The sequence below is a fragment of the Leucoraja erinacea genome, chromosome 1 (genome assembly GCF_028641065.1).
Source record: "Leucoraja erinacea ecotype New England chromosome 1, Leri_hhj_1, whole genome shotgun sequence".
Taxonomy (NCBI): Eukaryota; Metazoa; Chordata; class Chondrichthyes; order Rajiformes; family Rajidae; genus Leucoraja; species Leucoraja erinaceus.
This window is the reverse complement of record NC_073377.1, coordinates 165,968,052-166,040,140: the sequence shown is the minus strand read 5'-3', so window position 1 is coordinate 166,040,140 and position 72,089 is coordinate 165,968,052.

Here is a 72,089-nt window from a genome sequence, read left to right as displayed (position 1 = left end):
CATGATCATCCTACAGCTCCTCAACGGACACAGTGGAACAGGAGAATGAAATGCAGAGTGAAATGAAAAATATACTCTCCATGTCATCCTGTCTAAATTCCTCAGGAGATTAGGCATTTTGATCAAGTCCCCTCTCACTCTTACACAGAGAGGAGACTAAGTGGAGGTTGGGCGATCGTTTCGCCGAACACCTCCGCTCAGTCCGCAATAACCAACCTGACCTCCCGGTGGCTCAGCACTTCAACTCCCCCTCCCATTCCCAATCCGACCTCTCTGTCCTGGGTCTCCTCCATTGCCAGAGTGAGCAACACCGGAAATTGGAGGAACAGCACCTCATATTCCGCCTGGGCTGCTTGCATCCTGATGGCATGAATGTTGAATTCTCCCAATTTTGCTAGCCCTTGCTGTCTCCTCCCCTTCCTTAACCCTCGAGTTGTCTCCTCCCATCCCCCCGCCCTCGGGCTCCTCCTCCTCCCCTTTTTCCTTCCTTCACCCCTCCCACCCCCCATCAGTCTGAAGGAGGGTTTCTGCCCGAAACATTGCCTATTTCCTTTGCTCCATAGATGCTGCTGCACCCACTGAGTTTCTCCAGCAATTTTGTGTACCTTCGATCTTCCAGCATGTGCAGTTCCCTCTCACTCTTCTCGGCTCCAGCAGTTACAAGCCTAACTTGCCCAGCCTTTTTACGTCACAGCTTGCCTTCCTCCCTGGAACAATCATTTCCTTTTAATTAAACCAAATTAACTGTGCCCAACTATTTGCAAATTTGTATTTTTTCTAATTTTGCCTGATTCCTGTGCAATATTATCCCCTTGTATTTCAGTCAGTAACAAACTGTGACACGATCTTCGCTGCATTTCCTTTCGCCAACAACTGGATGATTCAGAACTGTTGGGCACTTCCCAGAACGACTAATTTTCCCTGAATGCCACAGCTGCAACAAATTAAAGAAATATAGATAAATATTTATGATTTGGTGAAGTGAAAATTGTTTCAGTGGAATCCAGTTTAAAATACACTCCCCAAATGAATGCAACCATTAGTGAATTGCTAAACAGCAATCCAAATGATGGGCTTTGATGAAGATACATTATAACAGCATAGAACAAATAGTTTGTACATTTATAAGCACCTTAAACGTGTCTCCTGGTCTAAGATACTGACATCCAAGTATTTGTTTAGGTTGCTGGGGAAGAGATTTTTAATACTTTGTAAATGTTTACTCAGAACTCGTAAATATATCATATACAATCAATAATTAAGTCAGCGTGTTAACCGACAGAGAGTGACATTATTGGTGAGTGGGCAAACAGGGAGGGCAGGCAAGGCTTTCAAAGCTGGTGAGATGTGATGAGACAGTCATGGAAGTAAAACAAAAGAAAGATTTGAAGGCTTGTTGGTATTTAACAGTGCAGCTTTTAAAATCTAATAGCCACCAATGAGTGGCAAAAAGAGAGTGTTTTGCTGAGTTTAAATAGAGCATAATGATGGCTGGTTTGCAAGTAATAACGTGCTCTGAACTAATTATTTGCTGTTCGCGAAATTGCTGCTCCTCATTCCCTACACACTTCACCCAGGCATGAAGTTGCCACATTAACACAAGTGTAACGGGAATACATGGAAGCCCCTCACCCTGAGCGCAGGGTGGCCCCAGGGTTGCGTCCTCAGCCCCCTATTGTACTACCTGTACACGCATGAGAAGGCCTACTCAGCGGCTGTGGAAAGCATCTTGTCCGGAAATATTACAATCTGGTTTGGGAATTGCTCTGCCCAGGACAAGAAGGCTCTGCAGAGAGTAGTGCGTTCGGCCGAACGCACTATGGGAACTTCACTCGCCCCCCTGCAGGAACTATACATCAGGAGGTGCAACTCCAGAGCAAACAAGATCATGAGAGATTCCTTCCACCCCAGCAATGGACTTTTCCAGCTGCTACGGTCAGGCAAACGCCTCCGTTGCCATGCTGTGAGAACGGAGAGGTTGAGAAGGAGTTTCTTCCCAGAGGCAATTCGGACTGTAAACGCCTATCTCACCAGGGACTAACTCTACTGAACGTTTTTTCCTTCCATTATTTATTATTATGTAAAAGAATATGTGTGTTATGATTGTGTTTATAATTTGTTTGGTTGTTTTGTTGTTTGTCATTTGCACAAAAGTCCGCGAGCATTGCCACTTTTCATTTCACTGCACATCTCGTATGTGCATGTGACGAATAAGCGTGACTTGACTTGACGGGGAAAATGTATATCAGATGAAGACTGCTGAACAGAAAGACAAAGCATAATCTCAACAATAGAAAACTGAGCCACTCATGGTTAATCTCATGAACTATTTCATCTTGAAATATTTCATCTTGTCCTCAATCAGTAATAGATGTAAATCTTGAAGCATTTTACATGGATATGAGGAAAGAAAGAAATAGCTATTCTCCTGAAAATAATCTGTCAATCTCTGCCTTAAAAGTTACCATTGACTGGACCTCGCCACAGCTTTATGTGGCAAAGAATTCCACAGGTTCATCACCCTCTTGCTAAAGAAATTCCTCATCTCCTTTCTAAAGGTACATCGTTTTATTCTGAGGCTGTGGCCATCTGATCCTAGACTTTCAATAGACAATAGACAATAGACAATAGGTGCAGGAGTAGGCCATTTGGCCCTTTGAGCCAGCACCGTCATTCAATGTGATCATGGCTGATCATCCCCAATCAGTACCCCGTTCCTGCCTTCTCCCCATATCCCGTGATTCCGCTATTTTTAACAACCCTATAAAGCTCTCTCTTGAAAGCCTCCAGAGAACCTGCCTCCACCGCATTCTGAGGCAGAGAATTCCACAGACTCACCACTCTCTGTGAGAAACAGTGTTTCCTCATCTCCGTTCTAAATGGCTTACTCCTTATTCTTAAACTGTGGCCCCTGGTTCTGGACTCCCCCAACATCGGGAACATGTTTCCTGCCTCTAGCGTGTCCAAGCCCTCAACAATCTTATATGTTTCAATGAGATGCCCTCTCATCCTTCTAAACTCCAGAGTGTACAAGCCCAGCTGCTCCATTCTCTCAGCATATGACAGTCCCGCCATCCCGGGAATTAACCTTGTAAACCTACGCTGCACTCCCTCAATAGCAAGAATGTCCTTCCTCAAATTAGGGGACCAAAACTGCACACAATACTCCAGGTGTGGTCTCACTAGGGCTCTGTACAACTGCAGAAGGACCTCTTTGCTCCTATATTCGATTCCTCTTGTTATAAACATGGAAACATAGAAGTAGACCATTCGGCCCTTCGAGCCCGCACCGCCATTCAATATGATCATGGCTGATCATCCAACTCAGTATCCCGTACCTGCCTTCTCTCCATACCCCATGATCCCTTTAGCCACAAGGGCCACATCTAAATCCCTCTTAAATATAGCCAATGAACTGGCCTCAACTAGGGAAACATGCCATTTTCTTTTCTTCTCTGCCTGCTGTACCTGCATGCTTACTTTCATAGACTGATGTACAAGGACCCCCAGATCCCGTTTTCCCAACTTGACGCCATTTGACTCTCCCAGTTGATCACTAGGATGTGCATCTGCCACAGATGGGGCTGTAGGCACAAGGGCACATTTGCATGAAGAGCTCACATAACAAAGGGCTTTTCTTTGCTTCAGGGTCGTTGCAGAAAGCCACGGAAGACATTTGTCAGTTATCCTGCCTGCTGCATTCGGACAGCAATAGATGCCCTCCATTGAGTAACAAGATAGGAATGGATTTTCATCACTGCAAAGATGGATGGTTTTCATCGCATGCCAAGTGTGTTGGACTGGTCATATTCCAGGACAAGGGGTCACATCCAGGACAAGGGGTCACATCCAGGACAAGGGGTCACAGCTTAAGGATAAGGGGCAAATCCTTTAAAACCGAGATGAGAAGAACTTTTTTTCACACAGAGAGTGGTGAATCTCTGGAACTCTCTGCCACAGAGGGTAGTTGAGGCCAGTTCATTGGCTATATTTAAGAGGGAGTTAGATGTGGCCCTTGTGGCTAAGGGGATCAGGGGGTATGGAGAGAAGGCAGGTACGGGATACTGAGTTGGATGATCAGCCATGATCATATTGAATGGCGGTGCAGGCTCGAAGGGCCGAATGGCCTACTCCTGCACCGATTTTCTATGTTTCTATTCCTGAACCTGGTGCCAGTAAATATCACGTGCACTAGCTCAACAACATGGAGAAGATTGTGCTGTCTATTACAGGAGCAGTGGCAGACCTGATATCACCGCACGTTTCATGTACAATATTGGTGTGGTCATGCATCTCAATAGCTCTCCTTCCATTCCAACTTACAAGTGTAGACAGAATAGGCACATTGCTCTTGGTGACCAACTCCTCACACCATTAGGCTCCACAGGAGCCTTTTTTTCTTGTAGACGGCCAAGACACCCAACTACATGGACCAGGCTGCTGAACAATGAGAGCCAAATAAATACTCCACAAATCAACAAATGTAGCATCTTCTGCCACCAATTCAGACGCTGGGACTCAGCAAGTTATCAAGGAATGCTATTAAGCAATGTTGATATCCTTGTGGCCCCACTCATTGGAACATAGAAACATAGAAACATAGAAATTAGGTGCAGGAGTAGGCCATTCGGCCCTTCGAGCCTGCACCACCATTCAATATGATCATGGCTGATCATCCAACTCAGTATCCCTCCCGTACCTGCCTTCTCTCCATACCCTCTGATCCCCTTAGCCACAAGGGCCACATCTAACTCCCTCTTAAATATAGACAATGAACTGGCCTCGACTACCCTCTGTGGCAGAGAGTTCCAGAGATTCACCACTCTCTGTGTGAAAAAAGTTCTTCTCATCTCGGTTTTAAAGGATTTCCCCCTTATCCTTAAGCTGTGACCCCTTGTCCTGGATGTGACCCCTTGTCCTGGTACTTCTGGTAAATAGCTACTTCCCCACGGCCATCAGGCTATTAAACTTGGCTCGGACAAAACTCTGAACATTAATAGCCCATTATCTGTTATTTGCACTTTGATATTTATTCATGTGTGTATATATTTATATTATGGTATATGGACACACTGATCTGTTCTGTAGTCAATGCCTACTGTATTCTGTTGTGCTGAAGCAAAGCAAGAATTTCATTGTCCTATCAGGGCCACATGACAATAAACTCTCTTGAATCTTGAATCTTGAAATCTCTTGAATCTTCAGTCTGGGTTTCTGATGAGTGTTTTGTCCAACGCATGCTACAGCGAGCAGAGAAAGTATGTTGCTAGATGCTCGCCATCTCCATCACAGGAGCCAATCCATCAACTGACATCTATTATAAATCCACTGACTCCCATAGATATCTAGTCTCCACCCCACCCTGCTCCCTGTAAAGACCCTATCCCCTACTCCTAATTCCTCTGCTATGACGCATCTGCGCTCGAGATGAGGTGTTCCATACCAGGTCAGCGGAATGTCCTCATTCTGTAGGGAACGGGGCTTCCCCTCTTCCATTATAGATGAGGCTCTCACGAGGGTCTCCTCAATATCCCACAGTTCTGCTCTTTGCCCCCCCCCCCCCCCCCCCCCCCATTTGTAACAAGGACAGAGTCCCACTTGACTTCACCTTCCATGCAATTAGCCATCGTATACAGCACATACTCCTCTGACATTTTCCGCAGAGACTGTTCCCTCCGCAACTCCCTGGTCAACTTGTCCCTTCCCACGCAAACCACCCCCTCCCCAGGTACTTTCCCCTGCAACCGCAGAAGATGCAACACCTGTCCCTTTCCCTCCCCCCTCCACTCCATCCAAGGACCCCCATAGTCTTTCCAGGTGAGGCAGAGGTTCACTTGCACCTCCTCCAACCTCGTCTACGGTATCCGCTGATCCAGGTGTGGACTCCTGTATATCGGCGAGACCAAGCACAGGCTCGGTGATCATTTCGCTGAACACCTCCGCTCAGTCTGCCTAACCCTACCTGACCTCCAGGTTGCTGAACACTAACTCCCCCTCCCATTCCCACACTGGCCTTTCTGTCCTGGGCCTCCTCCATTGTCAGAGTGAGGCCCAGTGCAAATTGGGGGAACAGCTCCTAATATTTCACTTGGGCAGTTTACACCCCAGCTATATGAACATTGAACACTAACTTCAAGTATTCCTTACTTTCTCTCTTTTTCTATCCCCACCCTTTCTCCACTTCTCCAACCAGCCTTACTGTCTCCGCTACATTTTATCTGCTTTGTTGTTACCTCCTCCCAACCAGCAATGATCTATTCTGCATTTTCCTTGATCTCCATTCCCTTTGACCTGTTTTCACACCTTACACATCCTTATCTATACACTTCCTTATCTAATAATAATAATAATAATAATCTTATTTATATAGCACATTTTTAGTCAACTTGCATTGACCCCAAAGTGCTTCACATAATTACATTACATTTACACACAGGCAAAGGTGGGTGAAGTGTCTTGCCCCAAGGACACAACGACAGTATGCACTCCAAGCGGGATTCGAACCGGCTACCTTCAGGTCGCCAGCCGAACATCTAGCCCATTGCGCCATCTGTCGTCCCGCACCACCCACTCCCCTGACACCTGTCTGAAGATGGGTCTCGACCCAAAATATCACCCATTCCGTCTCTCCTGGGATGCTGCCTGTCAAGCAGCATCGAGGTACTCCAGCATTTTGTGTCTATCTTTGATTTAAACCAGCATCTACAGTTCCTTCGTACACATGTTGCTGGATTGTGTTTGGACAGTGAGCCTCCCATGGTTGAATTGTTAATGCATTTAATTGTGAGGTGCAGGTATGTATATTGAAATAGTGGTAAGTCTTTGAGTCTGCTGTAGGGTATTAGATGATGGCAATTGTTAGTGATGGGGTGTTCTGTGAAATGAAATGTGTTGACTTGTGAAGCTGTTAAACTTTCTGCTTCTCCTTTTGTATCTCGTGGTGATCCCTTTCACTTGGTTACGAAGAAAGTTCAGATGTTGAAAAAATCGAAAGTACACAAAACATGCTGGAGAAACTCAACGGGTGAAGCAGCATCTATGGAGAAATGGAGTAGGCGACGTTTCGGGTCGAGACCCATCTTCAGTCTGAAGAAGGGTCTCGACCCGAAAGGTCGCCGAGTCCTTTTCCCCATAGATGCGGCCTCACCCGCTGAGTTTCTCCAGCATTTTTTATCTCCTCTCACTTGGTTAGTTAAATCGGTGTGGATAGTCTGCATGGTGCCATGCACCTATTCTACCTAGACAGCATGGTGTCCGCCCTCCTCGGATATGGCTTAAGGGCCTGTCCCACTTACGTGTCCTTGGCACGCTAATTACGCGACAACGCGGTCGCGTTGAGACGCGATGGTCCCACGAAGGTCGCGCGCGATTTCATGCGTATGCACAGCCGTCTGGAGCGTGTGACGTCATTAGAAGATGGACACAAAGCTTGAGTAACTCAGCGGGACCGGCAGCATCTCTGGAGAGAAGCAATGGGTGATGTTTTGTGTTGAGACTTCTTCAGTCTGAAAGAAGGGTCTTGACCTGAAACGTCACCCATTCCTTCTCTCCAGAGATGCTGCCAGTCCCGCTGAGTTACTCCTGCATTTTGTGTCTATCTTCAATTTTCTTGGCCCCGCTCTGGGAGTAGAAGTGGGGGCGGATCCGGACCGCAACGGCCGTGAGCCCCAGGCCGAGTTCGGCGATGGTTTGCCTGCTTCTGCTGCTGTTGAAGGTGAGACGTTGCGTCGTGCCAGGGTCTTGGGCCTGTCCCACTTTGGCCGTCAGTTCCGCGACAGGCCGTTGGCGCGCGAAGATTTAGTTCACTACAAACATTCGCTGCATCTGGTTATACTGTAGCTTCTCGTGAAATTTAACAAATGCAATAAACAGCATGAATGCAGCAAGTGAATGCTAAATCATAAGGAAGTGAGAACATGAATTTTATTTGCAAGCTGAGCCAGATCGGGCAGTGCAGGTTAATAAGGTATTGTGACTATAGCACTCATATTCAGGTGGTATCCTATTTCTCTCCTGCGCAATGTTTTCCAGAATATCCTGTCATCGAGGTGCAAATCTTTTGTTATAAGAGCAGAACTGAGTTCATGCTGTTCTTATTTGATAATATCAAAAGTCGAACGATGTAACCATTTTGAACTTCATGGTTATTTATTTTGACATGACGAGTGAAATATTACAACGTTGTATCATAAACATTTCTGCACTTATCCTTACCAAGCTGTCACAAACTAATAGGCTGTTTTTCATGTGACATATGGCAGTAACATCCCCAAAAGATGTTGGCATTCTTACAATGAAGGGTCTGATGCTAGCTGTGAAAAATGCTTGCCGATTTCATACACTAGCTCTTTCTTCATATGCTTTAATACGACTTAATGTATCTGTCCCGCCCACTCCCCTGACATCAACCTGAAGAAGGTTCTCCACCTGAAACGTCACCCATTCCTTCTCTCCAGAGATGCAGTCTGTCCCGCTGAGTTACTCCAGCATTTTGTGTCTACCATTCAAAAGGGAGCTGGGTAATTGTCTGGATGAAGGCTGTGAAAAGTGGATGGAGGACTGAGATCAGCTGCCTTGCTCTCACAATACTGATTTAACAGGAAGAATAACCTCCTTGAATGCTATAAGCAATTAGTGATTCTGTGATATCATAAAAAGGAATTTGGTGATTGCAAGTTAAGGCACAAATTGCAGGAGTAACTCACCGGGTCAAACAGCGTCTCTGGAGAAAAGGAATTGTTTAAGGCGCCATTGTTTTCAGTAATTTTGGATCTAAATGTTTTCACTTTCAAAATTAGCTCTTAAATTGTATGATTTCCCTTAGATGGCTTACATCTCTTTTTTGAATTCTCCGTACTGCTTTTTACATTAATTTCTCCAGGAAACCCTCTTACCTTTATCCGACAGAGCAACCACACTGGTTATGTACTACAACACATGGCACTGGTAGATCACATGATTTAAATACCCTATCCCTTTGCTAAAATGAATTTTTCCGTGCTCTGATGCAGAAGTGCAAAAGTTCAAATGGTTTTAATTAATGATGTTGACACAAGTTTGCATAACTAATTAACTTGTGACTTACCGCTCGGCAAACGGTAACAATTCAAAATACAACACTCTGGAAAATAACAAACTTCAAAATGTGATGTCGTCAATTGGAATTGGTACAAGAATGTTACCATGGACCTGGGAGACCTGTACATTTATGGTTCAAGGCTATTAGAATTTATATAAGTACTGCACAAAGAAAGAAGTCTGGCCAAGTATTAATGCAACCCTACCAAACATTTATTGCAGTTGTTCTTGGCTTTTGCTTCCAACCCACTCTACGCGTGTGCCTGAGAGAGAGTGCGTATAATTTCATACGCCAATTGAAGCTCGTCCATAGGTGAAAGGATAATATCAAAGATCTAAGGAAATTGTGAAACCTTTACTATGAAACGCCATCGTCGGGAGCTCGCAGGTCACAGGTTGGTGACCTGTTTTTCTGGAGCTCCCACGGCAACAGCTTCGTCCGCTGGATTGGAGGGCGGCAGCTTCGACCACCCCGGGCCGCGGAGATTGAGCCGCGGGACTTACTTACCATCACCCGGTGGGCCCTGGATCGCCTCAGCGCAGAGGGAGAACAAGGAGGGAAGAGACAAAGACTTAAGACTTTTTGCCTTCACAGTGTGGATGTTAAATTTGTGTTTATTGTGTGTTTTGCTATTTTTTATTATATGTAAGACTGCAAGGCAACGAAATTTCGTTCAGACCGAAAGGTCTGAATGACAATAAAATTACTAGATTCCTAGATTCCTAGAAATTGTTCATTCCTCATCTGTGGTTGACATATAGAAACATAGAAATTAGGTGCAGGAGTAGGCCATTCGGCCCTTCGAGCCTGCACCGCCATTCAATATGATCACGGCTGATCATCCAACTCAGTATCCCTCCCGTACCTGCCTTCTCTCCATACCCTCTGATCCCCTTAGCCACAAGGGCCACATCTAACTCCCTCTTAAATATAGCCAATGAGCCAGAGAGTTCCAGAGATTCACCACTCTCTGTGTGAAAAAGGTTCTTCTCATATCAGTTTTTAAAGGATTTCCCCCTTATCCTTAAGCTGTGACCCCTTGTCCTGGACTTCCCCAACATCGGGAGCAATCTTCCTGCATCTAGCCTGTCCAACCCCTTAAGAATTTTGTAAGTTTCTATAAGATCCCCTCTCAATCCCCTAAATTCTAGATCTCAATATAACAAGATTGTTCAGAAAAGGTAAATAGAATCAATCCATTAAGTTTCTATTATACTATTTATATGGGGGTTGCCCTTCTGAAAACACTGTGCTTGCATTGTTGTCTGAAGTGGAGTTCAAAGTCATAAAGAACTTGCAAACTAACTGAGGGATGTTCCATACCTGGACATGCTATCTTTTGGATCAAAGGTAACTTATTCTTTAGGTGCCAGTGAAGATCCCAGAGCAGTAAAGACTTTTCACTGTACCTGGGTGCATGTGACAGTAAACTAAAATAAACTAAACAAATTAAACTAAACGAAACTGAACAATAGTTTCAGAAAAAATAATGTTTTTCCCCAGTGTGTTACTGGCAGTATAAAAACTGCTTAACAAATGATGATTATTCTTTTTTTGTGATCCTTTACATCTAAATTGTTAGCTGGAACTACCACAAAATGCTGCACTTCAAAAGCACACTTGTTGGTATTGAGTTTGCAAAAGATCTTGTGTAAATATAATTTATTGTTTGACTTTTAATTGGTTTTGGCCAATGGTTTGAACAATCACATACAATGTTCTAATAATTATTCAGTAACAACTGTGCCAACATTTGCAAGGATTTTTGTTCTGGTTATTATTGTTAGGTACATTAAATTCAGGACTGAATGGTTGGTGCTTTAATGGACAACTGACATTATCATTCATCCACACAAGGAATCATTGCAGCTTTTGGTGACAGAAAGGAAGTGTTGCTTCTTTCAGAAATATTAGTCTGGTTTTCATCGCTGTATGTAGGATATTCAGATGTTGGACTGCCAAAGTCAATGAGACATCAGGGTTTAAGCAGATTGCAGAAATTGGATTGCAAAAATGTAGATTGCCACAGAGGGTAAACATCTGGGAGACTTGCACAAGGTCACTATTAGACAGCATAGGGACCATTTGCCTTTATCAAGTCAAGTAATGAAAAAAATAAACATAGGAAATAGGTGCAGGAGTAGGCCATTCGGCCCTTCGAGCCTGCACCGCCATTCAATATGATCATGGATGATCATCCAACTCAGTATCCTGTACCTGCCTTCTCTCCATACCACCTGATCCCCTTAGCCACAAGGGCCATATCTAACTCCCTCTTAAATATAGCCAATGAACTGTGGCCTCAACTACCCTCTGCGGCAGAGAATTCCACAGATTCACCACTCTCTGTGTGAAAAATGTTTTTCTCATCTCGGTCCTAAAAGATTTCCCCCTTATCCTTAAACTGTTACCCATTGTTCTGGACTTCCCCAACATCGGGAACAATCGGGAATGCATCTAGCCTGTCAAACCCCTTAAGAATTTTGTAAGTTTCTATAAGATCCCCCCTCAATCTTCTAAATTCTAGCGAATACAAGCCGAGTCTATCCAATCTTTCTTCATATGAAAGTCCTGACATCACAGGAATCAGTCTGGTGAACCTTCTCTGTACTCCCTCTATGGCAAGAATGTCTTTCCTCAGATTAGGAGACCAAAACTGTACGCAATACTCCAGGTGTAACTTTTTAACTTGCCCTAATCTCGAGAATGTTATCAACTTTCCTGCCAATTCCCACCTTTTTCTCATCGTTGCATGGTACATTCCTCCCTTAACTACCTTGACTTTTCCACCTCTGTTTCACATTCATTACAAGCCAACAGACTTCCCAACACTTCTTAAATACACTTTTTCACATTTTGTTCCTGCTCCCTGTAATTTATCTATTGATTTACCAGTGGCATCTTCTATGTCAGTTCTTTCCAATGATCTTCCTTCTTCCTCACTAAAACATTTAGGATGGTAATGGTCAAAAATTGGAAGGCAGTGGGAAGTTTTAGTTGGAGATCATTCTGAATTTTCCACTGCATAGTTATTCTGATAATATTCTGCTACAGACAAACTCAAATGTCGATTTAGTGAACCTTAGTTGCTACTTTGAACAAAGGATTTATCCAAATGTGAGTAACAAGGATTAGAAACCTAGAAGGAATATCTTTACTGAGTACCCTTCATATGAAGAAAGACTGGATAGACTTGGTTTATACTCTCTAGAATTTAGGAGATTGAGAGGGGATCTTATAGAAACTTACAAAATTCTTAAGGGGTTGGACAGGCTAGATGCAGGAAGAATGTTCCCGATGTTAGGGAAGTCCAGGACAAGGGGTCACAGCTTAAGGATAAGGGGGAAATCCTTTAAAACCGAGATGAGAAGAACTTTTTTTGGGTGCTGTTTTGAAGGGCCCATACCTGACATGTCACTCATCCCTTTTCTCCAGAGATGCTGCCTGACCCGCTGAGTTATTTCAGCACTTGATGTCCAAAGAAAAATCTACGTCTCTGAATGATGAAGGAGAGCCTGTCACTTAATGGCTGACTGGATAGAATGTTTTATTTTATTTAGTAATCGCAGGAAAGGCACCATTTCTTTTTAAAACAGCGATTAGTTTAGTTATTTTAGAACACTTCAGCTCAGATTTTTAAAACGCATGAAGTTACTATACCTTAATGCACTTAATACTGACACCTATAATTACTTCCTTTAACATTGTGATGCCTCTCAAGGTGCTTCAGAGCTTTATCAATGAAAATTTGATACTACACCATATAAGTAAATATCAAGGTAGACAAGCTAGCTGTTTCCACACTGTATCTCTAAACTAAACTAACCAAAACTAACAGATCAGGTTAGACACAAAATGTTGGAGTAACTCAGCGGGACAGGCAGCATCTCTGGAGAGTAGGAATGGGCGACGTTTCGGGTTGAGACCCTTCTTCAGACCGACCTGAAGCGCCACCCATTCCTTCTCTCCAGGCCTGTCCCGCTGAGTTACTCCAGCATTTTGTGTCAATCTTCGATTTAAACCAGCATCTGCAGTTCCTTCCTGCTCAAACAGAATAGGTTAGTCTGGAGAGAATCCCATGGGAGATGTCACCTATCCATGTTCTCCAGAGACGTTCTCCAGGAAGGACATTATTGCCATAGAGGGAGTGCAGAGAAGGTTCACCAGACTGATTCCTGGGATGTCAGGACTGCCTTATGAAGAAAGACTGGATAGACTTGTTTTATACTCTCTAGAATTTAGGAGATTGAGAGGGGATCTTATAGAAACTTACAAAATTCTTAAGGGGTTGGACAGGCTAGATGCAGGAAGATTGTTCCCGATGTTGGGGAAGTCCAGGACAAGGGATTCACAGCTTAAGGATAAGGGGGAAATCCTTTAAAACCGAGATGAGAAGAACTTTTTTCACACAGAGAGTGGTGAATCTCTGGAACTCTCTGTCACCGAGGGTAGTTGAGGCCAGTTCATTGGCTATATTTATGAGGGAATTAGATGTGGCCCTTCTGGCTAAGGGGATCAGAGGGTATGGAGAGAAGGCAGGTACGGGATACTGAGTTGGATGATCAGCCATGATCATATTGAATGGCGGTGCAGGCTCGAAGGGCCGAATGGCCTACTCCTGCACCTAATTTCTATGTTTCTATGTTTCTATGTCACCTGACCTGCTGAGTTACTTAGGTACTTTCTGTCTTTTTTGACACAAATGAATGACTGGTCAAAGAACTAAGATTTCAGGAGGATTAGAAAAAAAAGTAGTGGAGAAATTTAAGGCAAGGAATTCCAGAGCTTACGGTCTTATCGGGTAAACCACAGCTGCAAAAGGTGATGAAATTATCAAGAGTTAATGTATGGACTGAAATGTTTTGAATGGCCTCATATCTCATGGGTTGAGTGAGAATTGTCAGGCAAGAGTTCAGCATGCAGAGTTTTGGGGAGTAAAATCCTGCCTTGTCTACACGACAGCTGTAAGATCAAGGGTTGACGTGGGAGGTATCGCAAAGGTCCAACAAATTCAGGATGCACTGTTTCTGAAGATGGGCACTTCATATAAAACTATTGCAATTATACAAAAGAAGAGCAAAATTCGATGTGTTGATACAGGCTTGGACTTCTGGTAATATAAACCTTTCATTTTTTTTGGATTTGTGTTTAAACCCTTTTCAAAATTGCAGTGGTTGAAGTTTGCATCAGATTTCCGACAAATGAATCAGTCCAAACACTGTTATTAAATGTACACAAAAAAGCTGGAGAAACTCAGGGGGTGCAGCAGCATCTATGGAGCGAAGGAAAACGGTAACGTTTCGGGCTGAAACCCTTCTTCAAACCCTTCCTTCGCTAAATAGATGCTGCTGCACCCGCTGAGTTTCTCCAGCATTTTTGTGTACCTTCGATTTTCCAGCATCTGCAGTTCCTTCTTAAACACTGTTATTAAATGTTTTCTGCTGCACATTATTGATTGAATTGATTGAAAGGTACGGCATGGAAACAGCTTTTCTGCCCACTGAGTCCACACTGACCGTTCACAGTAGTTCTAGGTCAAACTAGAAGTCCAGGACAAGGGGTCACAGCTTAGGATAAGGGGGAAATCCTTTAAAACCGAGATGAGAAGAACTTTTTTTCACACAGAGAGTGGTGAATCTCTGGGAACTCTCTGCCACAGAGGGTAGTTGAGGCCAGTTCATTGGCTATATTTAAGAGGGAGTTAGATGTGGCCCTTGTGGCCAAGGGGATCAGAGGGGTATGGAGAGAAGGCAGGTACGGGATACTGAGTTGGATGATCAGCCATGATCATATTGAATGGCGGTGCAGGCTCGAAGGGCCGAATAGCCTACTCCTGCACCTAATTTCTATGTTTCTATGTTTCTATCCTCTGGAATTCTCTGCCACAGAAGGTAGTTGAGGCCAGTTCATTGGCTATATAAGTATAGGGAGGGAGTTAGATGTGGCCCTTGTGGCTAAAGGGATCAGGGGCTATGGAGAGAAGGCAGGTACAAGATACTGAGTTGGATGATCAGCCATGATCACATTGAATGACGGTGCAGGCTCAAAGGGCCGAATGGCCTACTCCTGCACCTATTTTCTATGTTTCTATGTTTACTTTCACATCCACTCCTTACGCACAAGGGGCAATTTACAGAGGCCAATTAAACTACAAACCTGCACATCTTTGAGATGTGGGATGAAACCGAAGCACCCAGAGGAAACCCACAAGGTCCCAGGGAGAACATGCAAAGTCCACACAGACAGCACCCAAGGTCAGCATCGAACCAGGGTCTCTGGTCCTGCGAGGCACAGTGGTAGAGCTGTTGCCTCACAGCACCAGAGACCCTTACACCATTTAACATATCGGGAATCCTCTTACAGTCAGAAGTGCAGGGCGGGACAACTTTGCTGGAGAACATATGTTTGTCATTTTATTCTCTTGGTCGTAGTTTTACACTTAAACCTCAAGACATACGTTCATAATTACAAAGCACCTGCATACTTGTGTAACCAATCAACATGATGAATGTAATACCAGACATCATAAACATAATGCAACCAGGATACAAAATAGCAGGAGACCCACTTGTTATTCACAGGGTTTCTGCTCCGTCTCAGCAGATCATCAGACACTATTTTGCATTTGTATTTCCTTAGGTCCATAATTATCTGAATAGCTTTGATTAATAAAATGTATAAAATGCTATACATCAGTTAGGAAAATGGGCAACATTTTGCAGGGCATCTGTCGACAGAAACTTGTCCTTATTCGCTTACATTTCAATGCCTTTTTTCATTATGTTTAAGAAGGAACTGCAGATGCTGGAGAATCGAAGGTACACAAAAAAGCTGGAGAAACTCAGCGGGTGCAGCAGCATCTATGGAGCGAAGGAAATAGGCAATGTTTCGGCCCGAAACGTTGCCTATTTCCTTCGCTCCATAGATGCTGCTGCACCCACTGAGTTTCTCCAGCTTTTTTGTGTACCTTTTTTCATTATAGTTTGCTAAAGATGCAAGCTGCTAACCTCATGGAGAGGAAACGTGTCATTTGGAATCTGAGTGACTTTAACTAATACTTAGTCATTCAGATTGTAAGTTATCTCCTTCGAGACGAGGAAACACTTTTTCTCACAGAGGATGGTGAGTCTGTGGAATTCTCTGCCTCAGAGGGCGGGGGAAGGCTGGTTCTCTGGATGCTTTCAAGAGAGAGCTAGATAGGGTTCTTAAAGATAGCGGAGTTAGGGGATAAGGGAAGAAGGCAGGAATGGGGTACTGATTGTGGATGATCAGCCATGATCACATTGAATGGCGGTGCTGGCTTGAAGGGCCAAATGGCCTCTACTCCTGCACCTATTGTCTATTGTCTATTGTCTATTGTCTATTGTTTTTCTCATCTCGGTCCTAAAAGTCTTCCCCCCTTATCCTTAAACTGTGACCCCTTGTTCTGGACTTCCCCAACATCGGGAACAATCTTCCTGCATCTAGCCTGTCCAACCCCTTAAGAATTTTGTAAGTTTCTATAAGATCCCCCCTCAATCTTGGACCACGTGAAGGTTGCAATCTCCCACCCCATTGTAAGTTATGTAACGATGAGACAAAGACTTTAAAGAAGTCTACATGTAGAAGAATCCTACAGCTCCCATTGCTTGATCATAATGCAATGGTCTCCAAATCTGAGGAAGGATATTATTGCCACAGAGGGAGTGCGGAGAAGGTTCACCAGACTGATTCCTGGGATGTCAGGACTGTCTTATGAAGAAAGACTGGATAGACTTGGTTTATACTCTCTAGAATTTAGGAGATTGAGAGGGGATCTTATAGAAACTTACAAAATTCTTAAGGGGTTGGACAGGCTAGATGCAGGAAGATTGTTCCTGATGTTGGGGAAGTCCAGGACAAGGGGTTACAGCTTAAGGATAAGGGGGAAATCCTTTAAAACCGAGATGAGGAGAACTTTTTTCACACAGAGAGTGGTGAATCTCTGGAACTCTCTGCCACAGAGGGTAGTTGAGGCCAGTTCATTGGCTATATTTAAGAGGGAGTTAGATGTTGCCCTTGTGGCCAAGAGGATCAGAGGGTATGGAGAGAAGGCAGGTACGGGATACTGAGTTGGATGATCAGCCATGATCACATATTGAACGGCGGTGCAGGCTCGAAGGGCCGAATGGCCTACTCCTGCACCTAATTTCTATGTTTCTATGTTTCTATGTTTCTATAATGGGATACAAGGTAATTGTGAGGTGAAGGCTGAGGTACAAGCATATACTTACATTGCAGGTTAAAATGTTGGGAAAGGTACTCATGCTTGTGGATGAGTGACTGGGTGGACTATCAGTCTATCAGCCTGCAATGCTTATTTGAAAACACAAGAAACGTCAGAAGCTGGAATCTTGTGGGGCCTGAAGAAGGATACATCACCTATCCATGTTTTCCAAGATGCTGCCTGGCCTGCTGCGCTACTCCAGCACTAAGTGTTCCATGCTTATTTGAAGACTGCCTTCTAAAAAGAATCGCAGGAGTAGGGCTGATACCTTGTACTCCACTTGCCTGGGAAATCAACATTTCAGCAGCAGAAAGGAGTCTAATACCCCACCACCAGTTCCTTCCCTAATATGCAACTGCGCTCCTTAAAGGGATAACCTGATATGTTATCCGATAATATGTGTTATTGTTGAATCACAATGTGTTTATTGGGATAAGTTATTGTTTATTGCATTTAGCGATCTTGTGGATTCAATAAATTATATTTAAATGGTCTTAACAGACCTACACCATACACTATTTAAAAAAATTGTACATGTAAATTCAGCTGTAGTGCAAAGCCAAGTACATGTTGTGAGTAGTGTTTGCATGGAAAGCAGTATTTATTATGTTTCTCTTTACTTCCTGACAGGAGCAGGAGACACTTGCAGCAATCTCACAGTTAAGTCACATCATTGTAACACAATACAATAGAATACAATCAGTTTTATTCGTCACATTGCACATAAAGTGCAAGTGAAATGAATTTGCCAGCAGCGGTACAATGAGAAAAGAACACACAAAAACACAATAAAAATGCAACACAGACATCCACCACAGCATTCATCACTGTGGGGGAAGGCACAACATTTGTCCAGTCCTCCTCCGTGGTCGGGACATCAACCCTCCGCAGTCGCCGCTGCGGGTGTCCAGATGTGTAGACAGGTAAAGTCCAGGTAAGTCGTGAATCGTTGCTTCTCTACCGGAGACCGCGGCTTCAGGTTGGTGTAGGCCGCAGGCAGGCGGTCCAAGATCTAAAGTCCCCGTCGTGCCGCAGCCAGAAGCACCGCAGAATAATATGCATTAGAGATAGAAAGAAATGGATACACTGTATTCTGGCAGATCAAAATCCATCTACTTCTTTGGTTAGAGAATAACAGGCTTACAGCTTTAAAAGGACTGCGGTCTTGACTCTGAATGGTGCGACCTGCCTTTGATCATACTTACAGTCTATTGAATGGCTACATTTGAATTCCAAGACGTACTACAACCATAAGGACCTTATTTATGCAGGTGGGGGGTGGGGGGGCTTTCATGTTATGCCAGCCTTCTGTGTTCTCCATGTTTGAACCATTATGCCAGACAAAAATAAAATGTGAACGGCAGATATGCATTTGCTTCCGACTGACTGGCTCTTGAATTCAGTGATCAATAGGTTCATAAGAGTGAAATGTGGCCTGATGAGAACCTTTCTGACCCTGACAAGTTTACGGGGCAGATACTGACCTATTTGAGACCCTTCTAGTGTTTGGAGCCTTGCAACATGCAAGTGAGTGGGTTTTTTATAGACAGGACAAATGGAATATTTGTAGTGGTGTGAGGCCAGGTAAAATTGGTTCATGGAGGTTAATTTTGCTTCTTTGTGTTATTCATGCTAATAACAGGGCTGTGGGCTATCCCAGCAGGTGTGGCTGTACTAATGAAGAGAGAAAACTGAGCCAATATTACACATTACTCACCTGATCTCCCAGAGCTGCCCTTTCCCAACTTGCTATTATTGCTCGGCTAGTCATATGAGTGACTCATCACCACATTTAAACTACTCTCTCCAGTAAGCAGACTGCTACTACATAGAAACATAAAAAAAACAGGTGCAAAGGTAGGCCGTTCAGCCCTTCGAGCCATTCAATATGATAATGGCTGATCATCTAAAACCAGTTCCCCCGTTCCTGCTTTTCACCATATCCCTTAATTCCTTTAGCCCTAAGAGCTGAACCTAACTCTCTCTTGAAACTGTCCAGGGAATTGGCCTCCACTGCCTTCTGTGGCAGAGAATTCCACAGATTCACAATTCTCTGGGTGAAGACGTTTTTCCTCATCTCATCCCTAAATGGCCTACCCCTTATTCTTAAACTGGTTCTGGACTCCCCAAATATTGAGAACATTTTTCTTGTATCTAGCCTAATACTTTAAGAATTTTATATGTTTCTATAAGCTATTTTCTCATCCTTCTAAATCCCAAGGAACACAAGCCCAGTCAAACCATTCTTTCATCATACAGTATGGAGAGCCTACACTGCACTCCCTCAATAGCATAATGTCCTTCCTCAAATTAGGAGACCAAAATTTCACACAATACTCCAGGTGCGGTCTCACGAGGGCTCTGTACAACTGCAGTAGGACTTCCTTGTTCCTAAACTCAAATCCCCTCGCAATGAAGGCCAACACGCCATTAGCTTTCTTCATTGCCTGCTGTACCTGCATGATTACTTTCAGTAACTGATGTACAAGCACACCCAGGTCTCGTTGCACCTCCCCTTTTCCTAATCTGACACCAAAGTGGATAGCATCACATTTATTCACATTATAATACATCTGGCATGAATCTGCCCACTCCACCAACCTATCCAAGTCACCCTGCAGCCTCATAGCATCCTCATCGCAGCTCACACTGCCACCCAGATTTGTGTCATTTGCAAACTTGGAAATGTAATTCCCTTGGTCAAATGTCAGATATATGGTTGGTCAATTCACTGGAATAATATCAACGGCATGTAAACAAAATCTAAGACCCCATCTCATTCTTCTAACTTCTAGAGTCTGTAGGCCTAGTCCTATCTCCTCTCATTCAGCAAACCCACCAGCAGCAAACCAGTCAAATGAACCTTTATAGCACTTCCTCTGTGGAAGTACATCCCTTTTCCAGTAAGGAAACCAAACTACACCCAATACTCTACATCATGGCTCGTCTGCTCCAGAGCTCGTCTCCTCTATTGTGCAATTTCACTATCGTCCTCAATTTCGAAATCACTCTAAAATGTATCTACTGCTTCTTTTGGTCCACAGGTATAGCATCCAATACACTCTGGTACCGAGAATCCTGGAAATAGAAAAACGCTAACCTTTGTACAAGGACCTTTGCACAGTGGTGCAATGGAAGAGTTGGTGCATTGCAGCAGCAGATAGCTAGGTTCAATCCTGACTATGGGTGCTGTCTGTACAGAACCTGTGACTGCATAGGTTTTCTCCAGGTGCTCCGGTTTCCTCCCACACCCCAAAGAGTGGCCAATGGTCTGCTGGGATAGACCAGAGCTCCAGCAGCGGCGGGACAGCGCTGGAACATCGCGGGGCTGGCGATGCCTTACCGGGGGTCGCCGTCTGGAGCCCGGAGTGCTGGACCTGCTGCACCAACATCATGGAGCTGCAGTTTGCGGAGCTCCCAACACGGGCGGCGCTGATGGACAGCGCGGGGTCCTGCGACTCTGCCCGGCTCGACCTGTGGACTCAGGAGCTGCAGACTCCGGCAGCGGGAGGCGGCTGATCGGGAGGTCCGGGCCGCTGAGGAGGAGGATGCTCACCGTCGGGGTTCGGCGTCGGCGTTCCACCAGCCCGGCGTGAGGGCCTGAACATCGGGCCACCCGGGGCGGCGACTGCGGGTGCTCGGAAGGCCCCGACCACGGATGAACACGGAGGGGAGGCTGGCTGGACTATGGTGCCGTCCTCATCTTGGTGCCATTTATGTTATGTTGTGTCGTGGACTTTCTGTGTTTGTGCTTTTTTTAAAATTCAATTTCAATTTTATTTTTAATATGTTTTATTATTTATTTATTATTTATTTTTATAATTTTCTTTGTAATTTTTTTAATGATACTGCCTGTAAGGAAAATTCATTTCGTTGTCTCAAATTGAGACAATGACAATAAATTTGAATACAATACAATACAATACAATACAATGGTCAATGCAGACACGGTGGGCCACAGGGCTAGATCTCTAAAGTCTAAAGTAAAGACAATCTTTCCATCTTCTGATCTTTTTTGCCAGTCTTCAATAAAAGATCTTCATTCAATGTGGGAGTTATCAATAACTCCCGTCTTATTGATAACTACCTGTAGCTGTCCTCCGTACGTGTTCGTCAACCGTAGAACGTAGATTGACAGCCAGCCAAACTCGATTCAATAACGAAACGCGAATCAGGAATTTAGCATCTCAACTCTCAAGTTTAATGACTTTCCAGTGCTGTCACATTCTTGTCATTGAAAAACGAGTGAAAACTATTAAGGAAAGGGAAGATACACAAATTACCCTCCTTTACAGAAATATACATTTAGATGGAAATAAGCAAATCTGCTGATGCAGTGAAACATATAGGGCAAATATACAATGAACAATATACTTACGTCCAGCTAATGCCACTGCAGGTCCTATTCACTGTATGTTAACTGTGCTACAACATTGCTGCATACTAGCAAACTGAACATTTACAAAGGCTATGGAGTTAAACATCATCTGTCATAAGTACTCTCCAATATAGGATTCTAAGCATAAAGTCAACAAAATGAACCTAGCCATTGCTACACAAAAATGCTGGAGAAAGTATCCCTCAGCCCCCGGGCTCCTCCTCCTCCTTTTTCCTTCCTTCTCCCCCCCCCCCCCACCCCCTATCAGTCTGAAGAAGGGTTTCGGCCCGAAACGTTGCCTATTTCCTTCGCTCCATAGATGCTGCTGCACCCGCTGAGTTTCTCCAGCATTTTTGTGTACCTTCAATTTTCCAGCATCTGCAGTTCCTTCTTGAACATAGCCATTGCTTTCTTATGCCCCTGTCCCACTTAGGAAACCTGAACGGAAACCTCTGGAGACTTTGCGCCCCACCCAAGGTTTCCGTGCGGTTCCCGGAGGTTTTTGTCAGTCTCCCTACCTGCTTCCACTACCTGCAACCTCCGGCAACCACCTGCAATCTCCGAGAACTGCACAGAAACCTTGGGTGGGGTGCAAAGTATTGTATTGTATTGTATATCTTTATTGTCATTTCCTGAGTATTCGCATACCCAGAGGAAACAAAAAAACGTTGCTCAACCAGTGTCCATTCAGTGCGCATTAAAAATAAATAGAAATAAAAATACATGAACAAATTAACACTCTACTAAACATCAACAGGCGTTCCGATCGGCAGCGGCACGACAGTGGCTCTGCTGCAGTGTGCCCAGATTGGTGGTTGGTGCGCGATACTTTGGCAGGGGTCTCCAGAGGTTTCCGTTCAGGTTTCCTAAGTGGGACAGGGGTATATAAGCGTAACAAGCTAGGATTGGAAAGGAACAAGGATGTTAAAGCATGGCCGATAACAAAAAAGTCAGGAGACTACTTCCTGCTTCCTGCTTCCTACTTCCTGTGTGCAACGGCCATTTCACAATAACGGTCCAGCAGATGGCACTATTGCACACAAATTCAAGCAGACAGAATACTACCAATAAGATGGGAGATAATAGATAATAAGTCCCATAATAGATGGGAAATAACTATTATTTGGTTTATTACTTGTTTTCATACTAAACAGGTTTGGGCCAAATCACATTAAACCATATTGACACAAATATAGATATTCTTCATTCCTGAAGTCCTGAATACACATGTTAAACATAATTTGGTCCAACAAGTGACCTTTCTACGTAGGTGCCTGAGAAAGAAAACTATATCTGGCTTACAGTTGGTGCTTACATTATACACAAGGAATGACTGTAAAACTGGGTTTTGGACAGACCCAAATTTTCGGCAAAAAGTGATGACAGACTACTCTCGACGGATCAGACTGGGAATCTCATGTGGAAGAGAGTTTGCATTAATAAGTCCAGGAAATAGGGATGCTAATGCCCCCAGAAGCAAAAAGGGAATCATACTGTAGCCCATGATGTGCTGTAATGTTAGAGTCATAAAAATATTGCAGCATGTGCAAGACTGTACATTTTTCCTCATGCTGCTATTGAAATGTGTAAATGAAAAATTGACATCAACTATGAGCTGCACAGATAATCTAAAAATGCAGTCATTTTTCATAAACCTCACCCTTTATTTGAGCGGTGGAATGATATAGTGTTTGTTACCGCTGGCTGTTTGACTTTTTTATGCAAAGCACCAAGGAAATCTTCATTGAGTATATCAGATCATTTACAGATTTTGTGGCAATATGCGTACTCATTGCAATAATATCTTCTGAGGTGTAGCTACAAAATTCTGTCGGGACGCATTTTGTTCCCTCGGTAGAATTTGCTTATCAGCAATTATTGACCTGGACTAGCTGTTCACCATTGCGTGGTGTGAAATGTTATTCACTGAATCTGACGGACTGTGGACCGATACACGGAAAGTGATCAGGGAAGTTATGGTTGTATTATAAAAATTGGCAATATTCAGCAAGAGGAACCTGGAACCTTTACCTGACATGACCTACATTTGACTTCAGCCCCTTACTCTGTGCTTGACTCCTAACGTCTCCAGGGTGACTAGACATGAGTAATAAAATGCAGGCTACATTCCAAGAAATAAACATCATAGCCAGGATTCTGCATTCGGCAATGCGCCAACAGTCCTCGCCGCTGACCTCAGTAAAAATTGCACATCTCTCTTCAGCAGTCCTCCCAGCGTGAACTCAGAGTAGACGTGGAGGTGCTTTCCCATTGTGAGGCCTTGCATGCCGCTCCTCAACACTGCATGTAAAAGGAGCATTAAAATGAACAGCCAAAACTAACATCAGAACAACCTCCTAAAATCATCACCATCAGAAAAAAGAATTGATGAGAGAGTAAGTCATGAACCCAGCCTTTCCTGGAAACAGCAATGTACTTTAATGTTTTTAAGACTTTCTGCATTTTCTGTGCATTTAGTATGCCAAAAACACTGGATTAAAAAAAAAATCATAGCAAAATACTCTAAAAGCAAATTCTTAAAAAAACTTCAAAAGCAAAAGTATATTTTCTATGCTCTAAAATATCAAAGCTAACAAATTTTAAAAAGGAAGCATTTTGAGATGCTTTTAAATTAGTAAGCCATGGGTCATTAATGAGTTATTGAGTTTCACACCTATTTATTTTTAAATTAAGAGAGAAGTACTTGATGCACCTTTCCAGCCTTAATGTAGAATCGTTGAACAAGTTTCCTTCATCAGTCCAGGTTCTCACTCCCTGGTTGAACTTTGAATTGAGTTCAATGGTGATGCAATCTGCCCAAACCACATATACATTAACGCTAATGTTCTGTCAGTTTCTCAAAGCAAATCAGTAAATGCCATTAGCTGGGCAGAATCAAACCCCTTCAAATTCAATTTCTGGCATCATCTTTATGTAAGTTCACAGCCTAGTTTCTAGTTTCTAGTTTCGAAAACCCCAATGTGCATTCTATCATAATTGCAGTTATCAACATCTAAGAAGAACTCATTGTAGATGTGAAGCTGAAGTCTGATTCAATAGTTGTTCTCCAGAATTATTCTCTATGTATTAATGTTTGTTGTAATGACACAGAAGGGGGTTATTCAACCCATCAGTTCCCAGCTACTCATTGTGTAGGCAGGAACCACAGATGCTGGTTTATACCAAAGATAGACCAACGTGCTGGTGTAACACAGCAGATCAGGCAGCATCTCTGGAGAAAAAGAATGTGTGACATTTTGGGTTGGAACCATCTTTAAACTCCATTTAGGGTTGGATTGCTTCTTCAGTTTGAAATTGCAATGCAAAATTGGAAAGGAAATGACAATGCCACGAGTTGCTTGGCCTGCCCTGCCTGTGCTTGATTCAATTCAATTCAATTCAACTTTAATGTCATCGCACAAATACAAGTATCAGTACAACGAAATGCAGTTTTGCGTCAGTCCGTAGTAGTTGTACATAAAGAGAAAAAAAACAAGAAAAAAATAGAAAGAGAGAAGATACAGAATAATCAGGAAATACAGAATGATTAAACAAAGGGGGACGGAGGGACCAGAGAAATCTATCGTCGGGACTCCGAGTTCAGCAATGTGATTGTGTTGTTGTAGAAGCTTTTCCTCATCCTGCTGGTACGTGACCTGAAGCTCCTGTACCGCCTCCCTGATGGGAGGAGGGCAAACAGTCCATGGTTGGGGTGTGAGGGGTTGAAACTGCAATGCAACATTGAAAATGACTAAGACTCAGAGTCTGAAGAAGGGTTCAACCCAAAATGTCACCCATACATTTTCACCGGAGATGTTGCCTGAACCACTGAGTTACGCTGGCACTTTGTGTCTATCCATTGGACCTATTGCCTATTGCTATCTATATAACTAAAAGTCTCATCTTAACAACTTCCTGTCTGCGCTGTATATTGATTTCAGAAAAATTTCTACCCTATATCGCAATGATTTTTGGCCATCTTACTCATAGCCCTCCTCTGCTGAGGCAGCCCTGCAAATTTTTCCGATCGATGAAAAATAAAAAAGTTATGAGTGTTTAAAAAATCTTGAGATCAGCTGATTGGTCATCTCACCTGTCAATCACCGCATTGAAGGTAATGCCCCTTCCAGGGGGCAGGACTATAAAACCCCGGATGCATGGACATGAGTCAGTCACTCTGGAAGATTGTGAGGGAGAGGCCACAACTGTGATTCTAAGCTGTGAATCAACTGAACTGTGAGTCTGCAATGTACTTGCAATAAATGATTTGTTAGCCCTTAATGACAATGCAATGAGTTGTTTGGCCTGCCCTGCCCGTGCTTGAAACTGCAACGCAAAATTGGAAATGAAATGACAATGCCATGAGTCGTTTGGCCTGCCCTGCCCGTGCTTGAAACTGCAATGTAAAATTGAAAAAAGAAATGACAATGCCATGAGTTGTTTGGCCTGCCCTGTGCTTGAAATTGATTGACGACATGAAATGGATTGACTTGACCTAACTTGAAATGGATTGACTTGACTTGTCCAGACTTGACTTTGGAATTGATTTGTCTTGTCTTGACATGTTGGTCCTGCACGCACTGTGCTTGAGTTGACTTAGAAACATAGAAATTATGTGCAGTAGTAGGCCATTCGGCCCTTCGAGCCTGCACCGCCATTCAATATGATCATGGCTGATCATCCAACTCAGTATCCCGTACCTGCCTTCTCTCCATACCCTCTGATTCCCTTAGCCACAAGGGCCACATCTAACTCCCTCTTAAATATAGCCAATGAACTGGCCTCAACTACCTTATGTGGCAGAGAGTTCCAGAGATTCACCACTCTCTGTGTGAAAAAAAGTTCTCCTCATCTCGGTTTTAAAGGATTTCCCCCTTATCCTTAAGCTGTGACCCCTTGGCCTGGACTTCCCCAACATTTGGGAGCAATCTTCCTACATCTAGCCTGTCCAACCCCTTAAGAATTTTGTAAGTTTCTATAAGATCCCCTCTCAATCTCCTAAATTCTAGAGAGTATAAACCAAGTCTATCCAGTCTTTCTTCATAAGACAGTCCTGACACCCCAGGAATCAGTCTGGTGAACCTTCTCTGCACTCCCTCTATGGCAATAATGTCCTTCCTCAGATTTGGAGACTAAAACTGTACGCAATACTCCAGGTGTGGTCTCACCAAGACCCTGTACAACTGCTGTAGAACCTCCCTGCTCCTATACTCAAATCCTCTTGCTATGAAAGCTAACATACCATTCGCTTTCTTTACTGCCTGCTGCACCTGCACCTGCATGCCTACCTTCAATGACTGGTGTACCATGACACCCAGGTCTCGCTGCATCTCCCCCTTTCCCAATCGGCCACCATTTAGATAATAGTCTGCTTTCCCGTTTTTGCCACCAAAATACATCGCGGGGCGGGCGATGCCTTACCGGTGATTGCCGTTTGGACCCCCGGAGTGCCGGGCCTGCTGCACCGACATCGCTGAGCTGTGGCTCGCGAAGCTCCCAACGCGGGCGGCACTGCGACTCCGCCCGGCTCGGCCTGTGGACACGGGAGCCGCGGACTCCGGTGGGAGGTGGTTGATTTGGAGGTCCGTGCCGATGTTCTCCGTCAGGGTTTGGCTTCGGTGTTCCATCATCCCGGCGTGAGGGCCTGAGCATCGGGCCGCCCGTGGCGGCAACTGCGGGTGCTCGGGAAGCCCCGACCACGGGTGAACATCTGGGAAGATCGGCGGGGAGGCTGGCTGGACTATGGCACCTTCCTCAACTTTGGTGCCTCTGTGGGGTTATGTTGTGTCGTGGACTTCTGTGTTTGTGCTTTTCTTTTAATATGTTTTGTTTATTTATTGTTTATTTTTATGTTACTTGACTGTAGGGAAAATCCATTTCGTTGTCTCTTATGAGATAATGACAATAAATTAAATACAATACCAAACAACAATGTGGAGTTACCTGTACTTACAACTGCAGGAAGCAAGCATTAGTAACCCCTTGTCCTAGCTGTGTTGCACCCTCAACAAGGAGGAACATGAACTTTGATCATCCCATAAGGCATGGCATGAGAATGACAAGAACAAGTAAATAGATACGTTGCTTCAAGCAGAGTTTTAAATGATGGCTGGGGATTTAAGAATGCCTTTTACAGTGGACAGGCCTAAACCTTATGGCAGTGCAGAGAATGATGTGACACACAGCTAAACATAAATTGGTGGGGGGATTCAATGGGTCAGGCAGCATCTGGGAGGGAATGCAAAGCTCCATTTTGGGCTGTGACCTTTCTGCAGACTGATTGTAGGATAGAGAAAGCTGGGGAAGAGAGATGGGGGGGTCGGGGGGGGGGGCAAAGCCTGGCAACTAGAGGTGGAGAGAGGGGGGGGGGTGGGGGGGGGGGGGTAGATCTCTCTCAGAATTATCTCAGAGAGAGAAACGGTTTAATTCTGTTGTTGCAATGCATAGTGGAGATAAATACAATATCATTTATTGTCATTTGAACCTCAAAATGAAGTTCAAACAAAATTTGGTTTCTGCAGTCACACAACAAGAAAAGAACCAAGACACACACCAACACAATTTACACAAACATCCATCACAGTGAGTCTCCTCTTCACTGTGATGGAAGGCAAAGTCTTGTCTCTCCATTATTCTCCCGATGTCAAAGTCAAAGCCCCCGGCGGGCGCTGGTGAGTAAGTCCCGTGGCCATTAAGGCCGCGCCGGGCGAGGCAAGGCCATGCTCCATAAAGGCCACAGGGATATAAGTCGGGAGGATTGCAGCGTGATGGCAGAGCCATCAAAAGGTTTAACTTGTGGATGAAAATATGATGTCTGCATCAGTGATGGATCAGAAACTATTATTGGTTTGCCAGCAGAAGGATAATGGGTGCAGGCTAAGAAATGAGCTGCTGAGTTTTCCATGAGTTAAAGTCTAATGAAGATGGAAAATGGGAGATGGGCCAGGTGTCGTTAAGGTTGCAGATGGCAAATTCATGAAGTGAGGAGCAGTAGATAGGCTGTCTTCGGGGACCAAGTGATTAATGTTACAGAAATAAGTGGATGTGGACTTTGTAAGGAAATAGATTGAGTTTAGGTTTAAATAAGAGTACGACACTGCATACATTTAATTCAGCTTCCTCTGGTGTAGTGTTATTGTGAAACCATAAACCTTTACAGTAAGTGCTGCCACTTCATGTGAAAACGACACTGACTTCCTATTTCCTTCCCATGTCATCCTTCACCTTGATGAGCAGAAAATTACTACTTTATTTCAACCTCTGATCTTAATAACTGTGAAAAAGAAGGAATTATTGACCTTTCAAGTATTAAATTCCCTTCGCAGCCTTCAAAACCCATATATTTTCTAGCATCTGCAAAGATGATTTCCTACCTATTTGAGCAATGCAGTGTTAGATGGCAACTTAAATAGATGTACAGAATCCAGGAAACTGGATAATTCACTGTATTCTCTGTATTAAGTGAATATATGTATTACTAATGTAATTTTAATAAAAATGAAATTAGTAATCCCAATTGAATATTGTAATTCATGTTGGCCACATTGATGTCTCTACTGATTAGAATACAGATTAATACACTCAATCAAGTTGAACTGGAGCATAGGCAATGCAGAGGTACATTTATGGTTCATTTCTACAGATCCTTCTTCAACAGTGTGATGAAGACTGCAGAACTTGGCTTTAAATAACCTGGAATGAGATGGGAATGGTTACATGCACTGCTTAGTTTAGTTTAGAGGCACAGCATGGAAACTGGCCCTTCAGCTCACCGAGTCCACACCGATCTTCGATCACCCATACACTAGTTCCATGGGGCAATACCAGGGGCAATTTACAGAAAATAATTAAAGGGCCTGTCCCACTTACGTGTCCTTGGCATGCAAATTACGCAACCTCGTGGTCGCGTTGAGGCGCACGGGCATCATGATGCCATGCAGGGCCGGTCCCACTGAGAAGCGCGCAGGGGTATGTAGTTGTGCGTGACATCGCGCGGGGCTCCGAAATTTTAGTAGTGAACGAATTCTTCGCGCGCCAACGGCCTGTCACGGAACTGACGGCCAAAGTGGGACAGGCCCAAGACCCTGGCGCGACGCAATGTCTCACCTCCAACAGCAGCAGAAGCAGGCAAACGATCGTCGAACTCGGCCTGGGGCTCACGGCCGTTGCGGTCCGGATCCGCCCCCACTTCTACTCCCAGAGCGGGGCCAAGAAAATTGAAGATAGACACGAAATGCAGGAGTAACTCAGCGGGACCGGCAGCATCTCTGGAGAGAAGCAATGGGTGACGTTTCAGGTCAAGACCCTTCTTTTCAGACTGAATAAGAGTCTCGACACAGAAACATCACCCATTGCTTCTCTCCAGAGATGCTGCCGGTCCCGCTGAGTTACTCCAGCTTTGTGTCCATCTTCAAATGACGTCACGCGCTCCAGACGGCTGTGCGGTCAAATTAAGTCGTGCAGGGGCGTCACGGCTCAATGCGACCACAAGGTCGTGTAATTTGCGTGCCAAGGACACATAAGTGGGACAGACCCTTACCCTACAAACCTGCATGCCTTTGGAATGTGGGTGGAACCCAGAGCACCCAGTGAAAACCCACACGGCCACGGGCAGAACATACAAACTCTGTACAGACAGCACCCGCAGTCAGAGTATCTGGCACAATGAGGCAGCAGCTCCATGCTGCATCCTAGTGCTACCCAATGTTATCTGATTATACTAAAAAGATGAGTATAATATTACAATTCACTGAACAAGCTAAATATTTATGAAATTATGTATTTTTCACCCATTTTATCCAAGATATTATTGCCGGAATAAATATTTGAGTACAGGGTGTGTCAATACTAAAGAAAATGTTATCATGTTATCACTGCAACAGAAATATAACCAAGTTTGCCATCATCAACTCCAGTGTTAAATGTTTATTAGAAAAGTGTATTTTCCAGACACTAAACTAACAATAAATTCTCACGGTGGAAGGCTGGTGCAAGCTGAAACTGAGTTTTATTATGTTGTTAACATTTATTATGAATATCTCTGAAGAGTAGGATATTGTTTCTGAACTCGCATAATCATTCACATCTGAATTTGCTGGAGTAACACCAGGGCTTTATGTGTCTCATTATCTTTCCATTCTTTCAGTAATAAACATTTGAGCTTAGTTCCCTAGTTCTGCCTCTTTCAATCCTTTTACATTATCTCTTTAGTTTGTCATCTGTATTTTCATTTCCTCTTATCCTTAAAATCTCAGAAATCTGTCCGTCCCCATTTCCTAGTGCTATTCTCTGATTTAACTATACACATGTAACCAACACAAATACCTTCAAACTGTTCCCACTCCTGAAAACTCCTGAACAAAACTAAACTAAAGTATATCACCACCACGGACTGTTTCTAGCATGGCAGTATTTACATGTGAATCATGCTTCATTAACAGGGAGCTGTGGGATCCAACCCAGAAAACCTTTGATTAAACACAAAGTCATCTGAGGCAGTGTAATATTAAATGAGGTCAATTTAACAAATGGAAATGAATCATTTGACATTGATTAATCCATGGGACTTACAATGCTCTGAAGGTTGGTGTGTGATAATTATCGCCAAGTTACAAGCAACATACTTGTGAAGGCAGGGGGGAAAGATCTTGCTAAAATAAATTGCTGAAAAATATGAATGTATTCTAGTGATGGAAACATATCTTGCCAACTATCAAATTAAGGTGCCGAAAATAGCCCAAAATATTAACTAGAGGCACAAGAGACTTTCTCCTGTGGCGCCTGGCCTCCAGGAACAAGAACCACATGTTGCCATGATGCTTCATAAATGCTTGGAGGTCCTCTCTCCACCTCCCCCAATTTTGATTGCAGATTGCAATTACACTGCCTTGTTCAGTTGGCTAGGGTGCACCATTGTGTTGTGCTACTTTCCAGAAAAAAAGCAGCAACCAACACATGAAGCTAAATAAATGACGAGGGAACAAATTGTCCTAATTTCTTGGAAATACATTTACAAGCCTTCTTGAATGATATTAACTGAGAGTCTATGATAAAAGTGTTGGCAAATATAAATTCTTAACTCAATCTTGATGGAATTGACCCCAGCACTGAATGCCATCGTTCTCACCCCAGGACTATTGGACATATTATTAACAACTTGTGCCTTTTCCCAAATGGACACCTCTACATTAGTACACTAATGCCCCTGTCCCACTTAGGAACCCTGAACGGAAACCTCTGGAGACTTTGCGCCCCACCCAAGGTTTCCGTGCGGTTCCCGGAGGTTTTTGTCAGTCTCCCTAATGGTCGAAAGTGGTTTCCGCTTCTTCGATGTTCCCGGCGATTATTTCCAAAAATTCAAAACTGGTTGCGACTAAAAATAGGTTGCCGTTTTAAAAATCAGTAATTTTTTAGTCGAAGCCTTCCACTACCTGCAACCTCCGGCAACCACCTGCAACCTCCGGCAACCACCTGCAACCTCCGGCAACCACCTGCAACCTCCGGCAACCACCTGCAACCTCCGGCAACCACCTGCAACCTCCGGCAACCACCTGCAAACCCCGGCAACCACCTGCAACCTCCGGCAACCTACTTCGACTAAAAAATTACCGATTTTTAAAACGGCAACCTGTTTTTAGTCGCGGCCGGTTTCGAATTTTTTGAAATAATCGCTGGAACATAGAAGAAGCGGAAACCAATTTCGACCATTAGGGAGACTGACAAAAACTTCCGGGAACCTCCGGGAACCGCACGGAAACCTTAGGTGGAGCGCAAAGTCTCCAGAGGTTTCCGTTCAGGTTTACTAAGTGGGACAGGGGCATAATACACTAATACATGTGATAATAAAGCGGCCATTGAACATTAAGATAAGCATTTGGATTTTTTAGTAAATTTTAGTCCTGGAAGTCCACAATGTTTCTTAATCGATACAACTTTATTTACCCCGGAGGGAAATTGGTCTCTTAGCAGTCAAAAGATACAGTTACAAGGCATTGAAAGTATAATGTGCATTAGAATAATCATTCATTTTAAGTGTCCAGATAATGCATCAGTTAATGTAACAAACATGAAATTAAGTTATTGAATGGAAAAGTTCAAGATGAGGGATGTGTAAAGGAGGGCATGCCTATGCACGACAGAAGCGGGAGTTATACAGTTTGATATACTGAGAGAATGGAGCGGCTGGGCTTGTACACTCTGGAGTTTAGAAGGATGAGAGGGCATCTCATTGAAACATATAAGATTATTAAGGGCTTGGACACACTAGAGGCAGGAAACGTGTTCCCGATGTTGGGGGAGTCCAGAACCAGGGGCCACACAGTTTAAGAATAAGGAGTAAGCCATTTAGAACGGAGACGGGGAAACACTTTTTCTCACAGAGAGTGGTGAGTCTGTGGGATTCACTGCCTCAGAGGGCGGTGGAGGCAGGTTCTCTGGATACTTTCAAGAGAGAGCTCGATAGGGCTCTGAAAAATAGCGGAGTCAGGGGAAATGGGGAGAAGGCAGAAACGGGTTACTGATTGGGGATGATCAGCCATGATCACATTGAATGGTGGTGCTGGCTCGAAGGGCCAAATGGCCTACTCCTGCACCTATTGTCTATTGTCTAATGTCTATTGTCTATTGATAGCCTCAGGGAAAAAGGATCTACTGTGACATTCAGTACAGCATCTTGGTGGAACCAGTCTGTTGCTGAAAGTGCTCCTCAGGTTCATCAGTGTGTCATGGAGTGGGTGAGATGTATTGTCCAAGATGCTCCACAGTTTGAGGTGCTCCGCAGATTATTGATCTTCTTACCAATTAATATATCCATCTCGCCCATTATTTTGCCTGCTGTTAATTGGGTTCCATTTCCTGCCCTCATCAAGTGAGCGGCTTTCATGCTAGGCTAATATTGACATCTGCCAGAGTAACAGTCTGCCAAAGCACCGATAATCACAAGCACAGAAGCAGCGTGGAACACTGGTTAGTGATCAGGAGCAGGAACCTTGGCAAATTCATAAACAGTTTCACAAACATAGAAATGAATAGCAAATGACAAGTGTCGTAGAAAGAGATCAATTAAAGGAACATTTTGGTCTATGATTCAACCCTTCCACTGGGGAGTGATAGTCAAGTCAAGTCAAGTCAAGTTTATTTGTCACATACACATACGAGATGTGCAGTGAAATGAAAGTGGCAATGCTCGCGGACTTTTGTGCAAAAGACAAACAACAAAACAACCAAACAAATTATAAAACACAATCATAACACACATATTCTTTTACATAATAAATAATGAAAGGAAAAACGATCTGTAGAGTTAGTCCCTGATGATATGTGCAATTAGACCAATTTTCAGGAGGTTTTACAACCTTAATCATGCTTTTCCAACGAGTTATTTTGGAATTGTTGAGTTTGATTCAGCAAGCTGTACTTTCTCAAAAGCATACACATTTTTTCTAAAGAAAACAGATTGTTTAATTTTCCTCTTTGCATTTCAACTGCAATATAATCTATTAAATTCTGGAATTAAATATTAGCTATTGTATGAAAGCTCTCCCCGTGACCGCGTGGGTTTTCTGCGAGATCTTCGGTTTCCCACCACACTCCAAACCCGTACAGGTTTGTAGGTTAATTGATTTGGTGTAAATGTAAAATTGTCCCTAGTGTGTGTCGGTTAGTGCATCTGCATGGCCTATGCATTGCTCGCAGGAGCTCCTGCAGCCCAATGAAATGAGCATTGAATGACAAGACAACGGAAATCTTGCTTGCAACAATTTTGAAGGATGAGGAGGGATCTTATAGAAACATATAAAATTATACAAGGTGCACATTTTCCAGCATCTGCAGTTCCTTCTTAAAATTATAAAAGGACTGGACAAGCTAGATGCAGGAAAAATGTTCCCAATGTTGGGTGAGTCCAGAACCAGGGGCCACAGTCTTAGAATAAAGGGGAGGTCATTCAAGACTGAGTTGGGAAAAAACTTTTTCACCCAGAGAGTTGTGAATTTATGGAATTCCCTGCCACAGAGGGCAGTGGAGGCCAAGTCGCTGGATGGATTTTAAGAGAGAGTTAGATAGAGCTCTAGGGGCTAGTGGAGTCAAGGGATATGGGGAGAAGGCAGGCACGGGTTATTGATAGGGGACGATCAGCCATGATCACAATGAATGGCGGAGCTGGCTCGAAGGGCCGAATGGCCTCCTCCTGCACCTTTTTTCTATGTTTCTATGTTTCTAACAGCATTACAGGCACGGTGAATCGGCCAACAGACAAACACTAAATTAAACACATGTAAAATATACAAGATAGTGAAAAGAAAATCACTGCAAGATATAAGACATGGGTTCAAATTGATTTCCATGGCATGACAATGATATGACATGTCTTCAATTCACAACCATCAGATTCATAAATGGCATTATCAAGAAAATATTCAGCTGATGTGTATTTATCATACAAAATGCATAACGCCTGCATGACATTTTAATTTAACTCCCCTATAATAATTGGCTTAAATGGTACTTTACTCATCTCATGTAAATGATATACAGCTGGATAAATTTCCTTGCAGAAACCCGTAGCAATAGTGGTGAGTGTGGTATTATGGCCACAGTGTGCATCAAGCATATGGCATCATTGCCACATAAAGATAACTTTGCTCCATGCCATTGTGTCACTCATGTATCTGGACTATTTATTTATAATTTAATCAGTGACAGAGCTAAGACAAAAATATAACATGGAGGCAGGAATTACAATACAATACAATACAATTTATTTGTCGTTTGGACCCCGTTGAGGTCCAAACGAAATGTCGTTTCTGCAGTCATACATACAAAACGAAAAAGACCCAAGACACAACACAATTTACACAAACATCCTTCACAGCGCATCTTCTCCTCGCTGTGAAGGAAGGCAAAAAAACCCATATCTCTCCCCTGCACTCCCCTCTCCCCCCCCCATGTCAGAGTCAAAGACAGAGTCAAAGCCCCCAGCGGGCGATGTTAAATGTCCCGCAGCCATTAAAGCCACGCCGGGTGATGCAAAATTCTCACATGTTGGAGAAAATAGTCCATCTTGATTTTTTTTTTTTAATAAATTATTTTTATTAGAAGCAATTGTACAAAGATGAAACATTCGGCGTCTAAAATGATACAATTATTGTACAGATTCATTTTTAACCTTATACCCTGAAAGAGACTGGATAGACTTGGTTTATACTCTCTAGAATTTAGAAGATTGAGAGGGGATCTTATAGAAACTTACAAAATTCTTAAGGGGTTGGACAGGCTAGATGCAGGAAGATTGTTCCCGATGTTGGGGAAGTCCAGGACAAGGGGTCACAGCTTAAGGATAAAGGGGAAATCCTTTAAAACCGAGATGAGAAGAACTTTTTCACGCAGAGAGTGGTGAATCTCCGGAACTCTCTGCCACAGAGGGTAGTTGAGGCCAGTTCATTGGCTATATTTAAGAGGGAGTTAGATATGGCCCTTGTGGCTAAGGGGAGAGAAGGCAGGTACGGGATATTGAGTTGGATGATCATCGACATTTGAGTTTGTCTGTAGCAGAATATTATCAGAATAACTATGCAGTGGAAAATTCAGAATGATCTCCAACTAAAACTTCCCACTGCCTTCCAATTTTCGACCATTACCATCCTAAATGTTTTAGTGAGGAAGAAGGAGGATCATTGGAAAGAACTGACATAGAAGATGCCACTGACAAATCAATAGATAAACTACAGGGAGCAGGAACAAAATGTGGGAAGTCTGTTGGCTTGTAATGAATGTGAAACAGAGGTGGAAAAGTCAAGGTAGTTAAGGGAGGAATGTACCATGCGACGATGAGAAAAAGGTGGGAATTGGCAGGAAAGTTGATAACATTCTGGAGATTAGGGCAAGTTAAAAAGTTACACCTGGAGTATTGCGTACAGTTTTGGTCTCCTAATCTGAGGAAAGACATTCTTGCCATAGAGGGAGTACAGAGAAGGTTCACCAGACCGATTCCTGTGATGTCAGGACTTTCATATGAAGAAAGACTGGATAGACTCGGCTTGTATTCGCTAGAATTTAGAAGATTGAGGGGGGATCTTATAGAAACTTACAAAATTCTTAAGGGGTTGGACAGGCTAGATGCAGGAAGATTGTTCCCGATGTTGGGGAAGTCCAGAACAAGGGGTCACAGTTTAAGGATAAGGGGGAAATCTTTTAGGACCGAGATGAGAAAAACATTTTTCGCACAGAGAGTGGTGAATCTCTGGAATTCTCTGCCACAGAAGGGAGTTGAGGCCACAGTTCATTGCCTATATTTAAGAGGGAGTTAGATAAGGCCGTTGTGGCTAAAGGGATCAGGGGGTATGGAGAGAAGGCAGGTACAGGATACTGAGTTGGATGATCAGCCATGATCATATTGAATGGCGGTGCAGGCTCGAAGGGCCGAATGGCCTACTCCTGCACCTAATTTCTATGTTTCTATGTTTCTAAAATGAAAGAAAAGAGATAGAACAAGAGAGGGAAAGATAGCTCGAAAAAGCACATAGAAAAGACCCCAAAACTACCAAAAAGAAAATAGAGATACAAGAAAATAAAGTGGAGATATACCTGCCCCTTGTCCCCCCCCCCCCCCCCCCCCCCCCCCCCCCCCCTCCCCTGCCCACCTCACCCAACCCAGAATCGGATTTAAATTTAGAATTGTATTGCAACATACTATCCTTGTAAGAATTCGGTGAAGGAAAACATCTTGATTAGTACGGGTGGCAGGGGTTATGGGAAGAAGGCAGGAGAATGAGGTTAGGAGGGAGATACAGATCAGCCGCGATTGAATGGCGGAGTAGACTTGATGGGCCGAATGGCCTAATTCTGCTCCTATCACGTGTGGCCTAATGACATCCTTCACGTTTTCAGATTTTTCTCTTCGCAAATATCTTCCATCGCCTCCTATTTTCCTATCCTCCTTAAAATACATCTCTTCACCTTTTATTCCCTGGATTTCAGATGATCTATCCTCATTCTTATGAATGTTATATTTCCTCATCCAAAAATGTCATTGAAATGCAAATTCATATAATCATCTTTGAGAAAAACGACATTGGAAAGAGGCTTAATTTGTCAAATTTGCAAATCATCACATTGGGATATTGTGTCTGTAAAAAAATAACAAAATTGAATTGAACAGGAAAGCAGCACGAGAATTAATATTGAAATATAACAGGTTCAATCATAAAGAACTAGCAGACAGCTTTAATTTGATTAAAAACCTTAAAGGCATTTTCATTTAAAATTCCTCAAATACATTTGTTTTAAAAATGCTTCAAGAAACCATTTTGTTTTCTAGGTAAACCAATAACGAAAGGCAGGGGCGGATTAACCATTAAGCAGACTAAGCACGTGCTTAGGGCACCAGGGCCAAAGGGGGCACCACAAAGTTGGGAAAAGGGTGAAAAGAAGAAAAAAAAATGAAGATTTGTTAAAAAAAAATTTTGATAAAACTAGTGCAAATTGATCATAATGTTCTGTTTCTTGATCATGGTGCACCCTAGAGTTGTCTTCCCAGCTGTACCACAAGGTCAACAACTAAAATGGACTGGGTCAGTGTGGAAAGGAGGGGGGCACCAAGATTGGTCAGTGTTTAGGGCACCAGTGAGCCTTAATCCGCCCCTGACGAAAGGGACACAGTTGACTAGTTAAGGGAGTGACATTTAAAATTGCCTCAGATGCTTAGCCGTGTTCAAACAGCCAGGGGGTGTTGTTGACTTCAGAAAGGGAATGTAGGGAGAACACGTGCCAATTTCATTGGTGGGTCAGCGGTGGAGAGAGTTACTGGGAAGAGTCAGTGGTGGAGAGAATTACTGGACATAATACAAGAATGTAATTATGAAGAAGGCACGCCAACATCTCTTCCTTAGAACTGTAAAGACATTCAGTGAATACGCATATGCATTGCAGAATGTTTCCAATTTGGTTGCATCGTGGCCCAGCTACGGCAATTCCACGCACAGGAACATAAGGGGCAGCAGAGTAGTTGACTCAGACCAGCCCATCATCTCTTCCCTTGAACGAAAACCTCCACATGAGGCACTGCAACAAGAAGGCCAAGGATTCCTGCCTGCTCGGAGCTATCAATATTTCAAAGACGTATCCTTAATTATGAACTGATAATGGCGAAAAAACGTATACTTAAATTTTGGAAAAAAATGCATCCGCTCCCGACTCTTAAAATGTGGATCACAAACATGTCTGAGACACTACATCCTGCAGATATGAGACTTGTCTTAGCAGGAAAATCAGAGCAATTTTCAAAGATATGGTCTCCTTTCATTGATTCATTACAAGGATAGTATGGTGCAACACAAGTTCGGAATTAAACCGATTTGCGGACAGGGTGAAGGGTGGGGAGAGAAATGTAGCAGATATATCAACACTTTATTTGTTTTTCTTTTCGTTTTTGTCTTTTTATTTTTTTACATTTTTACTTACCTACTCTTCGACTACAATCATTTGGTAGTTTAGGGGTTCTATTCTCACATATTCGCTTTCTTTCTTCCTTGCTCTTTCTCTCTTTTTCTATTTCATCTTTGCTAAAATTAAATTGGAAGCTGGTACATTAAAGCTGTATTATGTCGTATGCCGCGGTTTATACTATTGTACAATGCTTCTAATAAAAATATGAATTTAAAAAATAAATAAATAAATAAATATGGGATTCCTTCCTCTCACTGCTGTAATCAGACAAGCGATACGGAGCGTGAAGTCCCACACCACCAGGGTCAGGAACAGCTAATGTCCGACAGCCACCAACCTCTGAATCTAATCTGCACATTCCTAATCCTGCCTCAGCATGGACCACTTCTTCCACTACTGTGGACTTGTTTTCTCAATGCCTTTTGCAGCCATGTCTTATATGTTGCAGTTTTCTTCTTTTCATTACTGTGCATATTTGCCATGTGTTTAATTTAGTTTTTGTCTGTTGCCCACGTGCCTGTGACGTACAAAACTTACAAAATTCTTAAGGGGTTGGACAGGCTAGATGCAGGAAGATTGTCCCCGATGTTGGGGAAGTCCAGAACAAGTTGGGTCACAGTTTAAGGATAAGGGGGAAATCTTTTCGGACCGCGATGAGAAAAACATTTTTCACACAGAGAGTGGGGAATCTGTGGAATTCTCTGCCACAGAAGGTAGTTGAGGCCACAGTTCATTGGCTATATATATATATATTTTATCAGCAGTACAGTAAATCACATTAATACATCACATATATCTTATTACATTATGTTGTACCACTTCATTTTTTGAGCTTTAAAAAAGATAGAAATAAAAGAAGTAAGAAAAGTAAGCAAGAATCGTGAAGGTGCAGGAAAGTGTTGGGAGAAGAGAGCCCCTTAGGGAAGGAATTAGAGAAGGAAGTAAAGAAAAGAAATAAGACCCTAGAAAGAAAAGAAAAAAAAGAGAAGAAAGGAAAATCAATCGCTCTATTGTAACACAAAACTCCACAAAAAAGGATATACCAACCGTGTTTTCATTAAAAATTTATTTTATACCTTCATTGGCTATATTTAAGAGGAAGTTAGATGTGGCCCTTGTGGCTAAAGGGATCAAGGGGTATGGAGAGAAGGCAGGTACGGGATACTGAGTTGGATGATCAGCCATGATCATATTGAATGGCGGGGCAGGCTCGAAGGGCCGAATGGCCTACTCCTGCACCTATTTTCTATGTTTCTATGTGAGGCTGGGGCAAGCAAGATCTTCATTGTGCCTCACTAACAATAAATTCAAATTGACTTGATTTCCAACTAATTCTGTTGATTTTCAACTAATTCTGTTGAGACTTGAGGAGTACACTCACAAAGATTGCTACATCATTTCACATTTGGTATGTTGAGCCCTTATGATACATTGTGATGGGAATTAATTTTGAACTGGTTGACGTGAGGGGAGACCACTGGGGATTTGGCAGATTAATCCGGGGTATGGGTGAGGGAGGAGGAGGGGGGAAATAAAAATAACATAACATTGCTAGAAACATTCAACAAATATTTAGTTTAGTTTAGTTTAGTGATACAGCACAGAACTAGGTCCTTCGGCCTACAGAGTCCGCTTCGACCAGCGATGCCCGCACATTAACACTACCCTACAACACACTAGGGACAATTTTACATTTACACTAACCCAATTAACCTACAAACCTGTACATCTTTGGAGTGTGGGAAGAAACCGAAGATCTCGGAGCAAACCCACGCGATCACGGGGGGAAAACGTACAAACTCCGTACAAACAGCACACGTAGTCGGGATGGAACCCGGGTCTCCGGCGCTGCAAGCGCTGTAAGTTAACAACTTTACCGTAGTGCCCCCATGCCGCCCGTTCCGTCAGGTAGCCTTTGTGGAAAGAGAAACCGTTTGAGGTTCAAGTCCGGCACGTTAGCATTATAGTTCTTCCCATTCGTGCTGCTTGACCTGTTGGGTGTTTCCATCAGCTTCTGCTTTTATTTTAGATTTCCAATGTCAGCGTTTTAAAAAAAAATGTGCATAGCAAAGTAGATGGTTGAAGAAAACTGACATTCAATGAGGACCACAGGAGGAGGAGATACTTCTCGAGGCACCTCGTGAAAGTTTGGATTCCATTGCAGTTGCACCAACAAGTGCTAAACCAAGGGGTATGCATATTGATATCTCTAACTTTAAATAACTCTTGCATTCCCTCTCCCTCTCCCCCCCCCATCCTAGTCGTTGTACTAGTTTCACCTGTTGAGTTTCAAGGGCCTGTCCCACCAGCATGCGTTTGCATGCGTCTAGCACGAACAAACGGGGTCGCTTGAGGCGTACGGCCTTGCGGTGCTGGTCCCACTTCGATCGACGGAGGCGTACGGAGTTGTGCGGGGCTGGTCCCGACATCACGTGGGGCTCCAAAAATCTTGCACTGTCCGAAAATCCCGCGCGACAATGGCCTGTTGGCCTGAAGCCGCATTGAGGCCGTACGCGATGTCTCAACGTCGTACGCAGCGTCTTGACGGCGTACGCCTAGCGCATGGCATTGCACAATGAAGTCACCGCCCGGCGTACCGTTGCGCAATGACGTCACCGCACGACGCCGTGCGACGTGCAAATTCAGTCAGCCCGCCTCCTGCCCAGCTGATTGGTGAGTATGATGTTGGGACCAGCCTCGCACAACACCATACGCCTCCGCGATTGGAAGTGGGACCGCCCCCACGCGCCCGTACGCCTCAAGCCCCCACATTTGGTCAAGCTAGACGCATGCAGCTGGTGGGACAGGCCATTCACAGTCTGTATAACTCATCATCACCTACTCCACAGCCAACAATAGACCATTGTGTGCTCCACGCTTCCTTGATCATCGTTGCTGTTTGCATACCTTTCACTCATTTGTCTTGTGTACCTTCTGTATCTCTCGTTTCCCGTTCCCTTGACTCTCTCGGCCTGAAGAAGGGACTTGGTGCAAAATGTCACCTATTCCTTTTCCCCAGAGTGACTGCCTGACCCTCTGAGTTACTCCAGCTTCTTGAGTTTATTTTCATGCAACCTACCTGTTGATGGGATGTGTCTCAGCCACATGATTTGTCCTCACTTCCCGCAGGTATCCCACTATATCTCATCAGCACATTCACACCATAATAAATACAAACCTGACACACCTATGCAGTCTCAGACCATGAGCCAGGCCATCATTTTCCAAATCTGCCTATGCTCTTTGTGGGGAAAGATATGTTGGACTTTCTCCCTGCCATGCACCTCCCTGGATCCGACATTCCTTTGATCACATATATTGGAGTCATAATCATAGACATGCAACATGGAAACAGGCACTTTGGCCCAACTTACTACATTAGTCACACCTGGATTCATTTGCTCCATATTCCTCTTAAACTTTCTTATGCATGCATCTGTCCGAATATGTTTTGAAAGTTGTTATAATACCACCCTCAATTACCTCCTCTGGCCATATATCCACCGCTTTCAGTATGAAACGGATTCCACTCAGGTTCCTATGAAATCTTTCCCTTCTCAGCTTAAACCCTCCCACTGTCACACCAAATTTGACTTTAAACCTACATGGGTGAGGCTGTTCCAAATGGCCTGGCAACAGCTGGATGAATGTTGTCATGCTTCATGGGAAATTTCAAGGGATTCAAAGTCAAATATACTGGTGTACAGTGTGGGGATGAGGTGGAATGTATGTTGATGTGGATGCTTCTTGCTCTTGGTGTAGTGTTCTCTTACACCTTGGTCTTTGTTTGCTGTAAAGGGCCTGTCCCACGAGCATGCGACCTGCGTGCGGTGAGCGCGACCAAACCGGAAACATGGGCCGCGCGGAGGTCGAATGATCCCCGTACAGGGCCGGTTCCCACCTGCATGCGGCGAGCGCGAACAAACCGGAAGCGGGGGCCACCCGGAGGTCGGGTGAGTGACGTGAAGTTGAAGCGAAGTCCGTGGGAAGTTCGCGCGTGAGGTACGGTGTCAAGACGCTCCGTACGGCGTTGAGACACTGCGAACGACATCGAGACGCTGCGTACGGTGTTGAGGTGCCTGCGGGCCGGCAGGCCGTTGCCGCGCAGAATTTTTGAACACGGTCGGTTTTTCGGAGCCCCCCGTGATGTCGGGACCACCTCCGCACAACTCCATACCACTCCGGCGATCGATGTGGGACCGGCCCCGTGATGCTGGATGGCTCAAACGACCACGTTAGGTCGCGCTTGCTGCATGGAGTCGCATGATCGTGGGACAGGCCCTTAAGACTTTGCTTCGGCCACATTTGGAGTATTGGGTGCAGTTCAGAGAGAAACACAACATTCTGGAGTAACAGTGGGACAGGCAACATCTCTGGAGAGAAGGAATGGGTGATGTTTTGTGTCAAAACCCTTCTTTAGGATTCAGGTGAGAAGGGTTGAATGGCAGATCGAGTTAATAGAAGAGGGAAGGACACGGGCACTGTGATGTGATACAGGGAGGCAACAAAGGGCTGCAGATGAATCTCAGTCTCTGAATCAGTAAGACGCAAAAGATGCCTATGTACAGTAAAAGAATGAATGAGTGCAAGTTGGACAGATGCCCATTCGGACTGTAGATAAATACTCCAGTGCGAAAATTGGGGGTGAAGGTGTGTAGACATAGAAACATAGAAACATGGTGCAGGAGGAGGCCATTCAGCCCTTCTTCGATCCAGCACCGCCATTCATTGTGATCATGGCTGATCGTCCCCTATCAATAACCCGTGCCTGCCTTCTCCCCATATCCCTTGACTCCACTAGCCCATAAAGCTCTATCTAACTCTCTCTTAAATCCACCCAGTGACTTGGCCTCCACTGCCCCCTGTGGCAGGGAATTCCATAAATCCACAACTCCCTGGGTGAAAACGTTTTTTCTCACCTCAGTCTTAAATGACCTCCCCTTTATTCTAAGACTGTGGCCCCTGGTTCTGGACTCGCCCAACATTGGGAACATTTTTCCTGCTTCTAGCTTGTCCAGTCCTTTTATAATTTTATATGTTTCTATAAGATACCCCTTCATCCTTCTAAACTCCAGTGAATACAAGCCTAGTCTTTTCAATCTTTCCTCGTATGAACGTCCCGCCATCCCAGGGATCAATCTCGTGAACCTACGCTGCACTGCCTCAATCACAAGGATGTCCTTCCTCAAATTAGGAGACCAAAACTGTACACAATGCTCCTGATGTGGTCTCACCAGAGCCCTATACATGAAGCAAGGAAGATTGAGAAAGGAGTCGGTATGATGACATAGCCTTGCTTGACCCGAGTCTGCAATGGGATTGAGTCTGAGATGGACTCATTGGCTAGGACACAGCTTGAATGACATCATACAGCAGTTTACTGTAAATGAGCCAACTCTCAACAGAATTTTTAACAACAGCCAGATTTTCGAACGGTTTTCCACTATCCTTGCCCGATGGAATTAAATGCTTTGTGAGAACAATAACGCATATTCTCAGTGAATAACTCCACAACTTGCATTTTTCTTTGAATGTTCACACTGTGCAGCGCTTGGTGGTAATACCTCATATTTGATGGAATCCACATTGCGAATCTGTGGGGAGATCTTCAGCCAATGGACGAAGGAACCAAAGAGGTTCCTTGTAATGTTTCTCGCTGTGGCAGAGTGCAGGGAGTTTCCCCGTGTTACTCCAATTAGACTTGCCTTTCTTTTTCACAGCGTCTCTGAGAACTATTAGCATGCTTGCTCTCTTCTTCCAAGGTGAGGGAATTTTTTGTTTTTGCCAGAATTACTTCTCTACTACATTTTAGTATTTTTGGCAGGTATTTCATCCACTCCAGAAGCTATAGAAACATAGAAACATAGAAAATAGGTGCAGGAGAAGGCCATTCGGCCCTTCAATATGATCATGGCTGATCATCCAACTCAGTATCCTGTACCTGCCTTCTCTCCATACCCCCTGATCCCTTTAGCCACAAGGGCCACATCTAACTCCCTCTTAAATATAGCCAATGAACTGGCCTCAACTACCTGCTGTGGCAGAGAATTCCACAGATTCACCACTCTGTGTGTGAAAAATGTTTTTCTCATCTCGGTCCTAAAAGATTTCCCTCTTATCCTTAAAATGTGACCCCTTGTTCTGGACTTCCCCAACATCGGGAACAATCTTCCTGCATCTAGCCTGTCCAACCCCTCAAGAATTTTGTAAGTTTCTATAAGATCCCCCCCCCCCCCCCAATCTTCTAAATTCTATCGAGTACAAGCCAAATCTATCCAGTCTTTCTTCATATGAAAGTCCTGCCATCCCAGGAATCAGTCTGGTGAACCTTCTCTGCACTCCCTCTATGGCAAGAATGTATTTTCTCAGATTAGGAGACCAAAACTGTACGCAATACTCCAGGTGTGGTCTCACCAAGACTCTGTACAACTGCAGTAGAACCTCCCTGCTCCTATACTCAAATCCTTTTGCTATGTCACAGTCTTCAGACTCCTCCACTGTCTGACATCTAGGATATTTCTCAATAGAAGTTATGATGAATTACACAGAAATCTTTAGCAGAAAAAAATATTTTAATAAGCCCAAATGCCAGTGTTTGAGATGAACATTAATCAACTTCCCTTTCTAATTAATCTAAAGACATATCCTCCCAGTCCCCTCTTCCTCAAGCACTTAGTGAGCTGAAAGTCATCCATACCGTTCCCCATAATTACTCATTTGGCAAAAAGGTTTGCATTTTAGCACAAATTCCTCACTAGATTTATTAGGGATTATCTCATATTTTATGAGCCTTAATTGTGAATATCCTCACGAGTGGAAACATCTTTTTCATGTCCACCGCAGTAAACCCTTATGAAACTTTAAAGATTTCTATATGGTCTTCCAAGTTTTACAATCTATGTCTAGATAGTCTAATCGCTGAGTAACAATGTCTGTGGTTCTGGAAAAATTCACAATAATTTTTGGCTGAAGAAGGAAATGTGACAGTGATTTGAAATTCCGAGCAGAGGAGTTAATAAAAAAGGGAACATTTACTCGTAAGGAAAATAGAGTAAAAAGATTTTCAATTAAAACTGTTGTGTCGCTTACGGGAAATGAGCGAAACATTACAGAGATCAAACTTCCCCGATCAAACTGATTAACACATCCACCTGTTAGTCTAAGGATTAGTTCAATCTTACGGTGACAACAACATGAGACACCCTGTCCACTTGGAACCAAGCCAACAGAGATTGGCTGTTTAAATGCTTTCTTGGACCATTTGCAAAATATGTGATGGTTCAGTAAGATATTTTGCAGCACCATCAGTATATGGCAGAGAGAGTTGGCTCATTTACAGTAAACTGAGAATGTCAATCTGCAAATGAAGGAGGATTCAACAATGATTATTTAGACCAGGCTCTATGTTTCCAGGGTGCAGTGATACGGTTGTAGACATTTGGGAGGGTTGCTGTTAACATTCTGAAATGTTGGAACTGACCAATTCAATTACATCTACAAAATAATACAGATGCTATAAATGAATTATTTTATGCCACATGTTTTCCCATATATGTCTATATGTGTCAGGGTTCCTCTGTGTCTGCCCAGAGATATTTAATCATTTATATTGCCCCTGACTCATTTTAGATCTGTAAACTTTGCGATTTTGAACTCAGCAAGTTTCTTCAATTCAATTCAATTCAATTTTATTTGTCATTTGGACCCCTTGAGGTCCAAACGAAATGATGTTTCTGCAGCCATACATTACAAACAAATAGACCCAAGACACAACATAATTTACATAAACATCCATCACATCGCTGTGATGGAAGGCCAAAAAAACTTATCTCTCCACTGCACTCTCCCCCCCCGATGTCAGAGTCAAAGTCAAAGCCCCTGGCTGGCGATGGCGATTGTCCCGCGGCCATTAAAGCCACGCCGGGTGATGCAAGGTCGCACACCGGGTTCTTGATGTTGGAGCCCCCGGATAATCCAGTTAAAATATGAACATTGGTATTCAGGCCATTTGCAGATGAAGGCATTAACCAAGGGCAAAGACCTGGAGAATTACTGGGCTAATTATGTGTGGTGGTGGTGGGGGTGAGTGGAACTTTGAACCAGAAATGTTGGAGTGAGTGTTTTCCTGTATCACGGCAAGGCTCCACTCCATCACAAGCATTATTTGGCTCTGACAGGTTCCTTTCCTGGAAGTCAGTTTGAACAGAGAAGCTTGGTTGTGGATCATTCCGGAGCAGACCATGAGATTGCATAGGTCCATTCCTTGAGTGCATTATAACCAGATGAGTAAACCTTAAGATACCTGATCCAAAAGAATGTGGGGAGGCTGCGTGGAAAACTGTCCACAGGTGAAAAAGTATGGACAGATGGAAAAACAATTCCTTCCCTGCATGGCACACAGGCAGTGCAATCTTTCCTCAAAGCCTTGTTGCTGGCCATGGATTTCCCAAAGTCTTGGAAACCTTACATCCCACTGCAAACCATTCTTCCCATAGAGGGAGTACAGAGATGGTTCACCAGACTGATTCCTGGGATGTCAGGACTTTCATACGAAGAAAGACTGGATAGACTCGGCTTGAACTCGCCAGAATTTAGAAGATTGAGGGGGGATCTTATAGAAACTCACAAAATTCTTAAGGGGTTGGACAGGCTAGATGCAGGAAGATTGTTCCCGATGTTGGGGAAGTCCAGAACAAGGGGTCACAGTTTAAGGATAAGGGGGAAATCTTTTAGGACCGAGATGAGAAAAACATTTTTCACACAGAGTGGTGAATCTGTGGAATTCTCTGCCACAGCAGGTAGTTGAGGCCAGTTCATTGGCTATATTTAAGAGGGAGTTAGATGTGGCCCTTGTGGCTAAGGGGATCAGGGGGTATGGAGAGAAGGCAGGTACAGGATACTGAGTTGGATGATCAGCCATGATCATATTGAATGGCGGTGCAGGCTCGATGGGCCGAATGGCCTACTCCTGCATCTATTGTCTATGTGTCCATGTTTCTATGTAAGAGCTTCAGAGCTAGTTAATGCACAGGCTGAGTTAAAATAACATGTCTGAACACTTGCTGTTTATATTACCTTCATTGCATGCAAAACAACTCTCCTCTTTGTGTAATAGTATTTTGTGCCACACCATCGATTTTCTTGTTCATTAAATTGGAGATTCCTCTTGCGTCAATGTGCAACAAGGTCTTTATATAGATGGCTACCCACAGCTGTAATGTCTCTTACAATAAAGCTGTGAGACATAATGTTGCAGTATTTCTACCTTCAACTTGGGGTAACTAGCAGTTCTCTTGCTTTTCTAATTTTTCTATGTTTTCACACTTAATTCACATAAATTCTTTGTAAGTCTCCTTTGATTACTTTGTGCGAATGAACGGCAGATGCTGGTTTAAACCGAAGATAGACACAAAATGCTGGAGTAACTCAGCGGGACAGGCAGCATCTCTGGAGAGAAGGAATGGGTGACGTTTCTGGTCTTGATCTGGAATGCCACCCTTCGCTTCTCTCCAGAGATGCGCTCCTGTCCTGCTGTTGTCAATATTGTTGACATAGAACTGGGAAATACAAACAATGGCAAAGTAAGAGGAATGATCAACAGGAATTGATGAAACATTTTAAATCTAAATATAATTATTGGCTCCTCTCTCTGAATTTCAGCGTGTACGTTTACTTCAGTTTAGTTTAGTCTAGTCCAGTCCAGTCTGGTTCAGTTTAGAGATACAGCATGGATACAGGCCCTTTTTGCCCTGTAAGTCAGCGTAGACAACCGATTACCCGTACACCGTTATCCCAGTTCTGCATCTACACACAAAGGGAAATCTACAGAACCCAATTTCGGGTTGAGACCCAAATAACCATATAACAATTACAGCACGGAAACAGGCCATCTCGACCCTTCTAGTCCATGCCGAACACGTATTCTCCCCTAGTCCCATCTACCTGCACTCAGACCATAACCCTCCATTCCTTTCTCGTCCATATAACTATCCAATTTATTTTTAAATGATAAAAACGAACCTGCCTCCACCACCTTCACTGGAAGCTCATTCCACACAGCCACCACTCTCTGAGTAAAGAAGTTCCCCCTCATGTTACCCCTAAACTTCTGTCCCTTAATTCTCAAGTCATGTCCCCTTGTTTGCATCTTCCCTCCTCTCAGTGGTAAAAGCTTATCCACGTCAACTCTGTCTATCCCTCTCATCATTTTAAAAACCTCTATCAAATCCCCCCCTTAACCTTCTGCGCTCCAAAGAATAAAGCCCTAACTTGTTCAACCTTTCTCTGTAACTTAGTTGCTGAAACCCAGGCAACATTCTAGTAAATCTCCTCTGTACTCTCTCTATTTTGTTGACCCTTCTTCAAATTGAATCGAACTTTGATAATGGTTGATTAAAATGAATAATTATTTGCTATATGCTGTGGAACAGCTTTTCTTTATGTTTTTTTTCTATCCATTGTAAATCCCTCTCAAATCTCCTCAAAATCCTGCCTATTTCAAGGAAAACCAGCCTGGATTTTCCAATCTATCTGCGTAAATTAAGTCCCTCATCTTTGCAATAGTTTTTATAAATTTCTTCTGCATATATTAGTGCCACCGCTCACTGTAATAATAAAGCCATTTTCTTTTTTTTTTCCTTCCACTAGACCATTGAACATAAAGTAATTGAACCAGTAAAGTATGTCTCTCCATTAGTTTCCGAGTTGGATTTACCCATAGCTGGCTGGGGACCCCACCTTCGTTTCTTTGTCCAGCGCATGTAGAACTAGGCGGAACTTCATCGCATCATGTGACATCTTTAAACTTAAACAAGAATTAACTCGCGGGGGGGGGAGGGGTGGATGCAACTGAAACCACTTGGGCTAAAAGTTATTGCTTGTAAAATGTTTCTTTGTTGAACTCATTAGGTCTCGACCTGACTCCAATCACAAGTTCCAAGCTTCCACTGAGTGTTTATTTTAATTTGCTAATCAGTGGCAGCTTACATTATCATATGGGCTGCATTAAATGAATTATCGTGGGATAAACCGTCAAACGCAATCTCTGGGTTGTTTACTTACACGCTAAAAGAGCAGTCGGTTACCTGTCAAACATCGTTGGTGTCCCGCAGTGTTTGTAAGCATTGTAAGGCAATTAAAACTCAGCTGACGTTCGAGGCTTCATCCCTCGGTGCCCAGAAAATTATAAGTACAATCTTCTAGACACTGGAAAATATCCCCTTCTCATATGGAGATGTGCACAACATTTCTGGTGACTAAGTGCCTGACCAATGCTTTTACACAAACCAAAGGGAGCTATCGTGCCTGAAAAAATACAATGTTCCTTCAGATCTTCCAGTTCAGTAGTAGCTGGTCTGAGACCAACTCATGGAAGACCATTACCTCAGTATTTGGCCCTGCTCCATCATGTGACACAGCCCTCTGTTTAGCTTTGGTTGAAGTTTATGCAGAGTTTGTCTTTATTTCAGCCTGTGGTCGAGGAGGGGACTGAATACTTCCTGTTGCATGTACGTTTGCAAATGTGGAGAGCTCAATCAAATTCCATTTTAGTTTCCATCATTTCAATTTTAACTGGCAGAATTGCCTCAGTCCAAATTTTTTTTCATATAACATTTCCGGGCTTTAAAGCTGTACGAAATGTTTTAAGTGTGGAAATATTGTGGAAATTGTTCAATTTGATTTTTAATCCCTGATTCAGTTGTTTATGTTGATGTCATGTTACGACTGGGGCCGCAATATGGAGCAAATTTGTGACATTACCACTCTGTAATAGTATTGTACTATGTTACTCAATTCTAGGCCTAGTGGGGGCGCCATTGAGTATGGCTGTCCTGCCTGCAGATGTTTGTCCTTTCACCCTTTTTTTATTTTTAGTGTGTTAATAAGTTTTTGGTTTGAAGGTCTAGTCATTTTATGTGTGGAGGGGGGAAGGGGGAAACAGTTTTTCTCAGTGCCTACCTGGTCGGAGATGCGACTTTCCTCCGAGCCGCATCTTCGCCGCTTCCTCGCGGCCTACCACCTGGACGGGAGCAGTGTTTCCTGCCGGGACCGGCCAGAACTTCAGGTCCGGTGGCGACGCAGCGCTGAAGCACCATCGCGGAGCGGGCGATGCCTTACCTGGGTCGCCGTGTGGTACGCTCCGGAGTACTGAGACCGCCAACTCCAATAGCGCGGAGATGTGGGCTCTGCGGAGCGTCCAGCTGCAGGCAGCGCTGAGTTTAAGCCTGGGATCTTTCGCCGAGATCATCAGTGTCAGAGCTCCGCCCAACGCGGCCTGTGGACATCGGGAGCCGCGGTCTCCGGGGAGGAAGCGGCCGTTCCAGACATTCCAAGCCGCTGAAGAATGTTCTCCCGATGCCGGAGCTCCATCATCCGGTGAAAGGGCCTGAATATCGGGCTGCCATCGCGGCGACTGCGGAGGCCTGAATAAGCCCCGACCACGGGTGAACAAGAGGAAGTGGACTGGACTTTGCTGCCTTCCCTCACAGTGGAAACCATTGTGGGTGGATGTTTTTATGATTTATGTTAAATTCTTTAATGTTGTGTTTTATGTTTATTGGTGTGCTGCAAATGGCAACTCAAATTTCACTGCACCATTTGGTGTACGTGACAATAAATGTCCTTTGTCCTTTTCTATCGTCTGCCTTATCAGAAGGAACTTGTCTCTTGAAATCTTCAGGGCAGATGATGCATAATATGACGAGTACTGACACTCTCTATTTTAACTCTGAGATTATCTCAGTCTGAGAAAGGCATTTATGAAACATTAGAGTCTTGACATTTTAGAGTTATAGTGTCATACGGTACAGAAACAGGCCATCCATCTCAACTCATCTATGCTGACCAAGATGCCCCATCAAAGCTAGTCCCATTTGATCATGTTTGGCCCACAACCCTCTTAAACCTTTCCTATCCATGTACCTGTCCAGGTGTCCTTTATGGGTCGCTAGAGTATCTGCCTCAACTACCTCCTCTGGCAGCTTGTTCCATATTGAGAGAGCTAGATAGGGCTCTTAAAAATAACAGAGTCAGGGGATATGGGGAGAAGGCAGGAACTGATTGGGGATGAGCAACCATGATCACATTGAATGGCGGTGCTAGCTCGAAGGGCCGAATGGCCTACTCCTGCACCCATTGCCTATTGTCTGTACCTACCAACCTCTGAGATAATGTTTTTCTGCACCTATTTCTCTTTTCTACACCTATAAACTGTTTTGGTCAGTTGTCTATTTCACTCATACTCTCAGGGAATATAATGAGGAGCAATTTACACCCTTGTCAGATTCCCTTCCCCCCCCCCCCCCCCCCCCCCCCCCCCCCCCCCCCCCCCACCCTTGTCCCCCCCCCCCCCCCCCCCCCCCCCCCCCCCCCACACACACACACACATTCCCAATGGTCAGGTGATACGAATTCTTGAAAACTCATTTCACCAGAATCAGGAATAAGTTCTTCTCAGTTGTCATCAAACAACTGAACGACCCTCTCATGAGCTTGGGGTGTCCATCTCCATCTCCCGACCTAGCTCATTGCATCTTTTGCACTTATTTATCCGCACTTTCTCTGTAATTGTAACGCCCATGGTAGCACATGGTATGGTATGGCATGGCATGGTAGCGCAGTGGTAGAGTAACTACCTCACAGCGCCTGGGTCCCAGGTTCGAATGTGATTACAAATGCTCGTCTGTATGGAGTTTGTACGGCTCTCCCCGTGACCACGTGGGTTTTCTCAGGGATCTCCAGTTTCCACACACTCCAAAGACGTATAGGTTTGTAGATTAAAAGGCTTGGTACAAATGTAAATTGTCCCTAGTGTGTGTAGGATAGTGTAAGTGTGCGGAAATCACTGGTTGGCGTGGACTCGGTGTGCTGAAGTGCCTGCTTCTACACTGTATCTCTTAGCTAAACTAAACTGAACTATAATAATGTAGCAATGTTACAAAATTTTGAGATTTTAAAAACCAAGTCTTTAATTTATCCCATCAGATAAAGCATACAAAGAAGTTTAATTTGACACCTAATTCACTTTCATATCTTCAGTATTAAAAAAGTTATGTCCATTTTCATACTCTGAAATTAGCATCTTGTTCCCTATTGCTTTTCCATTGACTTAACTCAAAAGCTGATTAAGGACAGTCAAAAGCCCATAACTTTCTTAAAAATTAACACAACTGAATGAAATTTTCAGATATTATAGATTGATGCATTCTGAAACAAATATGAAACAATCTTACTTGGATAACCTGAAATTAAAGCATATAATTAGTTAGTTACCCAATTTTAGCTAATCACAAAATTCAATTACTAGATCTAAACATCTATCCATTTCTTAAGAAAAAGTTAACACTTTAAAATAGCCTAAGTGTTCAAATAACATTCACAATATAACATTATTTTTAAATTTCATGGTCATGAATTTATAGGCCAAATGGAAGGAATTTAGTGCTTAATTCCTGTAAATTAATGGCCATTTAAATCATCTTGCGAGTGGGATTTTGTGGAACGCGCTGGTTTGGAACGTTGCGGTTGCCGTGAATTTAAACCTCATATCGGCAGGAAAAATACTGCCGGTTCGTATATCTACATAATTACATTTTCGCAACGTGAAATTTTGATTAAAGGTATCCTTAGAAGCAAGTTTATATATAAAATAAATGGCTTTCCTTTACCTGTCCCGTACATCAAATCTGTCTCCGTTGTCGGCGTTGACGGATTTAGAAGATTATTTTTTATTTACTCCTGTTCGTAAAATATTCAGTGCAGTTTAAAAAAAACTTAATAAAACGGCAGTCAAAGCGATTTTTCTTTAGCAGCTAAACAGCCTGACAAATCGATTTGATTAGGCTGGAGAAACAAGGCATTTTAAACCCGCCCCCCCTCTCAAAGGCGCCAAAGTCACGCACACGGGCAGCGACAGATCTGCAGCGCCGCTGAAGGTAAGTTTGGTAACATACCTAAATAATATAGCACTATATTCTGCATTTGTATTTTTCTCTTTGCACTACCAGTTGTTCATACGTATGTGTATGGTTGATGGAACTCATGTGTAGCGTAATTTTCCCGGATAGCGCACAAAAAATGTTTTTTCACTGTATCTTAAAATAATGCAATAGTTTGAAGTCCCCACATCTTTTCCACCCTAGGTGAGTGCATGAGATTAGGAATTAGTAGTTGTCCCAATTGTTAAAACAATCTCAGGTTTGCATTCTGCCTTGCTTGCACCTAATCTACTCAGAAACAGTACAGTTTATTCTTCGGGGCTGTCCCACTGTGGCGACCTAATTTGGGAGGCAAAAGATGAATAGTTGGGATTAATGGAATATGCTCCAGTAGACTGTTTTGAGAAATATTATTTCCCCAAGGGAACTCTATTGGCACCGCACCTTTCACAACATCAATCAGTGACTCAAGTAAAGGACTGGAATAGTGGAAATAGACACAAAAAGCTGGAGTAACTCAACGGGTAAGGCAGCATCTCTGAAGAAAAGGAATAGGTGTCGTTTCGGGCTGAGACCCTTCTCCAGACTGAAGAGTGGAATATTGGATATAACTTTCCAGATTGTACTGTTAGACGATGCAATTGTTAACGTAGACTAGATTAAGTATACTAGACTAAGTGGGACCCGTTGGGTCCCTGTCACACAGGAGGCTTGGTCCCCCAATGTAATATTCCACCACTCACCCATAGCCCCCAACTGCACAGGCGCACCTCATTTCACCTTATCCCTAGCACTCTCTCCCCCTCCTCTTCACCCTCCCCCTTCTTTCCCTTCTCCTCCTCCCATCCCCAATCCCTCCCTCACCTCCCTCTCCCTCTCCTCCCTCTCCCTCTCCTCTCCCCTACCCTTGTCACTCCCTCCATAACTTCACTCCTTTCCCTGCCCCATCCTACCCCTCTATCCCCCATCTCCCCCACTCCTCACCTCCCTATATTCCCCCCACTATCCCGCCTCACCTCCCCCACTGCCGTCCTCTCCCTCTATTCAATTCTCCGTACCTCCCCCCACCCCCATTTCCTCTACTCCCCCTCTCCCCTCCTTCTATTCCCCTTCCTCCCCATGTTCCTTCATCTCTTCCCTCTTCTTTTCCCTCTCCTCCTACCCTCCCCCAATCCCTCCTTCACCTCTCCTTTCCCCTACCCTCAGTCACTCCCTCCCTCCGTAACACAACTCCCCTCCCTAATCACCATCCTTTCCCTCTATCCCCTCTCCTCCCCCACTCTCCCTCCCCTGGATCTTGAGGTTGCTGCTCCTCTCCCATCTTGTGTGCCCCGGAGGAGCATCAGCTGTCGGTGTCCTCAGTCAGGCCTCGGTTTGGCCTAGAAGCACCAGCAGCTACAGGCATGCCGGCTAGTGAGGGCGGGGGGGAGGAGGAGAGCTCGGAGAAAAGATGGAGGAAGTGCCATGGTGGAGAGGGGGGTATCATGGGGAGGGGACAGGAGCCAGCGAGGGGGACCAGAGGGGAAGGGGATGGAGCTGCAGGGCGTTGGGTTGGCAGTGCTTTTGGGACTCACAGCGGGCACTGGACGCTCTCCTCCGCTGGGATCAGATTCACTGATTTCCGTTTGGCGACATCGCCGTGCCGCGCCGCATCCGGTCACTCCGAAAATTGTGTCCGGTCGGAATCCTCCGCCGACCTCGCTCAACTCCAGTAGAGACATGATGGTGCAGGAAGGGGCGGACCATCCCGCGGAGTGACAGGTTAAGAGACTAATCCATGCGGCGCTGACTGACAGGAGAGGAGATCGATCTGCGCACGCACGTTATTTTACAATTTTTAAACCTCGCTAACTTTTAGATTATACCACCGATCAGAATGAAACTTGGATCACTTGCAGCACAGTAGAACATAGAAACATAGAAACATAGAAATTAGGTGCAGGAGTAGGCCATTCGGCCCTTCGAGCCTGCACCGCCATTCAATAAGATCATGGCTGATCATCCAACTCAGTATCCCGTACCTGCCTTCTCTCCATACCCCCTGATCCCCTTAGCCACAAGGGCCACATCTAACTCCCTCTTAAATATAGCCAATGAACTGGCCTCAACTACCCTCTGTGGCAGAGAGTTCCAGAGATTCACCACTCTGTGTGAAAAAAGCTCTTCTCATCTCGGTTTTAAAGGATTTCCCCCTTATCCTTAAGCTGTGACCCCTTGTCCTGGACTTCCCTAACATCGGGAACAATCTTCCTGCATCTAGCCTGTCCAACCCCTTAAGAATTTTGTAAGTTTCTATAAGATCCCATCTCAATCTCCTAAATTCTAGAGAGTATAAACCAAGTCTATACAGTCTTTCTTCATAAGACAGTCCTGACATCCCAGGAATCAGTCTGGTGAACCGTCTCTGCACTCCCTTAATGGCAATAATGTCCTTCCTCAGATTTGGAGACCAAAACTGTATGCAATACTCCAGGTGTGGTCTCACCAATACCCTGTACAACTGCAGTAGAACCTCCCTGCTCCTATACTCAAATCCTTTTGCAATGAAAGCTAACATACCATTTACTTTCTTTACTGCCTGTTGCACCTGCATGCCTACCTTCAATGACTGGTGTACCATGACACCCAGGTCTCGCTGCATCTCCCCCTTTCCCAATCGGCCACCATTTAGATAATAGTCTGCTTTCCTGTTTTTGCCACCAAAATGGATAACCTCACATTTATCCACATTATACGGTGAGTTAGCTGGTGAAAAAGCGTAGCGCTATTGCGTACTGTTTTTGCGCAAATAGAAAAACCACGCAAACCGGAAGATAGATAGAGTGATAGAGTGATAAAGAGATAGTGATAGAGAGAGTGATAGATCGAAAGATTGATAGATCGATAGGTTGATAGAGCGATAGATTGATAGAGAGATAGATAGACAGACAGACAGAGATAGAGGGATAGAGGGATAGAGGGATAGAGGGATAGAGGGCCAAGGCAGTTGCAAAAGGCAAAATTGAGTTTAAAATGTAAACTGTGTAACCATCACCTTAAATCTAAAAATGAGAAGTGAAAGTATTTTCTCAGTTGCCATGGATTACAAAAGAACAAAGGTACTTTGATACATTTCATTGCATAATGAAAGCTATTGAACACCATATTGTATCAAAGAAAAGTGTGAGTCCTGAGGATTTGGGAGAATTTTAATCAGCGTAGGAAGACCAGAAAATTGAAAAATAAATAAACTAGCAAGAATTACAAGAATAAATCATCTGGACTCACACTAGTGCGTGAAAAGGAAGAGAGAAGCCAAAGTAAATGTTGATCCCTGAGAGATTGAGACAAATGAATGAACAATGGAAAAGAGAGAAATGGAAAAAAATGTCACTTTTTATTTGGGTTTTAATTTGCTTCCGTTTAGAAACATTCAAGATTTACCCAATTTAAGGAATAAATAAGAGGGGGAAAAAGAATGAGGAGCTAGAACAATTAATACCTTCAGAGGAAAAATTATTGGGCCAATTAATAAAACTAAGGCAGATAAACATGCAGGAATTAATGATTTCCAAAGTCGGGTTCTGAGAAGGCCCAGTTAGTAGATTTAGGGGTTGAAGCCTACGAACAAATTTTGGAAAATTTCCAGTAAATTAAAAAAAACAGCAAATATAACATGCTTATTCAGGAAAGAAAAGATAGCAAAGATGAAAAAGTGGGATTGCAATCTACCCTGAGAGGAGAAAAATGCTGGTCTTCCTTGTTATTGAAGTGAAAACGAGAAACTGAGAAAAACAATGAGCTATTATGGAAGGAAATTCAGATTTTACCATTTTTTTTAATGAAGAAAAAGGGTAGATAAGTAAATGCTTGTAAAGCAATGTGTTTGAGTTTTGACAAGGCGTTCAATACAAAAAAGTGCCTCTTTAATACATAACATCTTATTTTAGTTTAGTTTGGTGATACAACGTGGAAACAGGATCTTCAGCTGACCGAGTCCATGCCGACCTTTGATTACCCAGTAACACCAGTTCTATGTTTCCCACGTTTGCATTTCATACACTCGGGGCAATTTACAGAGGCTAATTAAGCTACAAACCAGGCACGTGCCTTGAGTAATTACTCTGGGCAGGCACTAGGCAGTCAGTCGACTTTTAAAAGTCGACTTTTTAAAAATCGTAAATTGCGCAGAAAATCGTGAAAACCGCGCATGCGCAGAAAACTCGTGAAAACCGCGTATGCGCAGATCGGTCCTGCAGTCAGTCAGTCGACTTTTTAAAAATCTTAAAAAACCGCGTATCTGCAGATTGGCCTCCTCTCCTGTGGGCATGTGCAACACCTTGTGTGCAGTCCACGGTGCAAAGGCAGGATTTCAGCTGCCTTTACTGCCGTTGTAAGTGAAGGCTTGTAGCAGCGTCCACGGCACGTGAGTTGAACATAGTTCCGCGTGTAACACGTACTGTGGATGAAAGGCACGGAAGAATTATGCCTACCTAAGATCGATTATGCTAGGAGCATTGTAAGAAAGGTGGATGATCTTAGAGCCTGGATTGACACCTGGAAGTATGATGTTGTGGGGATCAGTGAAACATGGTTGCAGGAGGGCTGTGATTGTAAATTAAATATTCCAGGATTTCGTTGCTTCAGGTGTGATAGAATTGGAGGGGCAAGAGGTGGTGTTGCATTGCTAGTCAGGGAAGATATTACAGCAGTGCTTTGGCAGGATAGATTAGAGGGCTCATCTAGGGAGGCTATTTGAGTGGAACTGAGAAATGGGAAAGGTGTAGCAACACTTCTAGGGGTGTATTATAGACCGCCTAATGGGGAGCGAGAATTGGAAGAGCAACTATGTAAGGAGATTGCAGATATTAGTAGTAAGCACAAGGTAGTGATTGTGGGAGATTTCAATTTTCCACACATAGACTGGGAAACACATTCTATAAATGGGCTGGATGGTTTATTGTTTGTAAAATGTGTGCAGGATAGTTTTTTGCAGCAATACATAGAGGTACCTACTAGAGAAGGGCAGTTCTGGACTTCCTGTTAGGAAATGAGACAGGTCAGGTGGCGGAGGTATGTGTTGGGGAACACTCTGGGTCCAGTAATCACAATACCATTAGTTTCAATATAATTATGGAGAGGGTCAGAACTGGCCCGAGGGTTGAGATTTTTGATTAGAGAAAGGCTAACTTTGAGGAGATGCGAAAGGATTTAAAAGGAATGAATTGGGACATTTTGTTTTATGGGAAAGATGTGGAGGAAAAATGGAGGACATTTAAAGATGACATTTTAAGAGTACAGAATCTTTATGTCCCTGTTCGGTTGAAAGGAAATAGTAAAAATTGGAAAGAGCCATGGTTTTCAAGGGAAATTGGACACGATTCCGAAAAAGGGAGAGATCTACAATAATTATAGGCAGCATGGAGTACATGAGGTGCTTGAGGAGTATAAAGAATGTAAAAAAGAATCTTAGGAATGAAATTGGAAAAAGCTAAAAGAAGATATGAGGTTGCTTTGGCAAGTAAGGTGAAAGTAAATCCAAAGGGTTTCTACAGCTATATTAGTAGCAAAATGATAACGAGGGATAAAATTGGTCCGTTAGAGAGTCAGAATGGACAGCTATCTGCAGAGCCAAAAGAGATGGGGGAGATATTGAACAATTTCTTTTCTTCGGTATTCACCAAGGAGAAGTATATTGAATTATGTGAGGTAAGGGAAACAAGTAGAGTAGCTATGGATACTATGAGATTCAAAGAAGAAGAAGTACTGACACTTTTGAAAAATATAAAAGTGGATAAGTCTCCAGGTCCTGACAAGATATTTCCTGGGACATTGAGGGAAGTTAGTGTAGAGATAGCAGGGGCTATGACAGAAATATTTCAAATGTCATTAGAAATGGGAATAGTGCCGGAGGATTGGCGTACAGCGCATGATGTTCCATTGTTTAAAAAGGGTTCTAAGAGTAAACCTAGCAATTATAGACCTGTTAGTTTGACGTCAGTGGTGGGCAAATTAATGGAAAGGATACTTAGAGATAATATATATAAGCATCTGGATAAACAGGGTCTGATTAGCAACAGTCAACATGAATTTGTGCCTGGAAGGTCATGTTTGACTAATCTTCTTGAATTTTTTGAAGAGGTTACTTGGGAAATTGATGAGGGTAAAGCAGTGGATGTTGTCTATATGAATTTCAGTAAGACCTTTGACAAGGTTCCTCATGGAAGGTTGGTTAAGAAGGTTCAATTGTTGGGTATTAATGGTGGAGTAGCAAGATGGATTCAACAGTGGCTGAATGGGAGATGACAGAGAGTAATGGTGGATGGTTGTTTGTCAGGTTGGAGGCCAGTGACTAGTGGGGTGCCACAGGGATCTGTGTTGGGTCCACTCTTGTTTGTCATGTATATCAATGATCTGGATGATGGGTGGTAAATTGGATTAGTAAGTATGCAGATGATAATAAGATAGGTGGTGTTGTGGATAATAAAGTAGATTTTCAAAGTCTACAGAGAGATTTAGGCCATTTGGAAGAGTGGTCTGAAAGATGGCAGATGGAGTTTAATGCTGATAAGTGTGAGGTGCTACATCTTGGCAGGACAAATCAAAATAGGATGTTCATGGTAAATGGTAGTGAGTTGAGGAATGCATTTTGACAGAGGGATCTAGGAATAACTGTGCATAGTTCCCTGAAGGTGGAATCTCATGTAGATAGGGTGGTAAAGAAAGCTTTTGGTGTGCTGGCCTTTATAAATCAGAGCATTGAGTATAAAAGTTGGGATGTAATGTTAAAATTGTACAAGGCATTGATGAGGCCAATTCTGGAGTATGATGTACAATTTTGGTCGCCTAATTATAGGAAGGATGTCAACAAAATAGAAAGAATACAGATGAGATTTACTAGAATGTTGCCTGGGTTTCAGCAACTAAGTTACAGAGAAAGGTTGAACAAGTTAGGTCTTTATTCTTTGGAGCGCAGAAGGTTAAGGGGGGACTTGATAGAGATCTTTAAAATGATGAGAGGGATAGACAGAGTTGACATGGATAAGCTTTTCCCATTGAGAGTAGGCAAGCTTCAAACACGAAGACATGACTTGAGAATTAAGGGACAGAAGTTTAGGGGTAACATGAGGGGGAACCTCTTTACTCAGAGAGTGTTGGCTGTGTGGAATGAGCTTCCAGTGGAATTGGTGGAGGCAGGTTCGTTTTTATCATTTAAAAATAAATTGGATAGGTATAGGACGGGAAAGGAATGGAGGGTTATGGTCTGAGTGCAGGTAGATGGGACTAGGGGAGAATACGTGTTCGGCACGGACTAGAAGGGCCAAGATGGCCTGTTTCCGTGCTGTAATTGTTATATGGTTATTAATAATAACCATTTAATAATAAATACTGAATTTAGTAAATGAATTGGAAATCTTTACTATTTATATTTAATAATTACCTTTTTATAATTTTAGTCAGGGTAGGCACGTGTCTGCTACAAACCCACACGTCTTTTGGATGTGGGAAGGAACAGGAGCACCCGGGGGAAACCCACGCTGTCCCAGTATGAACGTGCGAGATCCACACAAACAGCGCCCATGGTCAGGATCAAACCCGAGTCTCCATCCCTGTGAGGCAGCAACTCGACTGCTGTGCCACTGTGCTGCAAGGTTAAATTAGAAATCAATAGACAGAGGCCATTTTCAGGATGCAAGTGATAAATTGCAGGTACCATGAGGATTATTGCTAGCCGCTCATCTATTTAGAATATAATTCATGACATTGATGGAGGGATCGAGTTCACAGATCAAGTACAGATTCTCATGCCCATAGTAAGGGAATCGAGAACCAGAAGACATAGGTTTAAGGTGAGGGGGGGAAGGTTTAATAGGAATCTGAGGTGTAACATTGTCATGCCAAGGGACATGATGAACCAATAGTCCATTTCTGTCCTGTGGAACTCTATGACTCAATGACACTAAAAGCTACTGTAAAAAACAATTAAAAGCAAACACATCTTTCAATTCAATTCAATTTAATTCAACTTTAATGTCATTGCACAAATACGAGTATGGGTACAACGAAATGCAGTTTAGCGTCAGTCCATAGTATAGTGCAATATAGAAATAAAAATAAAAAAAACAGAATAATCAAACAATAATCATTCATTCCGCACCTTGTTTCCACCCGGCAGCAAAAATAAAAATAATTTGGATCATGCGCAAACTCTAACTTCTTCTTCTTGCGTATGGCGTGCACAGCCTAAAGTTGTAGGACAACTTGTTCTATTTGATCTTATTTGATTGTGCACGGCAGGTTGATTGCATTCGTTGAAAGAAGGTGGACCACGTGAAGGTTGCAATCTCCCACCCCAAACTCTAACTGCTTTAAGACCGCCTAGGATTTGATTTTCCACCTGAACAAATGCTTGGACTTGGTCACTCGTCAAGGAGAAGTTACTAAATAAAGGCATGGTCTATCCTCTGCAGCATCTGCAGGATCTGCTGTGATCTGAAGAGGAGTGATCTCATGTTGCTGCTTTTGTACATTTCACGGGGTAACTTGAGAACAACTTTAGAGATGTCAAATTTACACATTTATCAACAATTTCTGTTCAGTTCTGTTTTACTTTTAAGCAGTTGCACACTCCATCTTGCATTATTGAAGCTGTATCAAATCTTTCAACAGAATTCCACGGCAAGAGACTCTGTGAATCTACCCAATCTATTCCTTTCATGATTCTGTACACTTCTATAAGATCACCTCTCTCCCTCCTGCGCTCCAAGGAATATAACCCTGACCTGCTCAAAATCTCCCAAAAGCTCAGCTGATCGTAAATCTTCTCTGCACCCTTTCCAGCTAGACAACATCTTTGCAATAACATGGTGCCCAGAACTGAACACAATACGCTAAATGCAACCTCACCAATGTCTTATATACCTGCAACATGACCTCCCAACTTGGCAGATAGAAGAAAATAACTTATCTTTTCTTATTTAATAATTCTCCACATAAATCAGCTACGGTTTACCATGTGCATAACATTTTCATAGTAAAGTTATTGCCTTTTTCAGTGAAGTTTTGGTTAATTTACTATCAATCATACACGTGAATTTGAGAAAATAATGGGCTAAACTTCATTGCAAAAATAAATATGAAACTAAATACTGTACTTATCTATTTATTATGCTGTTACACCTTTGTCTTAAGGGGCTCAATATCAATAGACAATAGACAATAGGTGCAGGACTAGGCCATTCGGCCCTTCGAGCCAGCACCACCATTCAATCTGATCATGGCTGATCATTCCCAATCAGTACCCAGTTCCTGCCTTCTCCTCATATCCCCTGACTCCGCTATTTTTAAGAGCCCTATCTAGCTCTCTCTTGAAAGAATCCAGAGAACCGGCCTCCACCGCCCACTGAGGCAGAGAATTCCACAGACTCGCCACTCTATGTGAGAAAAAGTGTTTCCTCGTCTCCGTTCTAAATGGCTTAACCCTTATTCTTAAACTGTGGCCCCTGGTTCTGGACTCACCCAACATCGGGAACATGTTTCCTGCCTCTAGCGTGTCCAAACCCTTAACAATCTTATATGTTTCAATAAGATCCCCTCTCATTCTTCTAAACTCCAGAGTGTACAAGCCCAGCTGCTCCATTCTCTCAGCATGTGACAGTCCCGCCATCCCGGGAATTAACCTTGTAAACCTACGCTGCACTCCCTCAATAGCAAGAATGTCTTTCCTCAAATTAGGGGATCAAAACTGCACACAATACTCCAAGTGTGGTCTCACTAGGGCTCTGTACAACTGCAGAAGGACCTCTTTGCTCCTATACTCGACTCCTCTTGTTATAAAGGCCAACAGGCCATTCGCTTTGTTCACTGCCTGCTGTACCTGCATGCTTACTTTCATAGACTGATGAACAAGGACCTCCAGATCCCGCTGTAGTTCCCCTTTTCCCAAATTGACGCCATTTAGAAAGTAACCTAAGACATTAAAGTTGGGCTGTCCCACTTGGGCAACCTAATTGGCGAGTTTAGAAGAGTTTGAGAAAATGACATGTTGAAGACCTCCTTCGACTTCCTTCCACTATGTTGAAGACCAGCTTCGACTATCTATGACTAGTTACAACTAACTTCGGGAAAATTGGACACCGAATAGTGGAGAGTGATGCCGACCTATCCACGACTACCTTCGACTACACTCAATTACGTAGTCCAACTTGCCGACCTACTACGACTAAACCTACGAGTACAAAAAGTATCGATTTTTACCAGGGTGACCTTTTTTTTTACTCGCTGGCATTTTTCAACATGTTGAAAAAGACGCCACGACCTAGCTGAGGCCTCGAGTACACGGGGGCTACTCTCAAGCATGAAGGAGAGTTACAAAGACCTCCTATGACCTCGTGTCGACCATGCTACGAGTATGAGTCAAGGGCAAATTCGCCAGAACTCATGGATTAGGTCACCCAAGTGGGACAGCCCCTTTATGCAAACGTTTTTGTACTTCGTCTCTGCAAATGGATTAATCACAAAAATAACATGAGCTAAAATAGTGGCAAAAAGGCAAATCCTTATGTTTTAACTTCCCTTGTAATTTGAAATATTTTTGTAACGGAACAATTGCATTAAGTTGCGGCATAGTGTTGTAGAGCTAGGTGTTTTCCAATCTGGAATGTTGTTTTAATATCTCACTGAAAGCTCATGTAGAACCTGCACAACAAGACGATGGAATTTCAGGATGTTTGGGAGAGTTAGACATGTTTGAGCAGAAACTGAAAATCAAAACAAGATGAAGCACATTCTAAAGTGAAGGACCTTAAACATCCACCATAGACAGTCGGGAAAGAGAAATCATTAACCAAGTCCTAAAAGAGAAAACTATTAACCAAGCAATTGAATCTCCATCTGCTGAAGTCTGAAGATAGATATCTCAACCTAGGCAAAATCTAAAAAAGGGCATATTCACTGCTGGCACACGGTTGTCTCTGTAGATGCTCTTGTTCCTATCCATGCAGAATTATAGAGCTGATAGATTATGCAACGAGACCTGGGTGTCATGGTACACCAGTCATTGAAAGTAGGCATGCAGGTGCAGCAGGCAGTGAAGAAAGCGAATGGTATGTTAGCATTCATAGCAAAAGGATTTGAGTATAAGAGCAGGGTGGTTCTACTGCAGTTGCACAGGGTCTTGGTGAGACCACACCTGGAGTATTGGTAACAGTTTAGGTGTCCTAATCTGAGGAGAGTCATTCTTGCCATAGAGGGAGTACAGAGAAGGTTCACTAGATTGATTCCTGGGATGGCAGGACTTTGATATGATGAAAGACTGGATAGACTCGGTTTGTACTCGCTGGAATTTAGAAGATTGAAGGAGGATCTTTTAGAAACTTACAAAATTGTTAAGGGGTTGTACAGGCTAGATGCAGGAAGATTATTCCCGATGTTGGGGAAGTCCAGAACAAGGGGTCACAGTTTAAGGATAAGGGGGAAGTCTTTTAGGACCGCGATGAGAAAAATATTTTTTACACAGAGTGGTGAATCTCTGGAATTCTCTGCCACAGAAGGTAGTTGAGGCCAGTTCATTAGCTATATTTAAGAGGGAGTTAGATGTGGCCCTTGTGGCTAAAGGGATCAGGGGGTATGGAGAGAAGGCAGGTACAGGATACTGAGTTGGATGATCAGCCATGATCATATTGAATGGCGGTGCAGGCTCAAGGGCCGAATGGCCTACTCCTGCACCTATTTTCTATGTTTCTATGTATCTGCTCCTATGTTTCAATCAGTTATCCACCACTGAATTCTATCAGTTTAGTTTAGTTTGGGAAACAGGCCCACCGTGTCCACGGCAACCATCGATCACCCATAAACTTGTTCTATTTTATCCTAGCTATGCATCCTACACATAGGGGCAATTTACAGAAGCCAATTCACCAACAAACCTGCACGAATTTAAAATGTGGGATGAAACCGGCTAATCGGGCAGAAAATCCCACGTGGTCACAGGGAGAACATACAAACTCCCCACAGACTGCACCCTTAGTTAAGATTGGCACTGTGCGGCAGCAACTACTGTTGTGCCGATGTACTGTCCACAGTGCTACTAACATCAGTTGGTCAATGGCGGAGCAAGTTGAATGATACAATGCAAAATGCCTGGGAGTCAATCTGTGGCTTCCATATTTAACAGCAATTAGCAGCAAGTGTATGTTGGTTATTTGTACATGAGATCTGGATATCATTGGCATTGCAAGCACTAATTGTCCATCCCTGTTTGCTTCTAAAATGAGAAGGCAATTAAGAGTTAAACACATTGGTTTGTCTAGAGTCACATGTGGAGCATTGAGTATAGAAGTTGGGATGTAATGTTAAAATTGTACAAGGCATTGGTGAGGTCAATTTTGGAGTATGGTGTACAATTTTGGTTGCCAAATTATAGAAAAGATGTCAACAAAATAGAGAGAGTACAGAGGAGATTTACTAGAATGTTGCCTGGGTTTCAGCAACTAAGTTACAGAGAAAGGTTGAACAAGTTAGGTCTTTATTCTTTGGAGTGCAGAAGGTTAAGGGGGGACTTGATAGAGGTCTTTAATATGATGAGAGGGATAGACAGAGTTGACGTGGATAAGCTTTTCCCTTTTAGAAAGTAATCTGCCTTCCTATTTTTGCCACCAAAGTGGATAACCTCACATTTATCCACATTAAACTTCATCTGCCATGCATCTGCCCACTCCCCCAACCTGTCCAAGTCACCCTGCATTCTCATAGCATCCTCCTCACAGTTGACACTGCCACCCAGCTTTGTGTCATCTACAAATTTGCTAATGTTACTTTGAATCGCCTTCATCCAAATCATTGATGAATATTTTAAATAGCTGTGGTCCCAGCACCGAGCCTTGCGGTACCCCACTAGTCACTGCCTGCCATTCTGAAAGGGACCTGTTAATCCCTACTCTCTGTTTCCTGTCTGCCAACCACTTCTCTGTCCATGTCAGTACCCTACCCCCAATACCATGTGCCCTAATTGTGTCCACTAATCTTCTATGGGGGATCTTATCAAATGCTTTCTGAAAGTCCAGGTACACTACATCCACTGGCTCTCCCTTGTCCATTTTCCTAGTTACATCTACAAAAAATTCCAGAAAATTAGTCAAGCATGATTTCCCCTTTGTAAATCCATGCTGACTTGGGCCGATCCTGTTACTGCTATCCAAATGTTCATCTATCTCATCTTTTATAATTGACTCCAGCATCTTCCCCACCACCGAAGTCAGGCTAACTGGTCTATAATTCCCTTTTTTCTCTCTCCCGCCTTTCTTAAAAAGTGGGATAACATTAGCTACCCTCCAATCCACAGGAACTGATCCTGAGTCTAGAGAACATTGGAAAATGATGTATCCATGATTTCTAGAGCCACTTCCTTAAGTACCCTGGGATGCAGACCATCAGGCCCTGGGGATTTATCAGCCTTCAGTCCCATCAGTTTATCCAACACCATTTCCTGCCTAATGTAAATCTCCTTCAGTTCCTCCATCACCCCAGATCCTCTGGCCACTACTATATCAGGAATATTGTTTGTGTCCTCCTTAGTGAAGACGGATCCAAAGTACCTGTTCAACTCATCTGCCATTTCCTTGTTCCCCATAATAAATTCACCTTTTTTCGGTCTTCAAGGGTCCAACTTTGGCCTTAACTAATTATTTCCTCTTCACATACCTAAAGAAGCTTTTACTATCCTGCTTTATACGCTTGGCCAGCTTACCTTCGTACCTCATCTTTTCTCCCCGTATTGTCTTTTTGGTTATCTTCTGTTGTTCTTTAAACATTACCCAATCCTCTTGTTTCCCGCTCATCTTTGCTACGTTGTACTTCTTATCTTTAATTTTTATACTGTCCCTGACGTCCCTTGTCAGCCACGGTCGTCCTTTTCTCCCCTTGGAATCTTTCTTCCTCCTAGGAATGAACTGATCCTGCCCCTTCTGTATTATTCCTAGGAACACCTGCCATTTTTGTTCCACTGTCATCCCTGCTAGGGTATCTTTCCAGTCAACTTTGGCCAGCTCCTCCCCCATAGTCCCCTTTATTCAACTGTAACACTAACACCACCGATCTACCCTTCTCCTTCTCCAATTGTAGATTAAACCTGATCATGTTATGGTTACTGCCTCCTAATGGCTCATTAACCTCGAGGTCCTTTATCAAACACATTACACACCACTAAACCCAAAATTGCCTTCTACCTGGTTGGCTCCAATACAAGCTGTTCTAAGAATCCATCAAGGAGGCACTCGACAAAGTCCCTTTCTTGGGGTCCAGTACCAACCTGATTTTCACAGTCTACCTGCATGTTAAAATCTCCCATAATAACCACAGCATTATGTTTGCGACATGCCAATTTTAACTCCTAATTCAACTTGTGCCCTATGTCCAGGCTACTGTTTGGGGGCATGTAGATTAGTCCCATTAAGGTCATTTTACCCTTACAATTCCTTAGTTCTACCCATACTGACTCCACATCTCCTGTTTCAATGTCATCCCTTTCAAGGGACTGAGTTTCATTCCTCACCAACAGAGCTACCCCATCCCCTCTGCCCACCTGTTTGTCTTTTCAATAGAAGGTATACTCTTGAATATTTAGTTCCCAGCCCTGGTCCTCTTGCAGCCATGTCTCTGTAATTCCCACAACATCATAGTTGCCAGTTTCTAACTGAGCCTCAAGCTCGTCCACTTTATTCCTTATACTTCGCGCATTCATATACAACACGTGACCTCCGTATTCACTTCCCCTCTCACACCGCTTGCAATTGGCCCTGACCTTACTCTGTTGTCCCTTCTCGAGCATTCCTTCCCATTAATTTGAGAATCTTTTGTAATTTTTCCTGTAGTCACTTCCCCTTCAACTCCATCTTTATACTCCCAATTTGCCAATCCCTACCCCTCCACTATTTAGTTTAATCCCACACATGCAGCCCTAGCAAACCCCCTCCAGTTAAGGTGTAACTTGTCCCTTTTGTACAGGTCACCTCTACCCCAGAAGAGATCCCAGTGGTCTATACATCTAAATCCTTGCTCCCTGCTCCAGCCCCTCAGCCACACATTCAGATCCCCTGTCTTCCAGTTCCTGTCCTCACTAGCACGAGGTACTGGGAGCAATCCAGAGATACCCACCCTAGAAGTCCGGCATTCTTCCTAACTCTCTGAAGTCATGTTGGAGAACCTCCTTCCTCTTCTTCCCGATGTCGTTGTCATATAAATCCCAAACAAAAAGACAAAAGGATCTGGAGAAACCGAGACTGTCCCTAAAATAATGCACAATAATTACTAAAGACATGAATATACATTTCAAAGGTTCAAAGGTTTCTTTATTAGTCACATAGTGTAGTGAAATTCTTGTTGCCAATGCAGCACATAAAAAAAGAATACAAACATGACAATAATAAAGAACTTTAACATAAAAAACATCCCCCCCCACAATGGTTCCCATTATGAGGGAAGGCACTAAGTCCAGTCCCATCCCCATGTCCACCCATAGTCGGGCCTATTGAGGCCACCGCAGTCGCCGCTACGGAGGCCCGATGTTCCAGGCCGTTCTCGCTGGTTGATGGTGCTTCGGCGTCGGGAGAATCCTCTCAGCGGCCTGGGACACCTAGAACGGCCTCCTTACTCGAGACCGCGGCTTCCGAAGCCAATAAGGCCACGCCAAAGGCAACACAAAGGGATATTAATGGTTCCTTTCTTTGCTAAAGGGCCTGTCCCACTTACGTGTCCTTGGCACGCAAATTACACGACCTTGTGGTCGCGTTGAGGCGCACAGGCATCGTGTGGCCACGCGGGGCCGGTCCCACTGAGAAGCGCGGAGGGGTATATAGTTGTGCGCGACATCGCGCGGGGCTCCGAAATTTTTGTAGTGAACAAAATCTTCGTACGCCAACGGCCTGTCGTGGAACTGACGGCCAAAGTGGGACAGGCCCAAGACCCTGGCGCGACGCAACGTCTCACCTCCAACAGCAGCAGAAGCGGGCAAACGATCGCCGAACTCGGCCTGGGGCTCACGGCCGTTGCGGTCCGGATCCGCCCCCACTTCTACTCCCAGAGCGGGGCCAAGAAAATTGAAGATGGACACAAAATGCTGGAGTAACTCAGCGGGACCGGCAGCATCTCTGGAGAGAAGCAATGGGTGACGTTTCAGGGTCAAGACCCTTCTTTTCAGACTATAGATGAGTCTCGACACGAAACGTCACCCATTGCTTCTCTCCAGAGATGCTGCCGGTCCCGCTGAGTTACTCCAGCATTTTGTGTCCATCTTCAAATGACGTCACGCGCTCCAGACGGCTGTGCGGTGTAATGAAGTCGCGCCCAACCTTCGCTCGACCGTCGCGGCTCAACGCGACCACGAGGTCACGTAATTAGCGTGCCAAGGACACGTAAGTGGGACAGGCCCTTAAATCCTTACCAATAGCAGTCCCTGGATAAATGGCAGAAAAGGCACTCTGAAGCAAACCAAGCATCCACCACTGAACTAGAATAATCCATCTGGTCTACATTCTATGGGGCAGGTAGCCAGCAGTAACACAGTCAGCTTCCCGGAAGATTTCTCAGGAATTCTACACAGCTGTTGTTCCTAATGGTGCAACACCTAAATGTTGTACGCAGGAAAAAGTGTTTAACCAAATCTAAACAGGGGGTACAGTATCGGGTCAGCATCGATCACCTTGCTCTAGAAATGATGGGGTCATCGGCTGAACTGGCAGAAGTGAGGGCACAGCTTTCATCCAGGAAAGGGTGATTTATACGTTTGCCCTGTGACTGAAGCGAGCAGGATTCTTGCTGTTTCAGTGGGAATAGGAAAAGATTATCTGCTCGCATAGCCTTTAATAAATCAGGATGGCTGTTGATTTTGCTGGCATGTTCCTAATTCTTTGGGGTAGAAGAGGAGAGGTAATTGATGAGATGTTTGATGGATGTAGAAATCTCATCAGTCCTTTCTGACGTCAGGGCACGACATGCAAGCAGGACAATTTATTTTTCTTATCAAGCAGGTCTGAATCTTACATCAAATCTGCACTGTCTTGTGTTCCAAAGCTCACGACATAACTTCAAACAAACAATATAAAATGCACAATGCTATGAAATTCATAACAAGGGGATTTCAGTATAGGAGTAAAGAGGTTCTTCTGCAGTTGTATAGGGCTCTGGTGAGACCACATCTGGACTATTGTGTACAGTTTTGGTCTCCTAATTTGAGGAAGGACATCCTTGCGATTGAGGCAGTGCAGCGTAGGTTCACCAGATTGATCCCTGGGATGGCGGGACTGTCATATGAGGAAAGATTGAAAAGACTAGGCTTGTATTCACTGCAGTTTAGAAGGATGAGGGGGAATCCTATAGAAACATATAAAATTATAGAAGGACTGGACAAGCTAGATGCAGGAGAAATGTTCCCAATGTTGGGTGAGTCCAGAACCAGGGGCCACACAGTCTTAGAATAAAGGGGAGGTCGTTTAAGACTGAGGTGAGAAAAAACTTTCTCACCCAGAGAGTCGTGAATTTGTGGAATTCCCTGCCACTGAGGGCAGTGGAGGCCAAGTCACTGGATGGATTTAAGAGAGAGTTAGATAGAGCTCTAGGGGCTAGTGGAATCAAGGGATATGGGGAGAAGGCAGGCACGGGTTATTGATAGGGGACGATCAGCCATGATCACATTGAATGGTGGTGCTGGCTCGAAGGGCCGAATGGCCTCCTCCTGCACCTATTTTCTATGTTTCTATGTTTCTAAATTCCTCTGTGTTGATGCATGCACAAAGATGTCACACGGTGTAGTCTCAGGCGAATTATGAAGTCCTTGCAACCAGCATATCATGTGTTGGTGCATAAACTAATGTTGAATACTACAAAAAAAAACCTGTCTTGTACTTAATAGTGGAAAATAATCACTTTACACATATTACTACTGAACACAAACAAGTACTCTTTATTAAAACCATAAACATACAATGCTTTCCATTCTTTCAAGCAGAGGACAGTGTGTCAGACCCCAAGAGATGA